A 72,089-nucleotide genomic window follows, 5' to 3' on the forward strand; every position below is an offset into this window, starting at 1 on the left:
CTGCCCCACAGTGTGTTACTTATGTGTTGCTGTATGTTAACATGAATCACGTTACTATATCTGTCTTTTAGGTGATGGAGGATATGGCTGTTTCTCTTGGCTTCTAACTCCATTGTCCCGACCTGATACCCCTACTGAACACAATTACAATCATGCACATAAGTCCACGCGGAATGTGATAGAAAGATGTTTTGGTGTGCTGAAATCTAGGTTTCGGTGTCTGGATAAGTCTGGTGGCCCTTTGCTGTATAGTCCCTCCAAGGTGACTCAAATTGTGTTCTGCTGCTGCTTTCTTCATAACACGTGTTTGCAACAACATCTGCCACATGTTGAGGAGGAGGAGGAGGAGGAAGAAAGCAGCCAGCAAGCAGAGGAATTAGAGACATCTGGTGATACTTGGAGTACAGATGTAGGGAGGCAGGTTAGGCAAGAGATCATCAATCGCTATTTCTAAGGTAAGCTTGGTTTGCTTATTTCATTTGTTGTGTAATCATAAATAGATGTTTTGCCTTTTTTCCCCAAAACCATTACTCAGAATGTGTCTGCTCCTTGACACATACAAACATACCCTCGCTTTATGAAAAACAAATGTTGCATGTGTATTGTGTGTATTTTTATTCTCAAAACAACAGATTATGAGTGGCATGCATTAAGTCTGGATAAGTGATCGTAAACTTGCAGTGCTAATTTCTTACAAGCCCACATAATCCATTTAGTATTTCACTTTATCATTGTGTGTAACGTCCTAATGCACAGGTTCCCAAACTTGGCCCTCAGGACCACACACTCAGTGCATGTTTTTCACGTAACCCAGTAGAAGCACAGGTGTATGAATTACTCACAGACATATGTTAAAAGGTTCACAGGTGGAGCTAGTTATGTCACTTGTGATTCTGTGAGGAGACCTGCAAAACATGCACTGTGTGGGTTCCTGAGGGCCGAGTTTGAGAACCTGTGTTCCCAAAAAACACTCCTCAACATATAATATGTTAGCCTTGAGGAATACATGTGTCCCTATGTGTGATGCAGCATCATATTTAAGACACACAAACTTACTGTAATCAGGAATAATTTATTTTCTAATGTTTGATGCTGTAACCTTGATGATGTGTAAGTACAGTTTGCCACACATATACATTATTATACACATTCTTTGATTTTTGATGTAAACGTACATATTTGTTTGTTTCAGCATCATGTGTAAAAACATTCTTACTAATTTTTAGCACACACAAACATGTACCAACAATACTGACATTCATTTTGACAATGTTTTTAAAACAAAACAAAGGGAACATATTACAAGTGTTTTTAACGCAACTCAATTGTGTTCCTCTTGTAATGTTGTATAGAGAAGAAAGCTAAAATATGTATCAATAACATTGTAATTTGGATTGTCTGCAGGAAAAGAGAATGATTGGAATCTAGAAAGAGTAATGATTAGAAAAAAATCAAGTGGTCAGTTTACTTCCTGCTCAAGACATTCTGCCTGGCTGCCAATTATTGTGTCTGCAGGAAAAAAGAATGATTGGAATCTAGAAAGAGTAATGATTAGAAAAAAATCAAGTGGTCAGTTTACTTCCTGCTAAAGACATTCTGCCTGGCTGCCAATTATTGTGTCTGCAGGAAAAGAGAATGATTGGAATCTAGAAAGAGTAATGATTAGAAAAAAATCAAGTGGTCAGTTTACTTCCAGTTAACATGTATGTGTGGCTCCATCAACATTTCCCTCCTCCAATACCAAAAAAAATTGGTAAAGAATAAATGTGCTTACAAATTTTTTGTTTTTGTTTGTAGCACTTATAATTAATGATTTGAAAAAAGTGTCAAGGAGCTAAGTGTTATATATTTTTCGCCAAAAATACACTTACTAACTTTTTTGAGTTACTTATCCCAAGAAAAAGAAGAGGAAAGAATGTCTCTTTTGCTGGCGCACAAATAATAATTAAAAATTAACCTTTAATAAATTCATTAAAATTGTCTAACCACGAAATAAAGAGATACAGTGAGCTTATATAAGATAATTACCATAAATGGTGAGTGAAAATAAATTTATTAAATCAAGGTTCGCTACCTGTGTCGTGTCTTTATTAGTCCAATTGAATGTATCCTAAGTAGACTGTACCCAATTCATACAATTCTTTATATCAATTTTTGGCTTATTAATTAACAATGATTAGCCTAATGTTGTTATACTGAATACTGTATACTATTCATCACTTATATCTTAATAATTTGTTGGCATATATCATGAGCTACTCAATGTTTCTAAATATCATTCACTACAGCACTCCCTCAATAATCTCCTATATTGCCTATTAGTATTATAGCGATATACAATGTAGCCACTAAGGAGAATTTTTATGAGAGGGGAGGGATCACTAAATATGTCTCCTTATAAGGAGAGTGCTTTGTAAGTTAAGTATTGTGAATGATATCAGCGTATAAATAAATGTTGGATATTTATCCCATATCCTTCTGCAGTGACTGCATTTATTACAATAAATGCCATGTAGCTATTACATCACTCCTGCAACAGTAGCCTTTATTGCAGGCAAATCAGTATAAGTTCCCACAGTAGCTATTATTGTTAAAATGAAATATAGTATAGTCACTGGGGAAAGTTTCTCATAGAGAAAGGGGAGACAGAAAGAGGTAGCATCAAATATGCCTCCTTATGAGAGAAGTTGCTTATAAAATAAATTACTTTTGGGCTGCTCTATAATGAAAACTGTGTACTCTATTCATATATCCCCACTATATTAATTGTATATGTGCATTAATATGTATCCATATATTCTAAACGGGGCTATTTAAAGACACAGTTATTGTGCTGGAGAGGTTACTTTAAATAAAAGGGAGTGTGTTTTTCAGCAATAATTGCATTTATTACCCTAACAGCAAGTGCCATATAGCTGTTGCAAAAAATACCATATAGCTATTAGATCACATTATTGTGTACAGTCCCTATAATTAAATGACTATATGGTAATTCAATTATACATATACTTAATTTGTTCCTGATAACTTAGTATATGTAAAAGCACATATTTCTGAACAGTAACTGAATCCTTGACCAGTGTATCAAAGCTGTAATTAATACACCCCGTAGTTGTTAATAGCTGTAATCTATTGTATTGACTTCCTGGGCAAGCTTGCTAAAATACACAGTTATTACAGCTCCCAGTATATCATATATTAGTCAGGTATCTCCCTATTGTCAGAGAGGGCTTCATATTATTGTGTTAATCTGTAACTTATGAGCTTGCAACACAGTATCCAGACAGTGCCAGCCTAGTCTCTCCAAAGGAATCCCTGTTACATAGCAACATTGAAATTGAATCAGGCTGATGCTAATCTGTTACAATATCTCCCACGTACAGTGCTACTCATTCACAGCAGTGATAGTGCTGCAGCATTCTATGTACAATGTTCCTTTACTACACTGCTGAACTATATGCCATTAAACATTTACATTGGTGCTGCTCAATGACAAGATACATTCTTTCATATTAGATATAATAAGACCAGGTAGCGGCCATGACGCCGCCGACACGTGTTTCGTACAGTTTAGACTTTTTCAGGGAGTTACTTATCCCAAATGTCTAACTTGTATTTTTTTCACGTTTTTTTTGGTGGCTGCTTGTCCTGCCCTTTGCCTTTAGCACTGTCATGTTGTCGTGCTCTGGTGGAGCGTCTTGGTGGTGATGAGACTGGCGTGATATTTGGAGTAGTCGTACCAGAACTGCTGCTTGTTTGCTGTTGGTGCATGCATCTGAGTGTTTCATTCAGGTTAGTGAGGGTGGCATTGAGTTCACGTGTAGCAGCATTTTGATTGTCTACTATTCGGAATAAACTTTCATTAATCTTTTGATTGTTTTGAAAAATGCTCATATAACTTTGCTGTTGTCTGTGCTGTTCTTCCATTATGCGCTGTAAGCTGCCCATGACCTGTGTAATGTCTATACGCATGAGTTCCATGGTATTGCCTATTCTGGTTGTTTGTTCATTTTGTCTACTCAGATTTCTTGATATTCTTCTGAGGTGAGATGGTAGGCTTGCAAACATTTGTGTCTGCTTACGCAGGCAATCTTCATTAGTGGCCTGCTGTCTAGCCCAAATGGTCCAAAACACCTGATCAGGGCCTTGTGTCCCTGGGCTGTGTTGTGGTGGTGGTGTGCTTTGCTGTGGTGGTGGTGTACTCACAGGTGCTGGGGGGCTCATTCCTTGCATTAACGGCTGCATTTCTAAGATGTTTGTCTCCTCCATGTCACTGTGTTGCTGTTGTTGCGGAGGGATGCTGTTCCCAGGACTAGAAGCTGAAATGTTAAACAAATCTCAGCTATCCATATGTTTGAGAAATGTAAACAAATCACTACACATGGAACACATGTGATTCACTGTTGCTTACAACTATTCTGCCTAGCAACATCATCACTCATAGCTTAAATACATACATATGCCTGTTTGTGGCAAATGTGTCTGGTTACTTAATTGTGAAAGCAAACACTTTAGTTTCATTGTAGCTCACACATACTCCACCATAAAAACACATTGGAATACATAATGTGTTACCTTATAGCTTTGTTCAAACAAACATAGTAATGTTTTTTATATGTATTTTGCAATGTTACCTCAAACACACATGTGAAATGTGGAAAAACAACCTTACTTTTTGCAATAAAACCAACATGCTTTTTTGTTGCAGCATCTTACACACAATGTCATACTGTATGGCTCAAGTGGACATACATATCTTTACTGGATGTGGACAAGGACATTTAGCTTGGATTACATTTCAGCTTTTACTTACTGCGGTAAGTATTTACGTTTTTGATGTGTTTTGACTTAATGTGGTTATGAAATATTTTGATTACGTACTGAAATTTTACAATTTGTTTTCAGTTTGATACTCACAATCAAGATAAGGGGAGTGTGGATGACGTCTTGGAGGTGTGTCCAAAATTTGAAGTGGGGGGACAGAACATACGGACGATAATCTTCGTGGCGGGGTAGCCTACTGTGTTTGGGCCGGGACATACGACCTTGCCTTCTTTTCGGCCACAGGTTTTTTGTGGTGATGTCTTTCAGAAGTGCCACTTCTGCTGCTCCATACTTCTTTTGATGGACCTTTTAATGAAAGTGCAATTTTGTTATGGCCATTCCTTTACAAGCATACCCTATACTACAATGGACACTTTACCTACTTCTGCAGCGTCATCATCATCAGATGTGATAGGAGTTACTGGCCGACGAGTAGTACTGCTTTTTTCTTTTTCTTTTTTTCAAAGTGTTTTTATTGACCAGTGAATTGCCAGTAAAACAGGTTTAACAGTGTGCATTATATGAACAATACATTACATTACATTATGAACAATAGTATCAAGAAATACAATTATACTCCGTGTAAGCCCCAGGTAACAATAGTATGGTAACTGTAGAGGGTGTGTAGTAACCTTTGGAGTGTGGGGGAGTTAGGTGATACACATGTGTGATATAGAGTCGGGGGTTCAAAAGGGGGGAGGTGTAGAGTCCAATGTCTCCTGCAAATACCATTTTGTGTCTTTGAAGCATTTCCGCAAAGCTTCCTTTGTAACCTGGGGGAGGGTCTGGATATAGGGTAGCCAAATGTGGAAAAATTTCTCGGTCAATTTGTCTTTCTGTATGGCGGTATTGGTTCAGTCTAGGTGGAATAGATGAGAGATCCTAGGATGCAGTAATGCGATGGGGGTTGGGTCGGTGGATATCCATTGTGATAGGATTGTTTTTTTTGTGGCTGCTGACAATTTAATTAAGAGAATGCGTTGTCCTTTGGTTAGCCCGGGGGGGTGTTGTTTTGGGAATATGCCCCAGAATGCCCACGTCTTAGTGATGGTAAATTGTATCTGTAATTCTCTTGTAATATATGACTGGAGTGTCTGCCAGAGTGTGTGTACCTTAGGACACGACCATAGGCAGTGTACCAGATCTGCTTCTGGAGCAGTGCATTTGAAGCAGTGAGATGATGGGGCTGCACCAATAAGGTGCCGCAGCTTGGGAGTGATATATGCTCTATGTAAAAATTTTTGGTGCATTTCTGAGTATGTGACTGAGCCTAGTGTTTTATCCAAGTATGCGTTAGCTTCCAGAATTAGTATCATTGTGAGGTCTGGGAATTCTAGCTTCCACTTTAGGAGGCCTGTTGAGCCGGTTTCTACATCTAATAGAGTGCGGGAATATGTATATATGAGCGCTGTGGGAAAGCTACCATTTTGGGTGCGTCGTAATGTGTTGTCCAAGGTGTGGGAGTTATCCTGTGCAATTAATGAAGATGTAACCTTTTGTACGTAACTACATGCTTGAAGGAATGGAAAAATTGGGATTGGTAAGGATGGAAAGCGTGCTATGAGTTGAGATTGTGTAAGTAAGGTTAGAGTTTCGGTATGTAAGAAATTATGAATGTATTTTAGCCCACCATTGTACCAAGTCTGAAATATAGGGGAGGTGGTGTGAGGCTTGAAGTCAGGGTTGTTCCAAAGAGGTAAAAATAATGATGTGTATCGTGATATTTTCAGTCGAGCACGGGTCTGTCTCCATGCAGCGCAGGTGGAGGAGATGAGTATGTTATCTGATACGCAGTGTGGTATGGAGGTGGGTGTACTGCTTTTTTCTAACACTGCATAAAATAAAATAAAAAAAATAATTTAATCATGCTATTGTGTATACATCCACCCATTATGCTTATAAACATTTATTCTTGAAGAAATGCTTGGTTTTTATAAAAAACATAAGGACCGGAAATACAAAAATAAAAAACTAAAAACTAAAAACATTGACCAAAACACATATGCACTATGGCAACATCAACACAGGAAAACATGTACAGGACACTGACATAGGCCACAAGTTAAAGAAAAAAAAACACAAAAATAAACACACACATCTTCATTTTGTATTGAAAGGAAAAATATTACAGATGCAATATATAAATTGCTCTGTGATGTGGCACTCCAAAGACACATTACCACTATATGAACCAAAACAAAATGTAGCAATTTTTCACAAAAATTACACTGCAGTGTGGTGTCACGGTACAAATACAAGCAAAAAATAAATAAATATATTGTTAATTTAATTAAACAATTAACATTATCTAATAATGACACTACACATGTAAGTGGATTCCAAACCACTTTCCAGTACTCCAGCCTCTAACATGACAACCACTGTTTTTAAAACATTGCTCATGGATCACTTAAATATAAAACATAGTCACAATTTTAATTGAAAAATCAGCCAAAAGGAAAACATTATTGCAGGACAATTCACAGACACACCAAGTCCAAACTACACATGCAAAATATCTGTCAGAAAAACACATGACATACAATAAAGTAAGATGTTACATTGGCTATTGTATAAAACATTAACCAAAACAATGTATTTGCTGACACACACTTGAAGATGGGAGTAATATGCAACGTCACATGACACACATTTAAAAAAACAACAAACAAACAAACCATAGAATGTAAATGCAAATACACATGCTCACCATTCTTCCTGGGCCTATCTGAATCCCGGACATGGGTTGCAGAGACAACTTCTGGAGGGATTACACTCTGCATGGGCTCCTCATACTCCAGATATCTTGCAATATAGGGCTGCCCACCACCGGTTTTCCGAGCCTCCTTGGCCATTTTGGACTTGACACGTCGCTTTATGTCATAGTACCGTTTGCGGCACGTGTCCTCCGTCCGCTTGACCACCCCCTCACTATTGACAGCAGCAACAACTTTCGCCCACAACACTGTCTTCCTCCGTGTTGGCACCTTGGCGGACTCAGGGCCAAATAGCTGCCTCTGATACTTCATCAGCTCACGCACCATTGCCACATTTTCAGCAAAACTAAACTTTACATTCTGCCCAGTCTTAGTAGTGGTGCGTGGCTGCGGAGCACTCTGACTGTCACCATCAGTTGAGGCTGCTGCAGCAACCTCACCCACCTCCTCCACCTCACTAACACTCACCTCCTCCACCTGACCGACCTCCTCCCCCTCACTCACACCCTCCACCTCACCCACCTCTGAGTCACACATAATTGTGTGTCTAAACAGTTAACACAGAAAAAAAACCCCACAAACAACACACTCCTCCACTACCACTACACAACTCACACACACACACACACACACACACACACACACACACACACACACACACACTGACAAGGGACTATAAAGAACAATAACTAGGACTAAAAATGAGACAAAACCACAAAATACAAGACAACAAGAATGACAAGACGACTAAAAAACACAATACCACACTCAGAAATCGCTACCAACACTCCTCACCAAACCACAAATTCACCTACCTCCACAGCACAACCTCCCTCCTCCTCACCACTAACTAAACCCACGAGGTGCGGACGGTTTGGGGCGTATTTATATGGTTGCGCACAGACACTCCTACCATCTGAAACACAACCAATCACGAACGGGGATGAAAATCGAAACTGAAAGTGAAAATGCGGCCGCGGGAGAAAAAAACCCTGCCGCGTTTAACTTAGGACAAAAAACAGCAAATACAACAAAAACACGTACGCAAACGAAAATGACGGCCGTAAATGTGCCACAAAAAAAACCGACTGGCATCGACATCGGAAAACACGACAACCATAAAGTCGACTGCTTTGTAACTTTGCTTATATGGATTCAAAAAGTTGTATGAAAATGCACCCGATACAAAACGAGTTTAAACACTACACAAACCGACTCAAACACGAATATTAGTAAATATTGCCCCAGGTCTTATTCTTATCAGATGTCTAGAAACTTATACCCAAAGAGTCAAAGCTGAAAGACTTTTTTAATGAGAATCAGAATCAATTTTATTGGCCAAGTATACTGCCGTATACCTGGAATTTATCTCCGGTTTACTGCACGCCAAGAAACTCACATAAATAAACATCACACAATTCCAATGACAATACATAAAAACAGTACATAAATAAAAAAAGACATGAAAAAGACATGTCCTATTATAAAAGTAGAATAATACAAAACTAAGCAGACACTTCCATCAATTGTTCAGCAAGTGAATTGCCTGCGGGAAAAATCTATTTTGATGTCTGGAGGATTTTACAGGCAGCACTCTGTAGCATCTGCCTGACGGAAGCAGTTGGAACAGAGAACGTCCAGGGTGAGACTGATCGCTTACAGAGGCGTCACCGGGAGTTGTGACACCCGGTGTGCACTCTGCGTTATTACACCCCCCGCTCAGTCTGCCGGGGCCCGGAAAGGGGGTGGCCTGCTTTAAATGGGCGTGACCTCACGGGCTCTCCTCTCCTTTGCTGTGGGGGCGTGTCCAGCTTCCCCGAAGATGCTGGCTGCCCCCGGAGACTGGGCAGCATGCAGTGTCGGCTCTTATCTGTGACAGGAGCCGAGTGCTGCAGGAGATTATCACACTGCAGCACTCGGCTTCTGTCACTGCAGAAGAGCTGGCACTTTGGTTTGGTGTCACCCCTTCCAAGGGTGACACCCGGGTGCGCCTTCTGACGTCACTGATCCCTTACAATATTACTTGCCCGCTTCCTCGCTGTAGACAAATACAGCTCCCGAATAGATGGTAGCTCTGCCCCAATAATAATTTCCGCTGTTTTAACAACCCTTTGAAGCCTATTACAACAAGAGTGACAGAAAATAAATCACAATGCGCTAGAACCAGTGTGGTAAAAATGTATAACAAATACGTTCACCAATTTTTTTCCTCCTCCACGGTAGCGTAAGTGGATCTATTCCTCATGTGCATGTAAGGAATTGAAGAGAAATATGCCATATGGTGAAGTACAGTTTAATACAATAAAAACATAATTTCCAGCATCAATCATTCAAAAGAAAGTGCAAGTGCAATAATATAATGATAGCAATAGTGGGGAATCCTCTGGAGGCTGCAAAAATTAACAATTACCGGCTGGATGCAAGACTATTCACATAGAAACAATCCTGGCAGTGCATCAGTCTGTTGGATAGCCCGGGTTCCATAGACCATGTATGCAGATGGCTTTCCTGTCGGGTCTTAGTCCAGTCAGCTGCCTCCGTCCACTTGGTGCTCTATGGTCGGTACATTGATGATCTGTTTATTATTTGGGATGGGGTCTCTAGTGTGTCTTCTTTTCTTTCGTATTTAAATTCTAACACTTTTGGGCTTAAGTTTAGTCACTCGTGTCACCCCACTCATATTAACTATCTTGATATTTCTCTCTCGGTTAGGGATAACAAGTTGGTCACTAAGACCTACAAAAAGGAGGTGGACTGTAGTAGTTTTTTAAACTATGGCAGTTGTCATCATCATAAATGGAAGGATAACATACCCATGGGACAATATCTTAGGATGAAACGTAACTGTACTGATGAAGAAATGTTTCGGGAACACTCTAATGCTCTTACACGTGCATTTCTTGACCAGGGATACCCTAGGAAACTTTTGGAGGACTCCCTTGAAAGGGTGGCTACGAGAGAGAGGAGTTCTCTCCTCTCTACGACCACCCATTCGGGAGCATCAAATGAAAAGTATGACAATAACCAGATTATGCCTTTTGTAACAAAATTTAATGCATACGCAGAGGATGTTAAGAAAATTATAAAGAAAAACTTTGGACTTTTAAAGTTAGACAAAGTTCTTAACCCTTGCTTAGGAGATTCGGCAAGGGTAGTATTTCAAAAGGCTAGGAATTTAAAAAATCATTTATCTCCCAGCTTTTTTCAGGCCAGCGCACAATCATTGGTTAAGAAAACCTGGTTAAACCAAAGTGTAGGCTGTTTTAGATGCGGTAGGACTAATTGCATTACTTGTAAATTTATAATGCATAGAAGCATCTCCTTGAAATCTGCTGCACTTGGACTCGAATTTGGTATTGAGACTTTTATTAATTGTCAACAGACATATGTCATTTATCTGATAAGTTGCGCTTGTGGAAAACAGTATGTGGGGAGGACGATTAGGAGCCTGAATATCAGGTTTCTCGAACATAGAAGAAATGTCCTAAAGAAGAATGTTTTTCACAGTGTATCCAGACACGTAACTCATCATCATGATGGCAATGTTGACTTGCTAAAAATACAGGGTATTGAATCTGTGGCCCCCACTCCTAGAGGTGGCGACAGGTTCAATAAGTTATGTACAAGAGAAGCATTCTGGATTTTCAATCTGGGCACTTTGGTGCCCGATGGTTTAAATGAAAATATGGAGATCAATAACATCAGATGATTTCCAAGTGCTGGCTGAATGATTGGTTGGTATTCTCCCTCCTTTCTTCTTTCTCCTATTCCTTAAACCCCCCCCCCCCTCCTTTTTATACATATTTTTATGCCTATTTTTATTGTGGGAACTGTTTTGGAGTCAATAATGACAATGATCCCAATAAGGGGGGTCATTCCGAGTTGTTCGCTCGGTAAAAATCTTCGCATCGCAGCGATTTTCCGCTTAATGCGCATGCGCAATGTCCGCACTGCGACTGCGCCAAGTAAATTTGCTATGCACTTAGGAATTTTACTCACGGCATTTTCATCGTTCTGGCGATCGTAATGTGATTGACAGGAAATGGGTGTTACTGGGCGGAAACAGGCCGTTTTATGGGCGTGTGGGAAAAAACGCTACCGTTTCCGGAAAAAACGCAGGAGTGGCCGGAGAAACGGGGGAGTGTCTGGGCGAACGCTGGGTGTGTTTGTGACGTCAAACCAGGAACGACAAGCACTGAAATGATCGCAGATGCCGAGTAAGTCTGGAGCTACTCAGAAACTGCTACGAGGTGTGTAATCGCAATATTGCAAATACTTTGTTCGCAATTTTAAGATGCTAAGATTCACTCCCAGTAGGCGGCGGCTTAGCATGAGCAAATCTGCTAAAATCCGCTTGCGAGCGAACAACTCGGAATGACCCCCAAGGTGATAATAACTGCTATGTTGTTGGGTCTGCTGTTATTGAATGAAATGTAATAGTCTAATAAAACTAAGGAGCGCAGTGTCTAACGGGAGTTACTATTACTTTCATTCCCTTTCATTATTACTCTCTAGACACATTTGATATATTTCTTTCAACTATATTATATTTGTTATTCGTTAGATTTAAATATTCTTTATAATAGAAGGTAATATATATAATGGATGAATAAAAATATAAATATAAATAAAAATAAAAATAGAAACTAATATTAAATGTTGTGGCCTATTGTGGGTACGATGGGGATTTGAACTCAGGCCCTTGTGTGCAATAACGCGGAGCATTAGACCACTAGACTATAGTGGAGGCTATGCAAGAGATAAAGGTTTTTTTTATAGACTTGTTGTCTTTGATTGTAATTAGTGAGTGTGTGCCATCACCTCTGTCTTCCGATGTTTAGAAATTTTAGAAATTGTAGCAAGTATTTTTATTGTTTGTATCTGTATTGTCATATAATATGTCCACCCTATATATTTATATTGTAAGATTATGATTTTTATATTATATTGGTCGTTATGGGATTGAAAGCTACTAAGCACATGTGAGATTTAATGAGTGATTACTCAGGTGTGACTATGTAGGTAATTTATAATGTGATTGGTCCCCTGAAGCTTAAATATCATGCAGGACAGCCCCGTTTTATCCTCTGACGAAACCGCATACCTATAATTGCGGAGAAACGCGTAAGAACTGGGGCTTACCCTTTATTGACGTCCTCCTACATTGATGCCAGCGGTATAAACTTACCATCATCATTTACAACTGCCGTTCATTTGGAAGCTGACTACCTTGTGAGATTCTCTGGTGTATCCTGCACTAAGCAAAGGTGCCGTCTCCCGACTGTGACAGCTATCGATAACGGGGGCCGTCCACAGATGACAAGCAGGCACGCTTCTGGCCGTGAGTAAAGTGGACACTTTTGCTATTTGGCCCTATAAGCACAGCGGGAGTGGACATACAAGTCCTATGTATGGATAATAAGGCTCAACACCAAATACACCTGGCCGTTTGCGGCACTAACAGCGGGAGTTGAAAGCCGGCCACCCGGCTGATATATAAAGAGATCTCTAAGAGCATGTGCAAATGCTCACAGCAGTATTAAAACGGCAAAAATCATCAGTTGTTTTTTCAATTCAGGGCTGATTATTTTGATCGGGACTTTACATTGAGAATATTCCCTCATTATGAATTATTAATTTGGATATAGTGGAAGCGTCCGTTCAATTAAGGTCCTTTCCGCTGCAGTAGGGGGAGTTTTTATCTTTTTATTTTACATATGTGCATGTGTTTATTTTATATGTAATAAAATGGATATGTTTACAGCTATATGCGCTCTCTGATAATATATTATCACTTTTGTACTGTTGAAAAAAACTAATTTAGTGTGTCCGCTATGTCGTTGTCATTTTTGCTTAAGACTCCCAACTTGTCTTTTAAATGGCCTATACTCTCCTTCTTTAATCTCTTGCTATTAATGTATTTAAAGAATTTTTTGGGATTCGCTTTGCTTTCCTTTGCTACTAGTTTTTCAGTTTCTACTTTAGCTGCTCTTATTTCCTTTTTGCATATTTTGTTACATTCCTTATAGTGCTGAAATGACTCTGCTTCCCCGTCAGATTTGTATTTTTTAAATGCTCACCTTTTCTTGCCCATAAGTTCCTTTATCTTTTTGTTAAGCCACATCGGTTTATGATTTTTATTCCTTTTTTTGCTGCTCGTAGGAATAAATTTGAGTGTATTTTTAGCTAGCATGAATTTTAGTACCTCCCATTTCTCCGTAGTATTTTTTCCTAAAAACAAACCTTCCTATTCAATATCCCTGAAAAATACTAAGTTATGATACTGTGTGGTTTATGCCTTGCAATGCTTTTATAGGAAACCCATGCTGTGACAGAATCATCATCTACTTAAAAAATGTAACCCATGCAATTATTTTGGGGTTTTCTCTGATTTTTCATTGGATTTGCACATGGGAGATTTACTAAAGGCAAATCAGATGGAAATTCGCCATTCTGCCATTGCAAGCTTGCTGGGACTTGTATGTAGTTTGTAAAAAAAATATTGTGGCATATTGACACCGTGTATGAGGACACATCTGTGTATAGGTTTAATGATCATGCTATTTGCAGGTAGAATGCACTGGTGCAGGCAATTAGACAAAGGTTATGCTTTGTGACATATGCTAGGCATAAGACATTTAAATAACCCTTGCTTGTTACATAGACAAATCAGCATCATCTTACAAAAATATAAACAAATATGACCAGAATTCATTGGCACATTGATAGTATGCATTAATAACACAGAAAATATTTTATGCCTTTCACATTTTATTCAATTATTCACATATAGGGATTTCTTTTGGTAGCTTGGATACATTTTAGTTGGATTATAAATGGGCAAATAGCAGTAGAATCATCCCACTCTGCTCAGCCTTCTTTGTGACCACTTCATCTCACTTCCACCCTCAGGACTTCTCCCATGCCACACCCAACCTCTGCAATACCCTCTTATAATCCGACTCAATGTACCCCCAGCCTTAAAACATAAAAATTCACCTTCCCACTGAAGACTACCACACCTCCTTCTAACACTTCACATTATTATGTTCCCCACTGCTAAGCTTCCCACGCCCTCTTTGTGTCTCCCCATTTGCCTTCATGTAAACTCCTGTAAGCAGGGCCCTCTCTCCTCATGTTTTATTACCTAATTATGTATCTATGTTTATTTCTTGTTTTTATATGTCTATACTGTTTACCAGGGACGTGCGGTGAGCTAAATGGCTCAAGAGGCACTGGCTAGCACCAGAGCCAGATTTACACAAAATATATGAGCCAAAGGGATCATGTGGGCATTATACACAGCTGCAGCAGTATAAACTCCAGGAAATTTTTGAAGTTTTGATCAGATATGTGCGGAAGAGATAAGCAGGTGAGGCACTGCCTCACCTGCCATAGACTTTTGACTCCACATTTTTGGCTATAAAAATTATTACAATAATGCAATAAAGATTTTTCAAACATATTCTTTTTATTTTTCACATACTTTATACAGTCAAAACTCTGGCACAAACGTTAGTATGACAGGAATGGCTCTGCCTCACCCCACCGCACGTCACTGCTGAGTGTTTACCCATGCAATCCTGTATGTTATTTGCCCATGTATGACACTACCCTTGTGGCACCATAGAAATAAAAGTTAATAATAATGGGTATTTCCGTCACTGACAGCCTGGTTTCCGTACAGAGGGGAGAGCTTCACCAATGCACCAAGTGGGTTATGACTTGTAAACATATCTTGCTTTGTGAAAAGGTAGCAACAGAGAATGTGTATAGTCGGGTGGGTGTTTATAGTCAGGTGGGTGTTTCGCCTGTCCTGGGCCCATGAGCACACTAACAACATTGGGTTCTATTTACTAAGCATTGGAGATAAAATAAAGTGGAAGGAGATAAAGTAACACCCAATCAGCTCCTAACTGGTATTTTTCAAACCCAGCATGTGACATGGCAGACTGGAGCTGATTGGCTGGTACTTTATCTACATCTGAGGCTTAGTAAAATAGACCCCATTGTCACTTCATGCAAAATGTAATAACAAACATAAAAGCAGAATTTTTTTTTTAGAATATGGTTCTTGAGACAGCAACTACGCATGTAAGTCCATGTCTGCTGCTGAACCACATATAGATGGTAGGAAATGGAGAGCTTTTAGTTTTTCAACACACACTACAGACATCTCAGTTCTGTTCTGCCTTCAGCCAGTTATTCTTAGCCAAACCCACAGCTGGTGACTCAGACATTACTGCCACAAGACTGTTGTTGTGGGAGAATTGAAAATAAAAATGTTTAAAAAAGGAGTCTTTTACTTTTATACCGTAACTGTATCTCATACTTCTCTAATAAAAACACATTCACGTCATAGTCTGCAGCCGCTGGCCTTTGTTTTGACTTTCAGTTTACTGACACTCTTCTGTACTAGGGGACTGTGTTTCACAGTATTGTTTGTATTTATAACTTTGTTTAATATTCTGGCAGAAATGCTCTATATTTTATGCCTGTATCATGTATCAGTGCATTCTATAGGACCACACCATCCTTGCATTAGACTGATTTTATGTATATGTACTATTCACATGCATGTATACAGTACACATCTACTGACAGCACTTACAAGTGAAGGCAGCATTTTGTAGGATGAACAAACAAGGTTTCATGAGACTGAAGCATACAATAATGCCTAGTTTCACTATCACACACATTGAATTATAACTTTATAGTCTTCTGGATCTGCTTTTGTCATGAACATGATTTAATCGGCCCAGAAACAGTCATCAACTGAGTCAACAATAACATGATTATCACACAATAGATCAGGCAGCAATGAGAAAGACAACATTGCTGGATAGAACCATTTCACCAGCATATCTGCCTAATTATTACACTATAATATAATATAATATACTGGGGGAACATTCATTGTACTAAGCATCCAAATTCAGATGTTGGGAGGCAATTTCTAAAATATATATTTTTTGTTTTCATCGCATTTTGAAGTTCTATAGGAACATGTTTAATTCTTAATTTCTTCACACAATTACAGGAAATGGGGTGTGGTATGTGTGCTGGGATCCCGGCAGCGAAATCCCGGCGGCGGGTGGCGAGTGCAGCAAGCCCCTACGGTCGCCACGGGTTCTATTCCTACTCTATGAGTGTCGTGGACACCCATGGGTGGGAATAGTCCCTGTTGGTCGGCATGCCGACTATCGGGATAGTGAGTGGGTGGATGTAGGGAGATGTTATGTGACCGTAAGTCTCCTGACCACCGGTCACATAACTACATCCCCAGGAAATGCAGAGTCACACACATGGGACAGCACGGGTGGTGTAATGGTTAGCATTACTGCCTCACAGCACTGAGGTCATGGGTTCAATTCTGACCATGACCCTAACTGTGCGGAGTTTGTATATTCTCCTTTTGCTTGCGTGAATTTCCTTGGCTTCAAACAAAACAAATCCAAGCGTGAATGTGTGTGGGTGTGTGTGTATACATGTGGTAGGGAATATAGATTGTAAGCTCCACTGGGGTAGGGGGACTGATGTGAAATGTCATATATGTTCTGTAAAGCGCTGCAGAATAATTGTGTGCGCTGTATAAATAACTGGTAATAATTAATAAATAAAATAAATCCACCTTTCACAGCAATCCTCTGACCCAGGATATTGCCAAGACAACCTGGGTTGTATTATCCAGGAATCCAGGTAACACAACCAGGGTCGAACACAGAACCAATAGTGTGACCCAGGCTATTCGACCAGCGTCGCGCTAAAAGTATGCGGAGAGCCGGGTCACCAGTGCTTGGAGATGATGTCAAGTCCAAGCACTGGCAAATGGACAACCGGTATAGCTGGGTCATTTGCTCTCATCCATTACCAGATTGTCATTCCAACCAGCCAGATCTGGTAGATGATCTGCTAGATAATTGTATAGTGTATGCCCAGCTGTAGTTATTACAAAATACATAAATAAATAATAACGTGAAATATATACATATTCCCGGCGGATGGGATGCTGGACGTCAATATCCTGAGAGCGGCATCCTGCCCGACAGAATGCCGGCAGCGGGGCGAGTACAAAGAGTCCCCTTGTGGGCTCGGTGGCTTGCTACAGGTTCTATTACCACTCTATGGGTGTTGTGCATTGTCGGCTGTCGGGATTCCAGCGTCAGAATCCTGGTCGGCAGGATCCTGACAGCTGACAACTCCCACAACAACAACTCCCTTTAAATAATATGATTCATCAGTGAGAGTTCTCTGCTATACATGTTCTGCCATTGTCAGATAACCATGAGGGTGAATCCATGAGATCAGCATGCAACAGCAAAACCCTGAGCTGACAGCCAATAGGAAGAACATTTGAAGCTAGTGAAAGTGAACAAAACGTAAGTTGTAAAAAATATGAAATATTTATTTAAAAATGGTTACAAGCATCAATAACGTGATTCTTATTAAGTTACTATTAACAGTTCCTGAGATGTAAGTAGGCACGTTATCTCATGACTAGGACATACAATACTTTGCTTGTGCGAAATACTTACCTTCAACATCTACCTGCTTTAGAGAAGTTTATGAAACTGGCCGGCATTGCAGCACCTGAACCACACTGCCAGCTGCAATGCTAACTGGCACAAACTCGTGCTTTTAAGAATAATGCTTGAGGGCCCTGCCAGCAGCAAAAGACTTGTAAAAGTATATGGACAGCATTCATTACAATAAAAATAAAAAGTTAATAAAAGGTACAAGTCATTGAATTCTCACCCGTATTTTGTCACCACATGCATAAAAAGGAAAAAAATACTTTTAAAGGCACATGATGTATACGTTTCCAAAATGTACAGGGCACTACAGAGTGGATATGCCAAGTAACAGTAATAGGATAAAACTGACATGATGCAGTAAACGTGGGGAACCTGTACAACAGGCTGTTTCAAACACATACTGTAACATATTTTTCAGACCATAATATGCCAAAAAGGGCGGGCGTGGTCTGGGGAGGAGTCAGGAGAAATTTATTATTGCAGATTAGGAAGCTTCCTATTGGCTGCTACTTCGCTTGACATTAATAGCAGCTTTTACTAACAAAGAATGTGGCAGCCAACAGGAAGCTTCCTCATCTGCAGTAATAAATTCCTCATATATCTCCATCCCTGAAGATTCTCCAGGTGATCAATATTAGGGTCAGCATCCAGGTCCATGCCACTTTGGGCAAGACATGACATATGGAGGTGGGGCTAGATAAGCAAGGCTCCATCTCTTTAGTTTCTTCTTGTTTTGAACCATAAGCGCTCCAGTGTACATCATCCACCATATGGTATATTATGGGCAATATAACCATAAAATAAGGAGCAGATTAATTGTTTTTAGCCCACAGGATATAAACTTTGCTGTGCTCTCCCACTCTTACAGCTATAAAAACATGTCTATAGCCTCACACTGCAAGCAGCGCCATTTCTCGACTTCCCGCATCGGTGCCATTCCCAATCACCTTTTTGGCCCATTTATGGAGACGACTGTACAAAGGAAAGCCTTTGTTCTCCCGGTACAGATACACCCCGGTTATTTCATTCCATTGAGGGCTTGGCTGGGCCTCATCCACAGCATATTCTTGCACCAATTCCTTCTCCTCTTTGTCCAAAGCCACAAAGCCAAAAAACTGCTTAACATTGCTAGCGGCAAGGATCTTTGCATGGACTCCGGCAGTGCGGCTGAAGAGATCTTTCTCAGAGTAGCGGTACTGGTCCCAATATGCCTGCTGATGGTAGCTCAGAGGAGAACAGCAATGCTGAAGGCACTTTACTAAAAATATAGTTGAAGCAACTACCGCAATTAGGATCCAACCAAGAAACTAAAAGAGGACAGAGAAAACAATAAATAAATTATGAGCAAACACATTGGACAGGTATAATGTTGGTCTACACAATGTTAGTGTGAATTAGGGCAGTGGTTGTCAATCATTTTCCACCTGGCTGCTCCCTACCAGCACATGTGCGTTACTTGTACCCCAGCATTGGTAAGGCCAGTGAGCCAAACGATTACCGACCAATTGCTCTGACATCTCTTATAATGAAGGCCTTTGAAAGATTGGTTATGGGACACATAAAAAAAAGTATCCCAGCCAATCTGGATCCTTTTCAATTTGCATATAAAGCAAATAGGTCGACAGATGACGCTGCTATCACCTTGATTCATCGTGTGGCTACCCATCTAGAATCCACATGTTCCTCTGCGAGAATTTTGTTCGTGGATTACAGTTCGGCATTTAATACAGTAATCCCAACATCATTAGTGTTTAAATTATCTGAGTTGGGATTGAATAACTTTGTATGTAGATGGATCTTGGATTTCTTGACTAACAGGCCCCAATCTGTTAGATTGTACAATTCCCTGTCAAGCGAACTTGTAATCAGTACAGGGGTGCCTCAGGGTTGTGTACTGAGTCCCCTGCTGTACTCTCTGTTTACCTATGATTGCCATTCAAATTCGGAGTCAGTTCACATTATTAAATTTGCCGATGATATCGCAGTCGTAGGTTTAATAAGTAAGGACGATGAGTCAGAATATAGATCTGAGGTCGCTAGGTTAGAAGCTTGGAGTCAAACTAATCACTTAATTTTAAATGTAAAAAAAACAAAAGAAATGATTGTAGATTTTAGGAAAATTCACATGCAGCCTTCTTGTCCCCTAGTCGTAAATAACCAGGTTGTGGAGACAGTTGAGTCCTTTAAATTCCTGGGTATTAACATCTCCAATGACCTGTCTTGGGGTATCCATACACGATGTGTTGTTAAAAAATCTCAACAACGCCTGTTTTTATTGAGGAAAATGCGCATGGCAGGGATACGTAAGGAGATTTTAGTAAACTTTTATTCAGCAATTTTAGAGAGTGTCCTCACATACGGAATTATAGTATGGTTTGGAAACTGTACTGCTATAGAACGTAAGTCCCTTCAGAGAGTGGTTAAAACTGCAAGTAGAGTAATTGGAGTCAGCCTGCCCTGTATTCAGGATATATATGAAAAAAGGCTCCTCACTAAGGTGAAAAGTATTCTGGGAGATCTATCTCATCCAAATGGGGGGATGTTTTCTGTGTTGCCATCTAATAGGCGTTACCGTTCTATTCTTTGTCGGACAAACCGGTTAAGGGGTAGTTTTTTCCCAAAAGCAATAAACATGTTAAACCAGATAGGACCGAGATAAATTGACAATTGGGAATGTCTTGGGTTTAGGAGTGCTCTCTTCGTTCTGTTCTTATGGTCTCTGTATATGCTTGCTTTTTAGTTTCGTTGATTGTTCATTGAACTATTGATGACAATAAAGTATTATTATTATTATTATTATTATTATTATTTGTAATGATAATGATTGCTATTAAATAAAATGTTTAGGTGCCGCTAAATAACACACACATAATAGCGCCAGTGTGCTCCGATATCAGGTTGAGTGGGATCCGGTCTGAAGATCGACAGTGTCTAGGTCAACGACCACTATAGGTCGACAGCCACTAGGTCGACAGGGCTTGAAGGTCGACAGGGTTTCTAGGTCGACATGAGTTTGTTTTTTTTACTTTTTTTTTTACTTTTTCATACTTAACGATCCACGCGGACTACGATTGGGAACGGTAACCTTTGCCGAGCACAGCGGTAACCGAGCGAGGCATCTTGCCCGAAGCATGGCGAGCGAAGCGAGTCATGCGAGGGGACACGGTGACTAATTTGGCTTCCCGGTCACTGTACGGAGAAAACTACACCAAAAAAATATTAAAAACTCATGTTGACCTTTTGACCTGTCGACCTAGAAACCCTGTCGACCTACTGACTGTTGACCTATAGTGGTCGACCTAAACATTGTCGACCTAGACACTGTCGATCTAATGATCCACACCCAGGTTGAGTATCCCTTTCCTGAAATGCTTGGGACCAGAAGTATTGTTAATTTTCAGATTTTGCCATAATTTGGAATATTTGCATACCAAAATTAGATATATTGGAGATGGGACTCAAGTCTAAACACAGAACACATTTATGTTTCATATACACAGCCTGAAGGTCATTTTCTAGAATATTTTTAATAGTTTTGTGCATGAAATGAAGTCTGTGTACAGGGAACCATCAGAAAGCAAAGGTTATACTTGGATTAAAAATATTTTGGCTTTTGAATTTTCAGAGAATTGGGGTCCCTTGACAATGGGCTTCAAGTTTAAATGTTTTCATCAATATATGACAAAATTGTCATTTTATGAAAAATGTAAAAGTGACAAACTATAGTCCACATCTGTTTTCTTTTACAGGGATAGCAGGATAGACTTTTCAGTTGTTATTAGAATCCTACTGCGATGCATGGGCTAGAGATCCCTAAGACCAGGGCCGTGACTAGGTGTGTGCGGAGTGCGGTAGCACTTGTAAATTATGAATTATCTAATTACTGTCACTTGCAGCTTTCACCCTTTTTGAAGCCCAGCATCTCATGACTGCCCGTTTCCTACCCCCACCCCTTTTGTCGCTAATACCTATACTATATATATATATATATATATATATATATATATATATGTATAGTATAGTATAGTATTAGCATATAGTATAGGTATTAGCGACAAAAGGGGTGCGGGTAGGAAACGGGCAGTCATTAGATGCTGGGCTACAAGAAGGGTGGAATATATATATTCATGGACTTGATAGCTTTTTGTTGTTCAGTTACATTGTCTTTTATTAATTTTCGGGATGCGGATGTGCCTGGGATTCAAACCCGTTGCCTATGACATTGCAGTCAGACACTCTATTCATTGAGCTATTTGCCCTTGCATAGAAAGCTAGAGAATTCCAAGCTGGAGAGTTAGCTTGAACCTTACCTTGTACTTTGTGAAGGGATGATCAGCGTTGCAGTTGAGTAGATCTATGTAGTGTGTGACTGCAAAGGATTGAATGTGTGGATGCACACTGCATGGATGTTTAATTATGGTGCTGGGTTTTTTTTTTGTGTGTGTTTTTTTTTACGGGGTACAGGTAGCTTCATATAGTTAGAAATCTCATAGTTTTTATGCGGGATCAAGTGGCTCCGTGGGTGGTATGTTTAGCTGGGATGCAGCAGGTTGTGGGTTTAAATCATGGGTGTGGCAGTATATTGAAATGTGTTATACAATGAGGGGTACTGTGGCTGAATGGTGGTGAGCTCTTGGGTTGAGTGCATGAATGTGGTATAAAGGGCATTTGTGTCCAAATCCATTTTCTGGCAGTGTTCTATAAATGTGTGTGTATTATATATATATATATATATATATATATATATATATATATATATGCTTATTTGTGTGAGGAGATAGTCTGTGACCAATTAAAAAAGTTAAAGATTAATAAGTCACCTGGTCCCGATGGAAATCACCCGAGGATTCTTATGGAGCTGCACGCTGAACTAGCAAGACCTCTATTTTTGATCTTCATGGATTCGGTTAAATCGGGTATGGTTCCCAAGGACTGGCGTATAGCGGAGGTAGTGCCGATATTTAAAAAGGGGAGCAAAGCTGAACCAGGTAATTATAGACCAGTTAGTCTTACATCTATAGTGGAAAAAGTATTGGAAGGTATTCTAAGGGACAGTATTCAAAAGTTCATTGAAGCAAATAAGGTCATTAAAAGAAACCAACATGAATTTGTGAAGGACAGATCATGTCAGACCAACTTACTTGGCTTTTATGAAACAGTAAGTGCGAACCTGGATCAGGGTAATGAGGTGGATATAATCTTTTAGACTTTGCCAAAGCTTTCGACACTGAACCACACATGCGTCTTATCTATAAGCTACAAGAAATAGGGCTAGGGAGTAATTGGTTAGAAAATAGGGAGCAGCGCATTGTGGTCAACGGATCATTTTCAAATTGGACTAAAGTACTAAGTGGTGTGCCACAAGGGTCTGTACTTGGACCACTTTTGTTCAACATTTTCATCAACGACCTAACAGTAGGTCTAGAGAGCATGGTGTCAATTTTCGCAGACGATACCAAATTGTGTCTCTTCAGAACGACTTAACTAAACTGGAAATATGGGCAGCAAAATGGAGAATGAGATTCAACACAGACAAGTGTAAGGTAATGCACTGTGGGGGCAAGACCAAAAATTACACCTACATACTAAATGGGGTAATATTAGGGGATTCTGTACTGGAAAAAGACTTAGGGGTTCACACAGATAACAAATTAAGCAGCAGTACCCAAAGTAGGAATGCAGCAAAGAAGACTAGTAAGATATTAGCATGCATAAAACGGGGAATTGATGGAAGGGACGACAGTATTATACTCCCATTATATAAATCACTAGTGAGGCCACATCTTGAATACTGTGTGCAATTTTGGGCACCATATTACAAAAAGGATATCCTGGAGCTAGAAATGGTTCAGAGGCGGGCGACCAAACTAATCAAGGGCATGGAGACGCTGGAATACGAGGAAAGGCTTGCAAGGCTAGGCATGTTTACGTTGGAAAAGAGGAGACTAAGAGGGGACATGATCAACATCTACAAATATATAAGGGGTCAATACACAGAGCTTGGGAGGGACCTGTTTTCTATAAGATCAGCACAGAGAACACGTGGTCACTCGCTTAGGTTAGAGGAGAGGAGTTTCCGCACATTGAGGCGAAAAGGTTTTTTCACAGTAAGGACAATACGTGTTTGGAATTCCCTGCCTGAGAGAGTAGTAACTGCGGACTCAGTCAACACCTTTAAGAATGGGTTAGATAAATTTCTATTGGATAAAGATATTCAGGGTTATGGTGCGTAGGCACGCATTATAGTTAATTTAACTAGTCCTAACATAAAAATAACTAGTCCTATAATAAGACTGCATAGGAGACCACAAATAGGTTGAACTCGATGGACAATTGTCTTTTTTCAACCTTAGTTACTATGTTACTATATATATTCTCTTTCTGGCACAGGGCACCAAAAAGTCTAGTTACGGTTCTGCCTAAGACATAGAGTTCCCTACATATATGTCCTCATACATCTTTTGCGTCAGTCCTGCCAAACATCCCCTCTTGGCACGCCAGGCCGCATGAGAATCTTCTAAAATGCATCTTATGACACTTGCATGTGTGTGTGTGACGAGACTCTGAAACTGTACACGAGTGCTACAACGTTGTTGCTTTTGTCCAATACAAGTTCTGTTTTGCTCTGTATACACTCACACAATATACAAGTGTCATATATTAAATTACTCACAGTCTCCTCATGTGTCCTGGTTGAACTGTGTTGCAAGTAAGATGCATTCAAAAAAAGATGCTCAGCATTAGCAGAGTTGCATAGGACCTGGCAGCTCACTCACGCCAGACATCTCGTGCTGCGTATTGAGGCTGGATGTATGGGTACACATCTGTATGTGTCTAATTATCACCTGGATATCCCCATCAATTGAGAAAACTTTTTAAGTACCCCTGAACGTTACAGAGAACACCCCAGGTGTTCTCTGTAACGCACCTAATGTCAGACTTGGTTTTGTCTGTGTCCCCGGAGGGGGCGCTAGTGGGTCAGTGGAGATGGATGGGAGAAAACGAGGAGGCTGGATTATGTTTCTGCGCATGAGCGCAATGATATTTATTAGACAGATGGTTCACAAAACGGCAGCAGAAAATAACAGTAGGAAATGCAAATGTCAATTGTACAGCGTGGCAGCTGAAAGTCTATGGTAACAGAATGAATGGTGACTGATGAAATGATAACCGGTAGTGATGATAACAGATGAGTGATAACTTGGCAGAGAATATTCTGGTATGGGAACCAGAGCAGATTAAAACATGGAACCAGCAGAGATGGTGTTGTATGGCAAACCTGGTAGCAGAGGCAGGAGTCTGACTATGTCCACAGTGCAGGTGATGAGGCACTGGCAGCAAGCAAGCTGTATCACAGGTGGAGAGATGGAACACACCTGGAGTCAGTCTCTACTGCTAGGCTGAAGCACACAGAGATGGTGGTGAGTGTGAAGCCTGTAGATGGAAGCAGGTATTGCTGGCGCTTGTAGTTCCACGGAGCTGTGAGAAGTAACCAGGAGTATAGAGTCTTAGGTAGATAGCCAGGAACACGGAACAGCAGGTAGGTATCCAGGTACACGGAGGAAACAGGAACCAGATCCTTACACATGAGTCGCAGGAGTGACACAAAGTTCAGGATGCCTGTAGACTGATCCTGCAGCTTCATATATACCCCCTATTGCACAGTCATTGGTGGAGTGAGGAAAAGTGGGTGCGGCCAAGCACCGGATTGGCCGCCGTATGCTGACTGCTGGAGGCTGTCATGGCGGCGCCCATGCCGCGGCCCAGCGGGAACGCGGCGCGCTACACGCCCGCCGTCACAGGAGCGCCCCCAGGCCCAGGACGGCGCCCGATGGCAGAGACGCGGACGACAGATGGACGCAGGGACCCAGGACGGAGTCCGCAGCGGCGGACAGACGTCAGCTTGGTGAGTCGATTCCTGACAGTACCCCCCCCTTTAAGGGTGGGCACCGAACACCCACGTGGCTTGGAAGGATGAGTGTTATGGAAGACACGGACCAACCTTGGAGCATGGACATCCAACGAATTTACCCAACTTCTCTCCTCTGGGCCATAACCGGACCAATCGACAAGGTATTGAAGACGTCCATACCGGCAACGGGAATCCAGAATCTTGCAAATCTCGAACTCCACGCCCCGCTGAGTTCGAACTTTGGGACCAACTGGAAGAGCTCTTTGGAAACGATTCAGGACTAAAGGTCTGAGGAGAGAAACATGAAAAGCATTAGGTATTCGCAGAGAAGGTGGTAACTTCAGCTTGTAGGCCACAGGGTTGATGACTCTTTCGACAGGAAAGGGACCAATGAAACGTGGTGCAAATTTCATAGACGGGACCCTAAGACGGAGGTTCCGGGTAGACAGCCAAACCTTGTCCCCAGGTTTCAGGCTAGGAACTGCACGTCTTTTGCGATCAGCAAAGTATTTATACCGGCTGGAGGCCTTTTTGAGAGAAGTGTGAATCTTCCTCCAGATTGAAGAAAACTGACTCAGGGCAGTAGTGGCAGCAGAAACATCCATGTGAGGGAGTTCTTGGAAATCTGGAACACGAGGATGTTGCCCATACACTGCAAAGAATGGAGTTGTCTCAGTAGCAGTGTGGTAGCGAAAGTTGTGGGCAAACTCGGCCCATGGGAGCAGATCAAACCAGTCATCCTGAGAAGATGAAACATACAACCTTAAAAATGTCTCTAGTTCTTGATTTACCCTCTCTGTCTGCCCATTCGTCTGAGGGTGGTAAGATGACGAGAACTTCAGTTTAACCTGCATGGCAGAACAGAGAGCCCTCCAAAACCTCGCTACAAACTGTACACCTCGGTCGGATATTATTTCTGAGGGTAGACCATGTAAGCGGAAAATCTCCCGTAGGAAGATTTGGGCGAGTTTTGGGGCAGAAGGGAGACCCTGGAGAGGAACAAAATGGGCCATCTTGGTAAATCTGTCCACTACAACCCAGATGGTATTGTATCCTTGAGAAGGAGGAAGGTCGGAGATAAAGTCCATGGACAGGTGTGACCAAGGGCGACTAGGAACAGACAATGGTTGTAACTGACCTGCTGGAGACTGACGAGGAGTCTTGTGCTGCACACACTTAGGACAGGATGCCACGAAATCCTTGATGTCAGCTTTCATCTTTGGCCACCAGTATGTCTCAGAGAGGAACTTGAAGGTTTTCAGAACACCGGGATGACCAGTGAACTTGGATTGATGGGCCCAAGACAGCAACTTGGGACGGAGTTCTGGGGAAACAAAAGTCTTACCAGGAGGAGGAGCTGGGGAGACTTGAGATGCAGCAAATACCACTGGACTCAGGATAGAATGTGGAACTGAGTCAGGCGTTTCCTCTTCGGATTCCATAGATCGGGATAAGGCGTCAGCTTTAACATTCTGCGAACCTGGGCGGAAATGAAGCTTAAAGTTAAAACGTGAGAAAAACATAGCCCACCTGGACTGGCGAGGATTAAGGCACTGGGCTGCCTTTAAATATAGCAAATTTTTATGATCCGTGTAGATGTTGAACGGATGTTTGGCCCCTTCCAGGAGATACCTCCATTCCTCGAGGGCCAGCTTAATCGCCAGTAGTTCTTGATCTCCAACGGAATAGTTAGCTTCTGCAGGGAGGAATTTACGAGAATAAAATCCACAGGGGTGGATTTTCCCATCAGTTCCCTTCTGGGAGAGAACAGCTCCAACTCCAACTGTAGAGGCATCCACCTCCAACTCGAACGGTCTGTTTACATCTGGCTGGGACAGAACTGGAGCAGACATAAAGGCCAGCTTGATTTTCTGGAAGGCCGCTAAAGCCTCTTCTGACCAGTTGGAATGGTCTGCCCCTTTCCGAGTTAAGTTGGTAATAGGAGCGATGAGAGTGGAGAATCCCCGAATAAATTTCCTATAGTAGTTGGCAAATCCCAGGAACCGCTGAATAGACTTGAGAGAATTTGGAATGGACCAATTGGCAATGGCTTCCAACTTTGTCGGGTCCATCTGGAGATCCGATCCGGAAATTATATATCCCAGGAAGGGTATAGAGGAAACTTCAAAGGTACACTTGGATAGTTTACCGTAGAGCCGGTTCTCACGAAGACGTCGGAGGACTTCACGGACTTGTAGACGATGAGAGGGAAGATCTTGGGAGAAGATGAGGATATCATCCAGATAAACAACGAGGTATTTATACAGAACGTCACGGAAGATTTCGTTCACAAAGTGTTGGAACACTGCTGGGGCATTACTCAACCCGAATGGGATTACCAGGTACTCGTAATGACCATCTCGAGTGTTAAAAGCTGTCTTCCATTCGTCACCACTCCGGATTCTGATGAGGTTGTAGGCACCGCGGAGATCTAGCTTGGTGAAGATGCGGGCTCCTTTAACTCTGTCAAATAATTCGGTAATGAGTGGTAATGGATAACTATTTTTAATGGTAATGTCATTGAGACCCCGGTAGTCAATGCATGGACGCAGTCCTCCATCCTTCTTTTTAACAAAGAAGAAGCCTGCACCAGCGGGTGATGATGAAGGACGAATGAATCCCTTCTGTAAATTCTCCCTGATGTAGTCGCTCATCGCTTCAGTTTCGGGAACAGATAACGGGTAGGTACGCCCCCTAGGTGGCTTCTTGCCAGGAAGGAGATCGATGGGACAATCCCATTCTCTATGGGGCGGCAGGACATCCGCGGCTTTTTCACTGAAGACATCAGAGAAATCTTGATAAGCCGCAGGAAGACTTGACTGGGTTTTTACTTCAGTAGACTTGATTGGACAAACTTGGGCTAAACAGGACTGATGGCAATGTGAACCCCATGAAGTAAGTTGTAACGTTGACCAGTCAAACTGTGGATTGTGTAGCTGGAGCCAGGGCATGCCCAAAACGATCTCCTGGGTGGCTTGAGGAATAACTAAGAACTTTATTAATTCTGAGTGTAGGAACCCAACTCCCAAAACCACTGGTGCAGTTTGGTGAGAAATATTCCCCTTGGAGATTCGGCTACCATCCACGGCGGTAATGTAGACTGGGTAAGAAAGTTCACATACAGGCAAGCAAAATTTATTTACCGCAGCTTGGGTGATGAAATTTCCTGCGGCTCCACAGTCCACTAATACTGATGCAGACTGAAGCCCAACTGAAGTCTCTAAAGTCACAGGAAGGATAAGGTCTTGATTAGAAGGAGCTTGTCTAGAAGATCCCAACTTGACTCCTCCTTTACAAGTCAGGATCTGGCGTTTCCCGAACGCACTGTGCAGGAATTAATCTGGTGACCTGCAGCCGCACAATAAAGACATAGTCTCTCACGAAGTCTTCTTGACCGCTCCTCAGGAGTTAGGCGGGACCTATTTATTTGCATAGGCTCATCAGAAGGTGGAGACTGGAACTGTACGGAAGGTATCATCCTTGATCTGCGTGGCTCACTCCGAGCACGTTCATTGTTGCGTTCGCGGATGCGAGAGTCCAACTTGATGCACAAGGAAATTAAATCGGACAATTGTACAGGAAGATCGCGGGTTGCCAGTTCGTCCTTGATCCGATCAGAGAGTCCATGCCAGAAAGCTGCTACCAGGGCTTGATTGTTCCACTGAATCTCTGCGGCCAACGTCTGGAACTGGATGACATATTGTCCCATACTACGGGTACCTTGACGAAGTTGGATTAGGTCGGCAGAAGCTGATGTTGCACGACCAGGCTCGTCAAAGATCCGTCTGAAGGTTGACACGAATTCTGCATAGTTGTTAATCAGAGGGTCGGCACGTTCCCACAGAGGAGACACCCAACTCAAAGCAGATCCAGAAAGTAGAGAGATGATGTAGGCAACCTTGGATCTTGACGTGGGGAAATTATGTGACAACAATTCAAACTGGATTTCACATTGGTTGAGAAACCCGCGACATAACTTTGGGCTGCCATCATACTTGCTTGGCACGGGCAGGTGCAGACGTGACACTGGAGCTGATGCAGCCGGCATAGAAGGACTCACAGTACTGGCAGGTGCTGGAGTAACAGGAACTGTAGGAGTGTGTACACTAGGCAGGGATTGCTGTAGTGTATCTATCCGGGAGGACATCCCTTGCAGGAACTGGAACATCTGCTGCTGCGCAGCCTCTTGACCATCCAAACGGGAGACCAGATTTTGCAAGGCCTCTGACCCCACACTCCGTCCACCATCCGAGTCCATCGATCCTGAACTTACTGTCAGACTTAGTTTTGTCTGTGTCCCCGGAGGGGGCGCTAGTGGGTCAGTGGAGATGGATGGGAGAAAACGAGGAGGCTGGATTATGTTTCTGCGCATGAGCGCAATGATATTTATTAGACAGATGGTTCACAAAACGGCAGCAGAAAATAACAGTAGGAAATGCAAATGTCAATTGTACAGCGTGGCAGCTGAAAGTCTATGGTAACAGAATGAATGGTGACTGATGAAATGATAACCGGTAGTGATGATAACAGATGAGTGATAACTTGGCAGAGAATATTCTGGTATGGGAACCAGAGCAGATTAAAACATGGAACCAGCAGAGATGGTGTTGTATGGCAAACCTGGTAGCAGAGGCAGGAGTCTGACTATGTCCACAGTGCAGGTGATGAGGCACTGGCAGCAAGCAAGCTGTATCACAGGTGGAGAGATGGAACACACCTGGAGTCAGTCTCTACTGCTAGGCTGAAGCACACAGAGATGGTGGTGAGTGTGAAGCCTGTAGATGGAAGCAGGTATTGCTGGCGCTTGTAGTTCCACGGAGCTGTGAGAAGTAACCAGGAGTATAGAGTCTTAGGTAGATAGCCAGGAACACGGAACAGCAGGTAGGTATCCAGGTACACGGAGGAAACAGGAACCAGATCCTTACACATGAGTCGCAGGAGTGACACAAAGTTCAGGATGCCTGTAGACTGATCCTGCAGCTTCATATATACCCCCTATTGCACAGTCATTGGTGGAGTGAGGAAAAGTGGGTGCGGCCAAGCACCGGATTGGCCGCCGTATGCTGACTGCTGGAGGCTGTCATGGCGGCGCCCATGCCGCGGCCCAGCGGGAACGCGGCGCGCTACACGCCCGCCGTCACAGGAGCGCCCCCAGGCCCAGGACGGCGCCCGATGGCAGAGACGCGGACGACAGATGGACGCAGGGACCCAGGACGGAGTCCGCAGCGGCGGACAGACGTCAGCTTGGTGAGTCGATTCCTGACACCTAATATATACTTCACTAGAAGATTTCTCGAGCTAGTTCAACCCACCTATTGCATACACTGTATGACTACCTACCTTAGAATTTATCATAAATCGCATTTCCAATGCGATCAGGTGCAATGTTTGGAGAATCTTCATGGATTTTCAAGTTAGATACCTTATATCCTAATGGCCTTAACGAAGCCTTGGATTATTCATGTTTAGATTAAGCTTAATAGTTCCCCTCTTTTTGTACTTATTTATAATACAATAAAAATGTTGGGTTAGGTTGGATATGTTTCTATCCCCCCCTTTTTTCAGAATCCTTTTTTCTCTTTAGAATTATTCCTCTAGAGTTATATTACAATAGTTTTCAATAGAACCAATAATTTAAATTGATGTCTGACTGGATCAGAGATTATTAATATGATTAATTACGATTACGCTAATAGAAATTAGTTCTAAGTGGTGTTAAGATCATTAATAATTATGTATTTATTACTCATTGGAAGCTGACTGCGAATATAATTTAAATATACAAATATATAAATATCATAATGTAACTGGATGTTTGAGACATTCTATCTGTGTTTTATTTCCTCATCAGAATTTGTTCATCAATATAGATCTCTCTTGGAGTTACAGTATATATGTGTAATTAATTGATTTAGTATATAAGATAAAAGTCTATAACCTTTTCCTATAGAGGTGTCTATTAATCTATGTATGAAGGTCATTATACTTAATATCATTATATGATATAAAAAAGTGAGCTATTTATAAACAAGTGAATATAAATATTATCAAGATATTAATACCTGTTATTTTGGCAGTATGGGAGTACAGGTTGAGTATCCCATATCCAAATATTCCGAAATACGGAATATTCCGAAATACGGACTTTTTTGAGTGAAAGTGAAATAGTGAAACCTTTGTTTTTTGATGGTTCAATGTACACAACCTTTGTTTAATACACAAAGTTATTAAAAAATATTGTATTAAATGACCTTTAGGCTGTGTGTATAAGGTGTATATGAAACATAAATGAATTGTGTGAATATACACACACTTTGTTTAATGCACAAAGTTATAAAAAATATTGGCTAAAATGACATTCAGGCTGTGTGTATAAGGTGTATATGTAACATAAATGCATTCTGTGCTTAGATTTAGGTCCCATCGCCATGATATCTCATTATGGTATGCAATTATTCCAAAATACGGAAAAATCCGATATCCAAAATACCTCTGGTCCCAAGCATTTTGGATAAGGGATACTCAACCTGTATTGCTTAGGAGTATTCAATGTTTAAAGATTTATGTTTATAATGAAGTAGTATTTGTCTAGTTAGTGAAACATATAACATAGAAATGCACATCTGAACTTGATGTCTGTCTAATAGACAGAAACAGATGTAATTAAGCTTAATTTAAGAATATTTTGATTAATGTACAACTCTGATAGATTGACTCAGTAAGCGTTGGATACGTTATTAATTTTGTTGTAATAATATGTTTTAATTACATACAGAATCTTTTTATCACGTGCAGCATATCAATTGAATATTTCAGTTTACTAAATAGATTCAGCTGTTGCAAGTAAAATCATTAGAAAGGGTATAAATATGTGATTGGAGAGAGGGGAGGTATCCGTCTTGAGGAAGTCTCCGGTTGCCAAGGAGACGAAACGCGTTGACGCCCACTTTCCACGTTCAGTCGTTTGGAATCAACCCGCTAATTGAGCCTGCACACGGCTCTCCACAGCTTCAACTTACTACGGCCTGATAAACGCCGGGCGCTTCAGCCGGCGGCTCTCAGCTGGAGCACTGCTTTCGATCTCTGTGCTGTACTACTGACGTCCAGGACTCCGTCTGCCCTCACTGAGTGACTGCTGCCGGCCTCCGCTGTGAGGTCTAACACCCGTGACGAGGAGTGAGTCCTTTGGAGATCCACGTACAGGTTATTAAAGATCACCATTTGCTCGGAACAGTGCCGTGGGAATTATACGGCAGTCCGTGAATCAGCTTTTAATAAGCTTTAAAAAGTATACTATACCCATATATGTGCACAGTTATAAAAACGGACCCTGTCTACTTAATATCTCAGGAACCAGCACCTGGGTAATTATACATCAATATCTGTAGAAGCTCTTCATTATAAGGCTGTGATTATTCCTTGCGGGACATTTTAATAATCACTGGGACGCCAGTGTGTGTTGATTTTATGTATTAAATATAACAAATTAGCCTTAATATATTGTGTGCTATACCGATTCTGGTTAATACTTAATAGCTATTTGTTGCAAACTATATGCTGCTTGTTCGTTTAAATTTTGTCACTTTTAAAGATTATTGAATATAAATTGATTTATACGTATCTTTGAGGTTCTACTGAGTCAATTATTCTACATGACAGACTGCACACTATAGATTGATATAGTTTGATACAGTGTACATATAGCGCGGAGTATATTTTTTTCTTTTTGTTTTCTATATTGTTGGCAACCTAGCTAGTGGTCTTACTCAGCTGCTTTTGTTTCACTATTAACCAACTAATAATTGCTATCAGCGCCGGAAGATAAACAGTTAGGGACATTTGTCCTGTTCTGTTTTTTCCCACAACCTTTTTTACACATCTGTATGTGTCTAATTATCACCTGGATATCCCCATCAATTGAGAAAACTTTTTAAGTACCCCTGAACGTTACAGAGAACACCCCAGGTGTTCTCTGTAATGCACCTAATATATACTTCACTAGAAGATTTCTCGTGCTAGTTCAACCCACCTATTGCATACACTGTATGACTACCTACCTTAGAATTTATCATAAATCGCATTTCCAATGCGATCAGGTGCAATGTTTGCGCCCAAGATCATATTACAGGATGTGATTTTACCGGTGTCATGTGAGCGGCCTTAGCAGGCACCGGGGCTCCAAAAAAAGCCTTACCCTGCAATGTTCTCCGAGAGCTGCCGCGGCTGCTGCCTATCATGGCCCCACTGACCGCACATGCATGGCGGGCCATTGACGTGACGGGGCAGGTTCCGGGGGAAGCCTCCGCCAGCTAACTATGTGATGCTTTGCATGCCTGAAGATGGTAAATCTGGCAGTATCGTATCCCCCATAGAAACATATGGGGACTGCGGCTGCTGTCGGGAATGGAGGGATCGCAGCAGGTATCGGAGATATCTGCTACCGTCTCTCTGGGATACTGAATATTGGGGGATACTAAATATTTGAGGTTAACCCCTCAAAAAACTTGATTTAGAAGCAAATATTCAATGATAAATGTTCCCCTAATTCTCTACAGTTAGGGATGCTCTGCATCATATGTTGTGCCGCGTGTGCACCGTTGTTTCAAGCACTCTGAGGCGTAATGGTGTTATGCAATATGTATACTGTAGCAGAGTAATACCTGGTAACTTTAACCTATAGACTGTTTCCCACGCTCCGGGTAGCGCTCAGCAAAATACCGGATGGCTTTTTGCTGCGGCCGTCCTACAGAGACACATGCAGAGCAATGTGTCAATTCACACGGAACGGCCCCGGCACTACTGCCGGTTTGCAGCCGGAAATATCCACTGAAAAGTCCTGCTGCCGTGCCGGGGCCGTGTCATCCTTGCAGACAGTGAACCGTGTGTGTGAATGGGATCTTTCACACACAGGTTTTTTTCAAGCCGGTGCTGCTGCTGCGCATGCACACAGCATTAAACAAGACTCAAAGCCGCTGTGTGTGAAAGACACTACCGGATGGTAAAAAGCCGGACAAAGTTTGTCCGGCACTTTGCCATCCGAGCAAATCCGCCAGAGCCGGATTAACGGGAGGGCGACAAGGGAGGTCGTCCCGGGGTGCCCACACACTGTCCCCAAAATGAGAAGATCACACGCAAGACTGCCAGACTGTGGCCAGCGGAAGCTGCACAACATGTATGAGCTGATCGCACCCAGGGAGCAGAGAGCAGTAGCTCCCCCGCAAGATGGGAAGCCACAACCAGGACTGGCTATAGAGCGGCAATCAAACAGCTGCCGAACGGGGTGCCAAGCCAGTGAGGGTGCAGCACGGCCGCATCCTGGGGTTACCGTTGTGAGTGACGCAGTGCCCGGAATCCAGATTACAACAACCCATCTCTGCTTGGCCCTGCCACCCCTACTACACTAACCAGTCTCGCATGCTGTTCCTCCCTGCCTCCCTGTTGCTTTTGCTAGCTCCAGGCTTCATATGTTGCTCTGCCACGGCTCTCTTAACATTCTGCCCGGCCTCGCAAGGTCTTTATTGCTTGATGCAGCCACCAGGAAAGAAGAGGATGGAGCAGATTACAGACGCCACAGCTGCTAACTTTTTAAAAAAAATTTAGTCAGCAGCAGTGATGGGATCACAGCAGAGGCACAGCAGAGCTTTACTGATCGCATTAGTGTCTCCGCACATTTATTAGCTTAGTGTGTCAGACTTTGCTGGCTGTCCCTCGTTAAAGTTTTGCACTAAATAATACAGCAGCCTCAATGCAGTCAGAATGACAGTCAGAGGCAGCACAGCGCGAACAGCCCGAAACTTCACATTGAAGTAGGTGCGTCTTCTTATCAAAATTAATGTTCATTATTTTCATGTTTACACACCAAAGCACATTAAACTCTATCAATTCACGATTCAAGATTCAATTGGCCATCTCACCCTTCCCACCTGTTTAATTTGTGTGCCATGTATATCTATCACACTGTATATACTGAGCTAGCTCTGAGAGACTTTGTATATTATATGTGTGTCTATATATGTGTGTGTGTGTGTGTGTGTGTGTGTGTGTGTGTGTGTGTGTGTGTGTGAATATCTGTCTTTCTATCTCTCCGTCTATCATCTCTCTCTCTCTCTCTCTCTCTCTCTCTCTCTCTCTATATATATATATTTATTTACAGTATTTGATAGAGGCCCCCACTAGTTTGTTGCCCAGGGGCCCCATCAGACCTTAATCCGGCCCTGAAAACCGCCTTGTGTGAAACAGCCCAATGGGTTTTGTAGAGCAGAATTGGAGTTACTGTGCTCATATTACTTTGGGAGGGGGAGGTATCTAGGTATAGGGAATTGGTCATCTAAACTGTGGGTAGAACACGATGAGGAAACGAAAAGTTGTTTTCTGAGGAGATGTTTTATTATGGTGAATGAAGCAAATTATCTTCAGACTGGCTAGGAAGTTGTTGAGGTAAGATTTAGTAGAAATTCGATACCACCAACAGGGGCGAATTAACACCTGAGGGGGCTTGTTTGTAGCGAGGACCCTTCTCTAAACGGCACCCCCCTCCAGTCCCACATCTTACCTTGTGTCGGCAAATGGATCCCTCCTCCTCCACGGTGCCATCTTTCCATGATATTTGAGAAAATGGGTCATGTGCACAAGAGAACAAGGGCTCTGGCACAGTGCCAGAGTCTTTGCTTTCACTGCTCAGTGCCATCTTTCAAAAGAAGATGGCACCACAGAGGAGGAGGGGCCTGCTTTCCTTAAGAAGGTAAGTATACTTTTGGTAGTGGGTGTGTGGAGTAGGTGACCCCTGGACCCAGGGGTCCATATGCACCGCACACCTTGCACCCATTATACATATGCCTATGAGTGTGATAGGATATGCTGTCCTGTGGTAGGATATGATGTCCTATTAAGCTTCTACTGAGATCCATAGTGACATACATATATGATCTTAGTTATACATTTTCTATAGGCAAGAAGAGTACATCACATCTTATTCCAATAGATCTCTGTGCTGCGTGTGATACTGTTGACCACTCTCTTCTCATACAAAAAACTACAATCCCTTGGTCTTCAGGACACAGCCCTTTCTTGGTTCCTAGTCTACCTATCTAATCGCTTTTTCAGTATTCACATCTCTGAATCCACTTCCTTTTTGTGAACTCTATCTGTTGGAGTACCGCAAGGCTCAGTCTTAGGTCCTCTGCTTTTCTCTATCTATAACACATCTCTTGTCAAACTAATCAACTCTTTTGGATTACAGTGTTATCTGTACGCGGATGATACTCAAATCTACAGGATGCAGTTAATTTGCTGGAGGTCGGGATCCCATCGTTAAGGATACCGACGTCGAAATCTTGACAGACGAAAATGTCAATAGCCGGAATCCCTGCGCACCAGGGCTATTGCTATTCGTCCCTTGCAAGGGGCTTCTTAGCATTCACCCCACTGCCGGCATTCTGGCCGGCGGGCTGACGCTGTCAGGATATGGACGCCAAACGCTACCTATCCTCCCAGATTTGTCACCATCTGTATTGGTCCGTGTCACTGAATGCCTTTCTGCTGTTTCATCTTGGATGTCATCTCTACATCTCAAACTTAATATTTCCAAAACAGAATGAATAATATTTCCACCGGCCAATAGTACTTACATACCTGATATCTCTATCACTGTTGATAACTCGACAATCAACCCTACCCCACAAGCTCGCTGCCTAAGTGTCATCCTGGACTATGTGAACTGTCCTTTGTTTCCCACATTCAATCTGTCTCAAAATCATGTTACATACTGTACATCTAAATAACATATCCAAAATACAACCATATTTTACACAAAATACTGCAAAAACCCTAATCCAGGCACTCGTTATATCCCGCATTGATTATTGCAATAGTCTCTGCCATGACTCACTGATGTGTTTGGTTGTGAGCTCGGGCTATACTGAGGTGCTGGGTGAGAGTCTAGAGTACCTGGGCAGAAACTAGGAAGTGTTATATAGTTCTCATGCTGTGCATAAACTAGACTGAGAAGAGGACAGGACAGTACTATACTGAATCTAGTACTAGTACTGAGAGCTGAAATGGACTGGATTGCTGGATTGCGGAGCGGTATCAGCTAATCAAACTCAGATACTGGCATGCAGAGCAGTACCAGTTACACAGGATTGCTGGATTGCGGAGCGGTATCAGCTATACAAACTCAGATGCTGGGATGCAGAGCAGTACCAGCTACACAGGACTGCTGGGATGTGGATCAGTACAAGCTACACAGGAATGCTGGGTTGCAGAGCAGTACCAGCTACACAGATTCAGATACTGGCATGCAGAGCAGTACCAGTTACTCAGGATTGCTGGGTTGCGGAGCGGTATCAGCTACACAAACTCAGATGCTGGGATGCAGAGCAGTACCGCTTACACAGGACTGCTGGGATGTGGGTCAGTACAAGCTACACAGGATTGCAGGGTTGCGGGGCAGTACCAGCTACACAGATTCAGATACTGGGATGCAGAGCAGTACCAGTTACACAAGATTGCTGGAATGCGGAGCAGAACCAGCTACACAGACTTAGATCCTGGGATTTGGAGCAGTACCAGCTACACTGGATTGCTGGGTTGCAGAGCAGTACCAGCTACACAGACTCATATGCTGGGATGCAGAGCACTACCAGCTATGTTAGGACTGCTGGGATGTACAGTACCAGCTATATCAGGAATGCTGGGATGAACTATACCAGCGATAATAGGAAAGCTGGGATGGACAGTGCCAGCTATTGCAGGAACACTGGGATGGACAGTACCGACTATTGCAGTAACACTGCAATGTTGCAGTACCAGCTATTGCAGGAACACTGGGATGTTGCAATAACCTTTCACTGATGTGCTGAAGGCTTTGTTTAGCACTTGCCCCATAGCAATATGAACAGGGCTGAAGTTCTACATATATGCCACAGGCAGGTACATTACCTACAGAGCCATATTCTAACACATTCTGTCTCCATTGTGTATTAGTCCCATGTTTTTATTTGTGGTGAGGGAATGGTTGGGGACAAAGCAGGGGTGGTTTAAGAGAAGTAAGGTCCCCTTCCTCTCTGGCAATGAGCTTTATGTGCGGGCACCATGTTCCTGGGGACATCTCTATTGCGCATGTACAATTCACTGGGAAAATGGCTGTAGTAGCCATTTTCCCAGTGTTTTATGTTTACAACGCCGGCTGCTGCCGGAGGACTCCAGAGGGGTAAGTATAATTATATGGGTGCACGGTGTGCGTTGTGAACCCCCCTGAGGTTCACACCTTGCACCCATTACTGATATACCTATGGTATACAGAGGGTTAGGGGTCTCTGCATGTTTAATTTGTACAGGGCTCCACAATTTCAGTGCCTCTATAGGGGAGGGCAGGGGAAGTGGTGAATTTTAAGTAGAGTAGCCCTCTGCAAGCTTGTAATATAACATAAAAAGTTGTTGTTTTTTGGGCCTAATTCAGAGGATATTTGGCCTAATTCAGAGTTGTACGCTATGCTGATGTTTTCGTAATTGAGCAATTATCGGCAGGCTACACTTGCGCCATCATCATATTGCACATGTGTAAAGGTGCCTTTGCGAGTTCACTCACAGTGAGGATGTCTTTGCAGAGTGATTGACAGGAAGGGACCATTTGGGGGCCGTAATAGGGAGCAGTGGCAAAATCGCAGGCATGTCATTGCCAATTTCGGGGCACGTAACTGACGTCAGCTGCGATCATGTATGCAGAGAAACATGGCACCTGCTTCGCTACTGCCGCAACCAGTCTACATGGCCATAGACCTAGTCGAGCAGTCAAAGCTCCACCCTGCTGTGTGTAGGCTGCATATGTGTACTTGGTTGCAAATATGTTTGCGATCACTCCGGTGGGCGTCTCTTTTCATTTTTGGCACAGCTTCACTTGCTAATATTAGCAGCTCCGAAGCCTAGAAAATCACACTTGCAATTGCATTGGCGTACAACTCTGCATTAGGCCCTTTATCAGTTTATTTTACAACAAACTGACCTTTGTTGATAAATTATATGTCCTCTCAGATAATTGGAAGATGCTATAGTTTAGGACTTGAGGACGTTACCTGTGATTCATACTTTAATCTCCTGATAACTTCTTCTTTAAATGCCAGAACCTCAATCGGCGTGTCTTTACAGGAAAATTTAGCCATTGTTTCAGGTCCGTAGCCAGCAGGGAAGTTTGGAAACATGGAAGGATTGAGGAATTCGCTCCGGGCGCACACGTATGCTTCTCCGCGGAGCAGTGAAATTACCGACCATGTCACTGGGGCTACGATCGCTCTCCCAATGATAGACCCAAACAGTAAGAAAGTAGCTGGAGCAGAACAGTTCTTCATCGCCCTTTTTCGGCACTCTGCTACTAGATTCCACGTGTGGTTGTTTAACATTATCCCAATGAGAAATAAGACAAGCGCTGGGACTCCAATTGCGGCCAATCCATACATATAGTTCCTCCCTGGAGAACAAGGGCAGTGGAACGCCACCACTGAAAACAACTCCTGACTGCCCACGGTTCCCAGCGCAATCAGTCCATTAAATATCATCACATCTTTGCTCTTGAAAAACAGAGCTAAGAATTTAAAGTTCTCGGCTATTATTGCGGCCATTGTTCTTCTCTGGTTTTAAGATCCAATTATTATTATTTTTTTATGTAATCTCTGTGAAGAAGAACAAAAAAAAAATTCAATACAAATTAAGACAATTGACCAAACTAGGTTTCTTTAAAATGATTTTGTAAATCTATTTCTAGTGTAGGACCGCCTTCCCAACGCCTCAGACTTCCCCTCTCATGTCTGTTTCCTTCTGATTTCTGCTTGCTATCCCTACCAGAGGAATAATCTCTTAAAATAGTGATGTTGTAAATGGGAATGAGAGAAACAAGTAAGGCATAGACTGAAAACAATGAAAGTTCGAAACTAGATTATTATATAAAGAAAACAAACAGCTGTTATAATGCTTCACTTTAAAGAAATGAAAAACAGTTGTGTTGTCATAAACTGTGCGATGGAACTTTTACAGTTGTCATGACCAAAGATGTCTGCCCCTCACCCATATAACTGAAAAATACCATGCATAGACATAGGGCTTAATTCAGACCTGGTCGCACGCAGGCGTTTTTTTGCACTGCTGCGCCCAGGTAATCGCTGCCTACAGGGGAGGGAGTAATCGTTGTGCAGGTTTGCGAAGGGCTGTGCAGTGAGCTGCACAAACAAAAGTTTGTGCCGATTCTGCATAGCCCAGGACTTACTCAGCCACTGCGACGATCCGGGCCGATGCTGACGCCGAACGACGGGCACACCTGTGTTTTTCCAGGCACTCCCTGAAAACGGTGAGTTGACGCCCACGAACGCCTACTTCCTGTCAACTTTCTTGCGATCACCGGTGCGCTCGCTTTCTTCGTAAGTTCTGTCGCTGCCCGGCGATCCCCGTCGCCAGCGGCCGACGCACCTGCGCATTGCGGTGCATGCGCTGTCCAGATCCAATCGCACGGCTGCGAAAAAAGGCAGCGTGCAAACGGGTCTGAATGACCCCCATAGCCAGGTAGCTGCAGCAGTATACATATTGGGGGCACTCAATCACCCACAGCACCGGCTCCTGTGATCACAACTTAATATCCTTTATATAAGCTATACATTGGAAAACTGTGCACAGTTTGTATATAGCTTTTTGCATCAGTACACAGATATCTTTGCTGAGCAGTCCCAAAGCTCTGCTATATTCCACATGTATAAAATTATTATTTCCGTCCCTGACAGACTAAATACTGGATTGAATATTTTAGAAAATACACCATGACAATTTACCACTGGATACATCAGAGGTGGTTTGCTAGACTTCGGGCAAATACAGTTACACACTGCCCCTTAAGCTGGTCACACACTGACTGATACACTCAGTCAGCACTAAGATCACATTAGTGCCTGTTACTGCAGTTGGCAGACGTCTGTACATTAACATTTACTAATATAGCACCAGCACATCAATTCTGTTGAATTTTACAATTGGTAAAAGAAAACAGTAATAAAACAGGGCTGGGTAATAACAGGCAGACATAGGGGGAAATTTACTAAGCTCCCGATTTTGACCGATATGGTGTTTTTTCTTCAAAGTGTCATCTCGGGAATTTACTAAACTCAAATCTCGGCAGTGATGAGGGCATTCGTATTTTTTTGGAACTCAAAGAAAAAAATTACGAATGAATACACCATCGGTCAAATAAGCCTGTTATTTGGTAGAACTCGGTAATTTACTAAAAAGTGTAATTCACAAACACTGCCAGCAATAGCCAAACACTGCCGTTAAAAAAAATACAAATCGTAAAAAAATGCTAAAATAAAACAGACCTGCTTTTTTTTACCGTGTTCTGATAGGCATGCACGGATCCATGAGATCCGTGCATGTTTATCAGTGGGAAGGGGTGGGAAAGTGTTAAATTTGCTGGAAAAAAATGCGTGGGGTCCCCCCTCCTAAGCAAAACCAGCCTCGGGCTTTTTGAGCCGGTCCTGGTTGAAAAAATATGGGGGGAAAAAATGACAGGGGTTCCCCCATATTTAATCAACCAGCACCGGGCTCTGCGCCTGGTCCTGGTTCCAAAAATACGGGGGACAAAAAGCGTAGGAGTCCCCCGTATTTTTGAAACCAGCACCGGGCTCCACTAGCCAGGTACATAATGCCACAGCCGGGGGACACTTTTGTATTGGTCCCTGCGGCCCTGGCATTACATACCCAACTAGTCACCCCTGGCCGGGGTACCCTGGAGGAGTGGGAACCCCTTAAATCAAGGGGTCCCCCCCTCCAGCCACCCAAGGGCCAGGGGTGAAGCCCGAAGCTGTCCCCCCCATCCAAGGGCGGCGGATGGGGGGCTGATAGCCTTTTTGTAAAAGTCGGGGAAAGGGGTCCCATGTGAAAACATGGGGCCCCTTTCAGTGCGTGGTCGGGTGTCCGTTTTTTTATTTTGCAAAGTACGTGGATTATACAAAGAACAGAAGAGGACCGATCTACACTGGATTATGTGAGCATATTTTTTTTCACAGGTACCCTATGGATTCTACATGGAGAAGAGGACCGACCCTCGTGTGAACATAGGTAAGTATGTATGTTTGGAGGTGTGCATGTATGTAATAAACTTATACTTTCAAGGTGTGTGTCTCCTGTTTTTATTGGGGTATTTTTTTAGTAGTAGTACAACAGGTACCAGCGGGCCCGGTTTTCTACTGCATGCTGGTACTTGTGGTTCTCCAAGTACCAGCTTGCGGGGGAGGCTTGCTGGGACTTGTAGTACTGCTACTAAAAACAATATTAACATTTTTACAAAAAGGCTATCAGCCCCCCATCCGCCGCCCTTGGATGGGGGGGGGGGCAGCCTCGGGATTCACCCCTGGCCCTTGGGTGGCTGGAGGGGGGGGACCCCTTGATTTAAGGGGTTCCCACTCCTCCAGGGTACCCCGGCCAGGGGTGACTAGTTGGGTATGTAATGCCAGGTCCGCAGGGACCAATATAAAAGTGTCCCCCGGCTGTGGCATTTTGTACCTGACTAGTGGAGCCCGATGCTGGTTTCAAAAATACGGGGGACCCCTACGCTTTTTGTCCCCCGTATTTTTGGAACCAGGACCAGGCGCAGAGCCCGGTGCTGGTTTATGAAATATGGGGGAACCCCGGTCATTTTTCCCCCCATATTTTGTGAACCAGGACTGGCTCAAAGAGCCCGAGGCTGGTTTTGTTTAGGTGGGGGACCCCACACATTTTTGGGGGGGATTTTTTAAAAATGTACTTTTTTATACGAAAGGTGCACAATGAAGCCCAGCACGGATCTCACAGATCCGGCCGAGATTCATTGTGTTAATGTCGGCAGTGTTTTACAATTCACTCCCGTAAAACACTGCCAAAAAATACGAATGACATCGACATCGGAAAATTCGAAAATGCAGAATACGACAGCTTAGTAAATTAGTCGTAATAAATTCAAAAAGTTGCAAGTTTACACTTTCGATGTCATTCGTGTTTGAACTTTAACCTCATTCGGAAAAATACGAATTTTAGTAAATTTACCCCATAGAGAGAAGAGAATGCTTCTTGCAAGTTTTCAGTCTATAGGGGGATTCAGGCAAATTGCAGTGAATCTGATCTAAAAACAAGGCCCTCAAAATCTTTCAGTTGGTTTTATTCAAATAATTTCCAACACGCAGAGATCCACTACAGTATTTGTTAAAGTGTCACCAACTGTACTCACAACACAGAACAGTACTGTACATTAGCCATACAACTTAGGGGTTAATCATACCTGATCGCTGCTGTGGTTTTTTTTTTTTTTTGCACAGTGGGCGATCAGGTACTAACTGCGCATGCACCGCAATGTGCACGCGCGTCAGACAACAACAAAGGGCATCGCCGGTCAGCGTCAGGATGATGCGAAAAATCCGATCACGCGGGCGTTCGCAAGGTGATTGACAGGAGGAGGCCGTTTGTGGGTGGCAACTGAGCGTTTATTGGGAGTGTCTGGAAAAACGCAGGCATGCTTTAACGTTTTCAGGGAGGTTGTCTGATGTCAGCTCAGGCCCCGGTCAGCCTGTTCTCATCGCGGGTGTAGTATGGCTGACCGGCGGTCTCCTGACCGCCGGTCAGCTTACCGACGCCGGGATCCCGGCGGGGAGGGGCGAGTGCAGCAAGCCCCTTGCGGGTTCACTGCGCTCGCCACGCTGCGGGCTCGGTGGTGACCTGCGGTCGCCACGGGTTCTATTCCCACTCTTTGGGTGTCGTGGACACCCACGAGTGGAAATAGTCCCTGTTGGTCGGTATGCTGACCATCGGGATACTGAGCCGGCGGGATGGTGGAGGAGGTCATGTGACTGTCGGTCAGCAGACCGCCGGTCACATGAATATCACCCCTCATCGCACTGTAGGAGTAAGTCCTGGGCTGCACAGAGACTGCACACAGTGGATTTTTGCAGCTCAGCATACACATGGGATCGCACACTTGCACGGCGAATTTACACTCTGCCTGGGGGCGGCGACTATCTGAACGCAGGACAGCAGAGTTAGCAGCCCAGTGATCAGGTCTGAATTACCCCCTTAATATGTAAACTCTTCATGGCAGGGCCCTCCACCCTCTTATTCTTCCCTAGCAGAACCATAACTAAGCATGTGCGGAGTGTGCCACCGCACATAGGCCCTCATTCCGAGTTGTTCGCTCGCAAGCTGCTTTTAGCCGCTTTGCACACGCTCACTGGGAGTGAATCTTAGCATAGTAAAATTGCGAACGAAAGATTAGCAGAATTGCGAATAGACACTTCTTAGCAGTTTCTGAGTAGCTCCACACTTACTCGGCAACTGCGATCAGTTCAGTCACTTTCGTTCCTGGTTTGACGTCACAAACACTCCCAGCGTTCGCCCAGACACTCCCCCGTTTCTTCAGACACTCCCGCATTTTTCCCCAGAAACTGCAGCGTTTTTTCGCACACACCCATAAAACGGCCAGTTTCCGCCCAGAAACACCCACTTCCTGTCAATCACATTACGATCACCAGAACGAAGAAAAAACCTTGTAATGCCGTGAGTAAAATTCCTAACTGCACAGCAAATTTACTTGGCGCAGTCGCAGTGCGAACATTGCGCATGAGCAATTAGCGGAAAATCGCTGCGATGCGAAGAAAATTACCGAGCGAACAACTCGGAATGACCACCATAGAGCTGCAGGGTAGGGGGCGCTGTTGGTGGCACTTGTTAATTATGTTTTTATTACTTACACTTATAGTTTTTCCTCATCTTTGAAGCATGGCTTCTTCTTTCCACCCGTTTCCTTCCCCCACCCCTTCAATCACTAATGCCTTTACTTAACTTGTGAGCTGTCCTTTAAATTATTATATTTAAAAATGCTGACATACGTGGTATTCAAACCCATAGCATGTGGCATTGTAGTCAGACACTCTATTAATTGAGCTATCTGACCCCCTTCACAGAAAGCTATAGAATGCTAACTATTGAACTATTTGAATCTCACCTTTTATTTTGTGAAAAAAATAATCAGCATTACTGCTGAACATATCTATGTAGTGTGTGGCTGCACTCTACATAGTTCTGGTCAATTGCAATGCTGATTAATTTTTACTAAGTACAAGTAGCTTCATATAGTTAGAAATCTTAAAGTTCTTACACAGGATCAAATAGCTCAATTAGTTGACTGGAATTCATCAGGTTATGAGTCTGAATCCTGGATATACGTACCAGAATACTGAAATGTGTTATTTAATAAAGGCATAAAAGAGGATGTGTCTAAATACAATTTCATTCAGTGTTCTATAATAAATGTGTGTATAATTATATATATTTAGTCCACTACTATATATTTACAGACACTGGACATAGCATAGGCTTGAGCCTGGTCACACAAGTACATAACTTAAAATGAACAAATTAAACGTAAATGTCTTAGCACACTCTGTGCTCAACAGTTATTCTGCTGCAATGACCTGCAGCCACCATCCGCCATGCTCTTCTGGCACAGCCAATGTCCACAGTCCTTGGCACTATAAAACTGCAGCCTACTCGTTGGCCTCTAACTGGCATCAGTGCCAATAACTATGGGTGTGTGGGAGTATTAAACTCCTTTCCTGCTTCTGACTTCCTGCTGGCTCTAGGTGGGCTGGAATACCCAGAATTCTATTTTTCCACTTTGAACTGTGAAATCCAGAAAGCTTGGAGTTCCAAATTATTAATGCAGGTGCAGAATGTGAAGGTCTTGTTTCCTGTCTCTTGAAGGGAGCTGATCCCATAGAAATGTGGGCAATTGTGGAGAGACACAAGCCCTCTCACCACAATATATAATGTGGAAAGGTGCATCATAGCATCGTCTTTCTCTGGGATCCGTTTTGTCTTCCCCACGAGAGCATGCGCCTTCTGTCCTTATTTGAAAAATAGGAAGTATGGTGGGGGATTCCAATACTCTTTCAGGCACAGGGAACCAAAAAGTCTAGTTCCCTAGCTTTATCCAGTGCTTCACTCCGCTCCCTTGTCGCCTTCTCCCCTTCAGTGACTCTAAGGGGCCTATTTACTAAGCCTTGGAGAATGATAAAGTACCGGCCAATCAGCTCTTAACTGCCATGCTACAGGCTGAGTTTGAAAAATGTCAGTTAGGAGCTGGTTGGTTGATACTTTACCTCTCACCAAGGCTTAGTAAATAGACCCTTAACTCTGTTTGCTAGCCCTTATGTTGGCTACAGGAATACAGAATGAACCCGCCTCTGAAAACTCCTGCTAGCTTCAGTGCATACTTTCCTACTTAGACTCACAATATTTCAGGTAGTCCCCAGCACTACCGGAGAGTAGGCAAATCTCTTGCATCCCGCCCACTTCCTAATGATGTGGGCAGGATGTGAAGATATTATGAGGAATCTCAGGTCCGTATGGAGGGTGCAGGCAGAGACGGCCATAGGCATAGGCAAACTAGGCAATTGCCTAGGGCATTTGATATGCCTAGGGGCATCAGCAGCTTCTGCTGATTAAAATGATATGTGGCATGCCTATATTCTGTGGGTAGCATTTCATATGCAGATATAGCCACAGTCTCACACAGTATATAGGCATGCTGCATATCATTTTAATCAGCAGAAGCTGCTTGTGCATCCTAGCCACATTGCAATGCAAATAAGATGCATTTTCATTAAAAAAAGGTGCCAGATGTTAGCATTGTGGCAATATTTATGAGGACACATCTGTATCCAAGTAGAGGCAGAGGTCACAGTGTTAGTGGCAGTGTGATTGCTGTGTGCATGTGAGTGGGTTGGTTGTGCAGTAGTGTTCGGAATATGTGTAAGGAGCATTATGTGTGTCATGTAAAAATGCATTAATAATGTGCAACATGTGTAAGGGGCACTATGCATGTCATTATGTGTATAAGGGCATTAATAATGTGCGGCATATGTGTAAAAGGGTACTACTGTATATGTGTCATTATGTGTATAGGGGCACTAAAAATGTGCAGCAAATGTGTAGGGGGCACTATGTGTGTCATTATGTGTATAAGAGCATTCATAATGTGCGGCTTATGTGTAAGGGACATTATGTGTAAAAGGGCATTAATAAAGGTTGTCATAATGTGTAAGGTGCATTATGTTTATAAGGACATTAATAATGTGTCTCATATGTGTAAGGGGCATTACTGTGTGGAATTATGTGTATAAATGCATTACTAATGTGTGGTATTATGTGTTTAAAATGCTCTACTGTGTGGCGTTGCGTATAGAAAGGGCACTACTGTGTCATCTAATGTGAATAAAGAGCAATAGGGTGTGATGTAATGTGAATAAGGGACTCTACTGTGAGTAGTAAAGTTTATAAGGTAAAGAGATACTACTGTGGGATGTAATATGAATTATGAACACTATCGCATGATCAAATGTGAATGAAGTTGCAGTACTGTGTGGTGTAATTGGAATTGGAATTACTATTGTGTGGCCATGCCCCTTGCCAGGTAAAACACACCCCTTTATGGGCTGTGCGCCAAATGTGCAAACTGTTCCTATTTAAAATATAGGGGGTACAAACAACAAAATAAGGACTGCTATGGGTAAGGGGAGATGGTGCTGGGAAAGAGGCGCAAGGTCAGAGGCGGAACCAGTGGTGGTGCTAGGGGGCACCAGCCAAAATCTTGCCTAGGGCATCATATTGGTTAGGGCCAGCTCTGGGTGCAGGGATAAAATGACACAATTCAGACCCGTAAATCACAGCATTTAGAAACAATGGGGGTGGGACCTAATGACATGGAGAGCTGGCCCCACACCAAAACAGACAGGAACATCCAGAGGCGGATTGGCCATAGGGCTAACAGGGAAGATTCCCGGTGGGCCGACGCATCAGTGTGGCCTGTTTTGTTTGAGGACATGTTGGTCCTTTTTATAGACCTAATGAATAAGATGCTAAATAATTTGCATACAGGTTGAGTCTCCCTTATCCAAAATGCTTGGGACCAGAGGTATTTTGGATATGGGATTTTTCCGTATTTTGGAATAATTGCATACCATAATGAGATATCATGGTGATGGGGCCTAAATCTAAGCACAGAATGCATTTATGTTACATATACACCTTATACACACAGCCTGAAGGTCATTTTATCCAATATTTTTTATAATTTTGTGCATTAAACAAAGTGTGTGTACATTTACACAATTCATTTATGTTTCATATACACCTTATACACACAGCCTGAAGGTCATTTAATACAATATTTTTAATAACTTTGTGTATTAAACAAAGTTTGTGTACATTGAGCCATCAAAAAACAAAGGTTTCACAATCTCACTCTCGCTCAAAAAAGTCCGTATTTCGGAATATTCCGTATTTCGGAATATTTGGATATGGGATACTCAACCTGTATATGAAAATGACTTTGCCACTTAGCCTGTGATTGCAGATGATCTAGTGTATCTCTGCCTGCCTGCTTGGCTGACATATAAGATTGAGTGAATAGTGATTTGGATACAGTTGGTGTAATAAGCAAGAAAATATATCTTTCTAAAGAATTATATAGTTTCCTAAATTCTGAAGGTGTATCATATAATGTGCTCATAATATTTAATTTTATTCCTTTTTAACTTCCCCCTTGATGCTGGACATCCCCACTATCTGGAAAGTCTTGGGGGGAGGGTGCTGCTGCCATGGCCCATGGCTAGACCTTACACCTCTGGTGCTGCCCATGTGGGGCCACTAGTACAAATTTTTCCAGGGCCGCTTTTTGTTCCCAATCCGTCCCTAGGAACATCTGAGCTTCTCCCGAAGAAGAGATGAAAAAGTAGGCAAGTATGCTTCAGTGAGATGTCCTACCTTGCCCCTGTTATCTGCGGCCGGCACAGGAGGGGGAACATTAGACGATGTCGCTCATAGAGCGACATCGTCTAATGTGTATGGACCTTTAGAAAGCAGATAAAGAAGATAATTTTTTTTATTGTGCCATTATTTTACTTGCCAACTCTATTTGTATCACATAAGGAGCACCTCTCAATGATATTACAGCTGTAGACATCAATCTGCTAAGAAATATGATATTGCACCAACCTGTACGTACTTACACTGTCACACAACATATGACTGTCCTGAGTGTTGCAGAACTTAAGAGACCCATACACTAGAACGATAATGCCCGATTTCATCCGATTTCAGGCATTTGGGCCGATATATCGGGTGAAATCGGGCATTTTGGAGGTGTTTCCAATCCGATGCGCGTTCCCGTGAGCATCAGATTGGATCCCCTAGATTGAATGTGCTGCACTAACGATCATGTCCGATCCTGCAGGCATGTATCGTATGCGATCCTGCCGCCCGGGAAGCTGTCGGGCAGTTCATGGGAAATCGCCTCCAACTTCAGCCTCAGACATATCGTTGTAGTGTATGGGGCCCTTAAGCTTGGTTATACAATGGATAAGATGGCCTGGCTAACCGCAAATTCTAAAAGCATAGGAAAAACTAAAGCGGATCCAGAAAACATCTTAGTAAAGCAACCTGTTGACTTTATTTTTCGGTCTGTTGACAAAGAAATCTATTCTACTCTTTTTTAATGGCAGCCAGTTGTTGTTTATCCCCTCAGGACAGGACAGCAACAGCTGAATGTGAAATTCTCACTTTCATGTTTTATGTAACATGTAATATGTTTGTAGCAGAACAACGCCCAGAGCCAGGTATTCCTTTTGTATGTTTGCATGCAGTTGTCCTGTACATGTACAAACAGGCGTGAAAAACTATCCAGGATATTACCTGGGGGAGAAAATGAAAAATAAATCAGAAAGTAATCATTAGCATTCTGCAATATATATATATATATATATATATATATATATATATATATATAATTTATAATATATCTGTAGTATATCTTATATATATATATATATATATATAACAGGGTGATTCAAAAGTCGCAGACTCGCAGTACACCCTTTTGTTTCAACAACTGTGCAGGAAATGGGAAAACTGAATACTCCAGTAAGGTATGAGTGAGGTGGGCTATCTTTTAGGGTATGTACCGAACATGGGCGCCATCTTGAAATCGGCCATCTTGAATTTGAATCTAACTTTTTTCAAATGGAAAGGGGAACATGTAGCATGTCAAACAATATCGCGGAATTTGCTGAAAAGTTTATTGCTGCAAACAGATTTGAAATAGCAGTTATGGTTCAAAAATGACAACACTTTTTTGTTGCAGGTAACTGAAGATGGCTTTGACAAAGGAGGAGAGAATTGAGGTCATTTTGATGTCTGGAGAACAAAGTTTCCGTGTCATAGCTGCAGATTTTAACAACGGGCACCCAGAAAGACCTCCAATTTCACATAGCACATGTGCCTAATTTCCAAATTCAGAGAAAATGGGACTGTGGCTGACACAGTGGCTGACGACACAGTCCCAGTTTCTCGGAATTTGGAAATTAGGCACCTGACAGTGTTATGTGAAGTTGGAGGTCTTTCTGGGTGCCGGTTGTTAAAATATGCAGCTATGACATGGAAACTTCATTCTCTTGACATCAAAATTACCTCAGTTCTCTCCTCTTTTGTCAAAGCCATCTTCAGACATGTCACTGAAACGTCGACCATACCAGCGCTGGTGTCGTCTATTTATTTCTGAGTGCCACCTAGTCTATCTATCTATCTATCTATCTATCTATCTATCTATCTATCTATCTATCTATCTATCTATCTGTATATATATATATATATATATATATATATATACCTGACCGACACTTCACTTAGGATGACCAAAATACATACCTGGGTGCCCTCTCGGGAAACAAATCCAATACTACTTCTAGATCAATGTATACTGTGTATAATGTATAAAATGCTTCTAGATTAATGTACATCATATATAAAATGTTCAGGCATATGTACAGCTTGCCCATCGGTTGCTGGGCCCTATATTTACCATGGGAACTGCACACACCACACATTACAAGAAAGCTTAACCAAATAAATATGTCTATATGCAGCATAAAGGTAAACGATATTGTTCCCTGACTTTCCACTGTGACTTTGTTCATATCTTTTCATTATCTTTTATTTATTTTGCACCAGCATAAAATCAGTTCATCTGAACACCTTTGACTAAAGCATAAAACAATGATTGGGATGAACAGATATAGCTAGCAAACAGGATACGGTTGTTAGGTCGACACAGCTTAGGTTAACAGTCATTAGGTTGACCACTGAAGGTCGACATGGTCAATAGGTCGACATGGTCATTAGGTCGACAATGTACTAGGTCGACAGGTCAAAAGGTCGACATGAGTTTGTAAAAAAATGTTGCCATTCTTTGGATTTTTCCATACTCGACAATCCATGTGGACTACGATTGGAACGGTAACCTGTGCCAAGCGAAGCGAGGCACCTTGCCCGAAGCATGGCGAGCGAAGCGAGCCATGCGAGGGGACACGGTGCACTAATTGGGGTTCCCTGTCACTTTACAAAGAAAATTACACCAAAAACAGTCCAAAAACTCATGTCGACCTTTTCGCCTGTCGACCTAATTCCCATGTCGACCTAATGACTGTCGACCTAAGTTGGGTCGACCCAACGACCCATACCCCTAGCAAACACATCAGTAATTCCCGAGATGCTAGTCTCAATGTACTAACTCACTAATATATGTGCTTTGATACAGATCAATGCCCTCAAAGGGGTTTGCTTACTCCTAAATATTTAATTATATTTTTCTTTAAAACTCATAATGGAATATAGATTTTTTTTCTCCGTTGCTGTAAAATGCAGTAATGACACGTGAACAAAACTGTTAATGCATATTCTAAGGGAGTATGCTAGGTATACTGTATATGGGAGGAGGTGTTGCTATTGCTGTAAATGCAGCTGAACTAATTGGTGTTAAAAAATATCATTATAATAATAATTGTATCCAGATCCCCTTTCTGTATTGTAGTTGGTAAGTTTGAAAAGAGGATCTGCACTTATTGAGGGTGATTCTTATGAGATGTGCGATACTGTATATGCTAAACGGTAGCGTCACATAATAATAATAATAATAATAATAATAATAATAATAATAAAGAAGAAGAATAATGTATTATTATTATTATTATTATTATTATTATTATTATTATACACCAGAGCAATTTTAAAATTCGGCACATCTAGCAGTGCAGAAACACGAGCTGGTTATTGATACATTGGGGGAAATTTACTAAGGTGGGAGATTTTTAGAACTAGTGATGTTGCCCATAGCAACCAATCAGATTATATCTATTATCTGCTAGAAGCAGCTAGATAAATGGTAAGTAGAGTCTGATTGGTTGCCATGGGCAACATCACCAGTTCTAAAAATCTCCCACTTTAGTAAATTTCCCCCAATTTGTCGGTAGTCCTGTAATCTCGCATCTGAACAGCACGGGCGGTGCAGACACAAGGATCTCACGTCTTGCAGTATTTTCTGAGCAGTCTGCAGCCAGCAGCTGACTGAACAAGGGAGGAACTGATCATTATTAACAGGATATAACAGAACCACATTCTATGCATACACACTAGGCTTATGGCCTTAACACTTATTTTTTAAAGCCCAAGATGTAACTTATGTCTCTTCAGCTAACAGAATGTGAGTGAGGTAGTGATTATAGGAAAGCATTAGTCAGTATTTTCCAAAGATCAATATCTCTGTCTCTATGTAGCTCAGTATGTCAGTAGCATTAATACATTTTATGGAAATATCCTTGTTTAGTAACAGATCCTACCGGCTACAAAGTAACAACTCCTTCCCAAGGCAGAATATACATCACAGCGACTGGGTATTAGCAAACAGTAAAGAGACAGAACCCCAGCTCACTGTTATCTGCCCCCCTGTCATGTATTCCCTATCACACATCCAATGCTGCATGCACTATGTTGTCCACTTGTACTGAAGCAGAGAAATACAGTATATATAAGAAAGTAAAAAGTCAGACATTGCAGCATGAAGCATCTCCCCCGGCCATTCAGTCTTTCCATACAGGCAGAGCGCAGTAACTACCACAGAAGTTGCTCTCAGCCAGCTGGCATCCTGCAGCGAGACGCCTGCACCGGTCCCCATTGTATTACAGCAGATGTAACTTACAGCACCTCACAGGCTCCTTCTGTCTCCAGCACAGCACCCAGCACTAGCCGGACAGGAGCTACTGGCCAGGCCGGGGACAGCTCCACAAGTCTCTGACGTGCTCAAGGGTTGCTGTCCGGGAATCCTCTAAGGGGTGTGTTCATAGGAAATTACATGTAGCTAGAAGGGGGGAATTCGTGGGACAAAGCTGAGGCACTGCCTTACTATTCCAGCTCCCTCAAGCACTTGGGCAGTCAGTGTATTAGTATTATCAATGCTGCCCGCACAGAGGGGTAAATTTACTAAGCTCCCGATTTTGACCGAGATGCCGTTTTTTCATCAAAGTGTCATCTCGGTAATTTACTAAGCAATAATCACGGCAGTGATGAGGGCATTCGTAATATTTTGAAGTCCTAGGAAAAAAAATCACGAATGAATACACCATCGGTCAAAACGCGGCTGTTTAAGTATGAATCTCGGTCATTTACTAAGAAGTGCAAAGCAAAAAAAAAAAAAACATTGCCGTGAAAAATTACAACTCGTAAAAAAGTGCTAAAAAAAAACAGACCTTTTTTTTTTATTCGTGATTGGATAGGCATGCACGGATCCATGAGATCCGTGCATGTATATCAGTGGGAAGGGGTGGGAAAGTGCTTATTTAAAAAAAAAAAAAATTGCGTGGGGTCCCCCCTCCTAAGCATAACCAGCCTCGGGCTCTTTGAGCCGATCCTGGTTGCAGAAATATGGTGAAAAAATTGACAGGGGTTCCCCCATATTTAAGCAACCAGCATCGGGCTCTGCGCCTGGTCCTGGTTCCAAAAATACGGGGGACAAAAAGAGTAGGGGTCCCCCGTATTTTTAAAACCAGCACCGGGCTCCACTAGCTGGACAGATAATGCCACAGCCGGGGGTCACTTTTATATAGTGCCCTGCGGCCGTGGCATCAAAAATCCAACTAGTCACCCCTGGCCGGGGTACCCTGGGGGAGTGGGGACCCCTTCAATCAAGGCCCCCCCCCCCCCCCCAGCCACCCAAGGGCCAGGGGTGAAGCCCGAGGCTGTTCCCCCCCATCCAATGGGCTGCGGATGGGGGGGGGGCTGATAGCCTTTGTTGTAAAAGAAAAGATATTGTTTTTAGTAGCAGTACTACAAGTCCCAGCAAGCCTCCCCCGCATGCTGGTACTTGGAGAACCACAAGTACCAGCATGCGGCGGAAAAATGGGCCCGCTGGTACCTGTAGTACTACTACTAAAAAAATACCCAAAAAAACACAAGACACACACACCGTGAAAGTATAATTTTATTACATACATACACACATACATACATACTGTCAAAGTCAGAAAAATATCTCTATGCACACTACCATATTTTGCACCTCACACAGGTCCGTGCTGCGCATGCGTACGCTCTCCCGTACGTGCGCATACTCACAGTCGCGGGCACCCGCAGGCGCATGGTATGCGTATTTACGGTAGAGTTTATGCGATTGTAGCGTGCGACTCAATCATTACATATTTTCACGAATAATGTATTTTGTAGATCATGGTCCCTTTGATAGATTCTGAAAGTTTGGTTAATATAGAATGTTTATGAACAGAGGAATCCCTCTTTGTGTGATACGAAGGGTCAGACAGGAGTAATACAGTGGTGTTTAGTATCCATCGGAAGAATATTTAATTAGAAATATTCCGGTGTTGGTTTGAAGCAGATCAATCGCTCGTGCGAATAGTTATGGACATAAGAAGTTTATGAACATTTACTTTATTTGCACTTTATTACCCATGCGGCGGGAAACCCAGTTTCCCTCCCACCTGAGCAGTTGGAAATAGTCACAGCCCACCTGTATGAATCAACCTATGACCTTTTGTTATAATGCGAAGCCGAATTCCTATGTCCAATGAACAATGAGATTGTAGGGACCATTGAATTGTATTGTGTATGGGGCATAAATAGGCAGGCCGACCGTATCCAGTTCTCTCTCTTCAACGGTTCTCATTGCTGATAATCGGGAGCTGGATATCGAGGCGCATGCGATCGTTCCCCTTGTGCGTAAGTTTTCTCCGTAATCATATTGTCTTACTGTGAGCCATTTCTCTCTCTCCCTCTCTTCTCTTTCTCTCGTATTTTCCCTTGATTAGACTTAATTGTATTGTATTGTATTTCCTGTATAGTTATCTGGTTAGTTGGTTTATGTTATATTGTAGTGTATCATTTGTACTGTGATTCCTTTTTGCAAGTATAATAGTTATAATACATATAATAGGTTTCGGACCCTAAGCCCAGGTATCTGTGTATTCTTTTTAGTGTTAAGTATTCTCTGAGCGTCGGTGACGCTCAAGCAGCTTTGTAGTTAATCAGGTTACACCAGGTTGCACTTACACTCTGTCTCTACACTAAGGTATATTGTGTATCTCATCGTTAAAGGTATAGATATAAAGGTTTAAACGTTGTAAGCGTCTGCACCGCTGGTGATCTCCTCGTGGTCCCGAGCGTACGCTATGCTATAGCGAATCATCACGTTAGTCGGCAGCCAATAGCGTGCCTGCCTGTGATCACTGGGCCGTAAGCGAACGTGACGTTTGAGCGTCTCGACTACGGTTGAGCGATCGCTACACAACTTGCGTACCCTTACGGTACTTCTTACGTAGATAGCGTACAGTGTTCTTAGACCTCTTAAGGTGTTTTATATACGATAAATATTCAGCTTTATCAATTGGCGGCTCGTCCTGTCCTTCACATATCTGCACTAGGTAGATCAGCAGACATTATCCCTCAGCAAAGGGCGGGAGGTTGTCTCGTAGTGCTGACGGGATAAGCGTCTGCTTCGCTTAGATAAAAGAGTGCTGAAGGAATCCGGGAACCGGAGGTAAGAACAAAACGCTAGTGTCTTTTAAAACTGTATTTTTCTGTCTTGCGTACACACGCACGCACACATATATATATCTGCATTTCTTTTTCTTTTTCATTTTCGTATATCACTCTCCTGTCTGCCAGTTTTTATAGTTGATAGAAGTGCTAAAAGAGATTTGCCGTTATTTCATAGTTTAAGAGTAGAGGTAACATAGTTAAAGTGTAGACAAACACACAGTTTTGCCTAGGAGATAAGGCGAAGTCAGTGTGGTGTGTGGTAGATGACCAGGGATCATCTACATTGATAAAAATATAAATTGTGTTACGGTGGATCTTTGCTTTGCGTACACGTGTCCCTAACAAAAGACTTGTGTACGCAATCCAAAGGCAGACGCACGCAGCGTACATTACGCAACGGAGCGTCCGGTTACGCCCACGTAGCTCAAGTCACGATAAGTTGATTTTTAACGCAACGCGATAAGTAACGCAAAGCGGTAAATAGCGCCACAGGCGATAAATAACGCAAGTCTATTTTTGGAAATCTGAAATTTAAATTAACAGATCCTGCTTCTAATTGGTAACACAGCTGGGCTAAAGAAAAATTTCTGCGCAGAAATAGAAATAGAAGCAAAAGTGTACATGTGATGAGTGAGTGTTTTTGTATTACATAAGTTTATATAACTTAGAAGTTGAACCAAAAAGAAAAGTCGAGTACTCGTGAGGGACATACGTGTAAGTGACGTGCACGGTGGCTAGGGAGGCATCTCTGGTTAAATATACAATTTTGAGCATTAGAGTATAGCGGACCAGTATAGAACAAGACCAGGAGGTCAAACCAGGAGGTCGTACAGAACAAGACCAGGAGGTCATAGTAGACCAGCAGGTCCAGGTACAGTAAACAGGGAAGTCCGCTATACAGTTCAGAGGCACAACACCAAAAGAAGGGTTGGTGCAAGACCCATATAGGCCGTACAAGCTCTGGCTGAAGGAATTCGCAGTCGTAAGTTTCGATTCCATTGGTCTTTCCGTACATAAGCTTAGTTGTTTGTGTACTGAACGACTGGACCGCACGTAATTGTGTACAGTAGTTAGTAATCTGACCTAGTACCATTAGAGTAAAGGGGTCACAAACGCTATTTGTACATTCTGACGTGATTTGTGTAATTTTTTATTTTTTCAAGAAGGGAAGTTCGCTGGTCACTCAGGAACTATCTGACAACCTCACCTTTACTGGAAAGAGTAAGTGTTCTGCGGATAACCCTCGCATGTTCCAGTAAACAAAGGTTTTTATAGGTGCCCTGGGTCGAGTGCGCCAGCACCATATCGGTGTGATCAGGTCGCATTGGTCGGCGTGGGCGAGTGAGTGGGGTACTCGGTAAACCGCCACCGTCAGCCTATTGTGAACAATCTGGTTTTCTGTAAGGGTTCGCTGAAGACCTTGATATAGAGATCAGAGGTAGAGCAAGCAACGCCTGCAGAGTTATGGGGGCCAGTTGTTCAGGTAGGGGGCGATCAACCTCGGTTCGGGTTGATCCTGTAAACCGTCCAGTAGGATCGGCCAGGTACGTAATGTGTGAGAAATATGGAAGTCACACAGAGGTTTTATGTGATGAATGGGAGAGAATGACGGTACAAGACCGGGAGAAATTCCCAAGAATAGGTAGCTTCAGCCTAGAGGTGTTACAAAATTTAAGGAGGAGGATATGTCTCATAAAATCAACAAAGAGACGAGTTCAGCATTATGATTATTTACAGTTGTGGCAACAGGAAGGTGAGATACAGAGAGGTTTGGCTCAGGCGGCAGGATCTGGCTCTAACAGAAAACTGATTGCCACGGCCCCGCCGCCACCATACATATCAGGAGAGAAGTTGATTGCGGAGAAAGACGCACTAAGGTGTAACACAAAATCACTTAGTAACTGTGTAAATGTTAATGATAATGTTAACCCATTAACCCATACAAGTATTAACCCGTGCAAGTTGTACCCTGTTTTGAACTTTCCTCAGGAGTGTGATCAAGAGGACGAATCGGCAACGATTTCAGCGCTCTCTCTAGCAGCCACCATAGCAGAGACCACAGTAGGCACAGCTCCACCCACGAGATTAGTAAAGGCCCCTAGCGGAGGGATAGGTGAGGTCGTATCAACTGGTAAGTACGGCACCATGCATTATGCTGAAACTATTTCACCACAGCCTGTAGAATCTACACAGAATGAGGTTGTTAGAATCACACCTGTTAGAGTAATAGCAGTGCCAAATGGGAAAACAGACGCATCAGGAGCCACTCCCATAAGGAACATTGCCATGTACAGCCCATTTTCCCGAATGGAATTAAGGACCATAGTGTCTGAATTCCCTGACCCTAGAAAAGATTTAGTTGCCAGCCAAAAATACATCACAGACTTAGGAAACACTTTAGAGCCCAATAATAAAGATTGGCAGATATTGCTAAGAGCTTGTTTACCCTCCAATGTCGACTCAGCTCAATTTTTAGCTGATTGTGGACTAGATCTGGATGTACCTCTTACAGATGTGTACAACAAAGATAACGTAAAAAGGATAAACTTACAGTTAAAGGAGCATTTCCCAGCAGTTGTTAAATGGAACAAAATATTTTCCATTAAACAAAAAGAGTCAGAAACAGCTGCAGAATATTTTCACCGGGCACTATTAGAAATGGCAAAGTACACTGGTATAGAGGACATTAGGACAAATCCAAACCATCAAGAAGTAGCAGTATCTGTACTAATGGATGGTTTGAAGGAAACATTAAAGGCAAGGGTACAGACCACGCAACCATGTTGGCGAGGTCTGTCAGTGTCCACTTTGAGAGAGGCTGCTATTGATCACGACCGAAACATCACCAGACACAGGGAGTCGCAGAGTGATAAGCTAATGTCGGTAAGTATACAGGCCCTGACCACAAAGCAGCCTGCGTATGTACCACCAAACCCTGTGGGTAAGTCAACTATGGTAACATGTTATTCTTGTCAAAGACAGGGACACTATGCACGAGATTGTAGAGTAAAGAATCCACGAAACTCATGCCAAACCCCTAGACAACGACACGACACACGACATTGGGAGCAAGGTCCGCAGAAACGGAGTTATGAGCCACATACAGGGGAAACAAAAAGATATCCCCCAAACAGAGACTGGCATGCCTCTAGTAGTTCCCAACTATCTCCCTCACAAGTAGTTGCTGCCAGCGGGATTCAGGGAGGTCACCATACCCAATAGGGGTGTGGCCATACCTGTAATCTGCAGCCAGTAAAATTAATTGCCAATCTTGGAAGTGAACCCGAGATCGCAATTAATGTAGCTGGTAAAACTTTAAACTTTCTTGTAGACACAGGGGCGGCCAAGTCAGTGATAAATTCGACAGTGGGCATGAGAACCACTGGTAGGACAATTCCAGCCATGGGAGTAACAGGAGTAGTCCAGCACTACCCTGTTAGCAAACCAGCCGAGATTACAATAGGGCCTTTGCATACCAAGCATTCCTTTTTGCTGGCTGCATCGGCACCAACCAATCTCCTGGGAAGAGACTTACTGTGTAAAATGGGGTGCGTCATTTATTGTACTCCTGAAGGTGTATTCTTGGACATACCTGAGAAACACGCTCAGGAAGTGCGAGACATGTTAGACTCCCCATCAAAATTAATGTCACATACCATTATGACAAATAGGAATCCATCCCAAATAGAAGAGATGACATCTCAGATACCAGAGTCACTTTGGACAAAAGACGGACAAGACACTGGATTAATGGCAAACGTAGCTCCAGTAGTTGTACAAGTAAAAGATGGTAGGATAGCTCCAAAAATCCCACAGTACCCTCTGAAGCCAGAGGTGGAGTTAGGAGTTTACCCAGTAATAGAGCGCTTGCTACAACAGGGCATTCTGGTAAGAACGTCCAGCACTGCCAATAGTCCCATCTTCCCTGTTAAAAAGAGTGGGGGGAGGGGTTACAGACTAGTGCAGGATCTAAGGGGGATTAACAAAATAGTTGAGAGTCAGTTCCCCGTAGTGCCAAATCCAGCTGTCATCCTAATGCAAATCCCTCCCACTGCCAAATTTTTCACTGTTATTGACCTCTGCTCCGCTTTCTTTTCGGTACCTCTGCACCCTGACAGCCAATATTTGTTTGCATTTACATACAGAGGAGTCCAATACACGTGGACTCGATTACCCCAAGGTTTCATAGATAGTCCAAGTATATTTTCTCAGGCTTTGCATGATTGTTTACAGTCTTTCCAACCAGACAGTGGATCAGTATTGATACAGTATGTGGACGATTTATTACTGTGTTCAGATTCACTGGAAGCATCTCTGAAGGATACGAAACAGCTCCTGTTTCATCTTTCAGACACCGGACACAAGGTGTCCAAAGACAAGTTGCAATTATGCCAAACTAAGGTAAAATATTTGGGACACTGTCTAACACAAGGACTGAGACACCTGACCGCTGATAGAATCCAAGCAATTAGAGACATGACTCTACCACAAACCCAGCAACAGATCAGAACGTTTTTAGGAATGTGTGGGTATTGCCGTAATTGGATCCCAGGGTTTTCCATTTTGGCGTTACCTTTGCAGGAAATGGTCTCCTCAAACAAACCTGATAGGATTTCGCATACAGACGAGTCCGAAACAGCATTTGAGAGACTCAAACAGTGCCTAACGCAGGCACCAGCACTAGGTATGCCAGACTATGGGAAACCCTTTGAACTATACGGAACAGAAAGTGCTGGTTGCGCGGCAGGCGTACTAACCCAAAAGCACGGTGATGCCAGCAGGCCAGTTGCATACTACAGCGCTCAGCTAGACACGGTAGCGCGATCCCTCCCCACATGCTTGCGAAGCGTTGCTGCGATAGCATTGCTAGTGACAAAAAGCGAAGATGTCGTGCTAGGCCACAACCTCACAATCCATACGCCACATGCAGTGTCAGCCTTATTGAATTCTGCCCAAACCAGACACGTCTCATCAGCGAGATTTACAAGATGGGAATTGGCACTAATGGCCCCCGTAAACATCACCATAAGGAGATGCAGTGCATTAAATCCTGCAACATATCTCCCAGGTGTGCCTGGTCAGGCACAAAGGGTGGAAGGTGAGAGTGATGGGGAAGGAGGATTTAATACAAAGGAAGATACACATGATTGTATGGAATATTTGACCCAAAATTTTACCGCAAGGCCTGACATCAGTGACAACCCACTGGAAGATGCAGAACTCACGTTCTACACGGACGGTAGTTGTCATAGACAGTCAGACTCGGGAGACTTGTGTACTGGATACGCAGTCGTAGATGACCAAGACACCATAGAAGCGGAACCGCTAGGCCCACCTCACTCAGCCCAGGTTGCTGAACTGGTCGCCCTAACCAGAGCATGTGAATTGGCTAAGGGTAAGTCAGCCAATATCTACACCGATTCTAGATACGCATTCGGGGTAGTCCATGATTTCGGAGCCCTATGGCGCCTCAGAAATTTCATGACGGCAGCTGGTACACCGGTAGCGCATGCAGCTCACATAAAAAGGCTTCTAACAGCGATACAGGAACCCGACAGAGTGGCTGTTATCAAATGTAAAGCACACACATATAGCCAAGACCCGGTATCACTTGGTAACAGCCAAGCAGACGAAGCTGCTAAGTTAGCAGCTGCTACCCCCATACAGACAGACACCACACAATTAATGGTATTTAATACCATTAACACACAGAAGTTGTGTGAAATGCAAAATTTGTGTTCCACACAGGAAAAGGCAGTCTGGAAGGCAAAGGGATGTGGCCAGGAGTCTTCAGGACTCTGGACGGATGGACATGGTAAACCAGTGGCCCCCAGAGCATATCTTCCATGTCTGGCTGAAGCAGCTCACGGGCTGACTCATCTAGGCAAGGAGGGGATGTGCAAATTGGTAAGAGCCTATTGGTGCGCCCCAGGATTCTCCTCTCATGCGAGTAAAATAGCAATGTCATGCCTTACCTGTTTGAGAAAGAATATTGGAAAGGCAATACCTACAGAACCATCCCATATCCCACCTGCCGGCGGCCCTTTCCAGGTAATACAAATTGACTTCATTCAATTACCCCCTTGTCGGAATTTGAAATATGTACTTGTTTGTATAGATGTTTTCTCAAATTGGGTCGAAGCATTTCCTGCAGCTACAAATACCGCTATGTTTACTGCTAAGAAAATTGTGCAGGAATTTGTATGTAGATATGGTATCCCTAGAATAATCGAAAGTGATAGGGGTACCCATTTTACAGGTGATGTCTTTCAAGGAATGTGTAAGTTGATGGGAATTGATAGCAAGCTGCACACTCCGTACCGTCCACAGGCGAGTGCGAAGGTCGAAAGAGTGAACAGCACTATTAAAAATAAATTGAGTAAAGTGATGGCAGAGACAGGATTGACATGGCCAGAAGCTTTACCCATTGTATTGTACAGTATCAGAACCACTCCCAGGTCCCCTCTTAATCTGTCTCCCTTTGAAATCTTGTTTGGTCGACAACCGCATGTCATGATTAACCCTCAGGATGATTTGAAATGTAACAATGAAGTAACTGTAAAGTACTTGATTAACATGAGTAAACAGTTAAGGAATCAAAATGATAATCTGAAGTTGGTGATTCCTGATCTACCTGATAGTAATTGTCATGACATTGAACCTGGGGATTATGTAATGATACGGAATTTTCTACTCTCAGGTTGCCTTATTGACAGATGGGAAGGACCATACCAGGTCTTATTGACTAGCACTACAGCACTGAAGGTTGCTGAGAGAGAGACTTGGGTCCATTCATCCCACTGCAAGAAGGTTGCTGATCCAGAGAAGTCCCGTGATAAGGAACAGACGGTAGAGGTTGTATCACTGGAGTGTCTGTTCCAGGAGGACTGAGGCGGCACCTGAGCCTTGAAGACCGAGAGCTGTTGTCAACTCCCCACTCCCTTTTATTGTTTTTCTCCACTTCCCATCCCCTCTCCCTCAAATTTATTTTTCCTCCTTCTCATTCTTCTCCGTTTCCTCCTATAAGATGGACTTGCCCCAAGAGACTGTGATCCGGATTTTCCTGTTGACCATGATGTTGACCAGAGCAGTCTGTTCCGGCGAGAGTACCATGGAGGTCGATAGAGGTTCTGGAATGGGTTCTGATGATAAAGATGGAGGCGTAGTTTTCCAAGATCAACCTAACCAACAAGCAAAGGCGAGTATCAGAAAACGATCCGATAGCATTGACCATAGAAGGAATTGTGACGGATTGTTAGCTGAAGAAAACTGTATCTGTAGGCTCTGTAACAATGTCATTGAAGATGGGTGCATTAAGAAATGCCAATCCAGTTTTAATATCCATATGGACCGGCATCCATTGAGTGACTATCACTCCTTAGTGGGTAATGTGTTAAACAAAACAGATTGTTGGGTATGCTCTCAAGTACCTCAAGGTCATAGCAAATCAGGGCTAGTGCCATTTCCTTTAACGATAGGGGAGGTACTTGAGTTAAATGGTGGGAGACCGGTGGACAGGAGGTTTAATATCTCCAGCCCTCCTAGTTTGAAGCTCCACCAATACCATGTGGATAGGTCCCTATTATGTTTCAACATCTCCAATCCCAGAAAGCCGGGAAATTGGGAAGTGTCATGGAGTAACCACACCATGACCTTTTCGCATAGAGCAGATAGAATGCCTACAGATACAGAGCTTGTACGCCACATAGCCAGTAGAGGAAAATCTTTCCGGTATAGGTACACCTTAGGAAATAGGATTACGAGAGTTGGAGAAGTATCACCAGGATACTGTGCACATATCGTACAACCTGATACGTGCATTAAGCAGATGGAAGAATTAGGGCTAGGAGATTTCACCTGGAAGGTGTGTAATATGGTAATGTCTTTCTCCGTCCCATATGTTCTCCCCGATGATGCATATTTCATATGCGGGAGAAAGGCGTACAAGTGGCTTGCCCCAAACTCTGAAGGATTGTGTTATATTGGAAAAGTATTGCCTGAAGTAATGACTGTAACACATGATAAAATGAAAGACATACATCGTGGTGCCCAAGCTCCTTATACTCACACCCACTACGAGCACGTTGTTAAAAGACACCTGATAGAGAAGACAGAGCATCCGGCCTCTGATCTGATAAGTGAATCCACCGGGATTCAATTCTTAATCGCGTTAGATTTCACCCGCACCGCTAGAGGAGTGCTAAATTATAAATACATATCGGCGCTCGCAAATTTGTTAGATAATATCACTGAAATGTATGATGACACGTTTAGATATACGGGAAGGGAACTTCAAGCTTATAAAACAGAACTGGTGCAGCATAGAATGGTTCTTAATTACCTCACAGCAGTGACAGGTGGATATTGTGTTACATTGGCAACACAGTACGGCGTGAAATGTTGCACGTATATCACGAATAGCACAGAGGATCCGGTCGAGGTCATAGACCAAAAGATGGACGATATTCTCCAATTGAAGTGGGAATTTCGCCGAAAACACAATCTCACCCTTACTGCTGTAGGTAATGAGCTGACTGGTTGGGTGTCATGGTTGAACCCGCGAAATTGGTTCTCCGGTTTGGGAGACTGGGCTCAAGGAGTCATAATGGATGTTGGGAAGTTTCTCCTATGTATCTTAGGTGTTATCATAACGATCGGTTTGATATTTAGATGCGGTCAGGCTTTAATGAGGTGCAATCGTCGTACTAAGGTAATGAGTTTGAGGAGTGAAGAAACTGTAATTAACCTGGATTTGATTTATGACCCAATGATAGAAACAATGATGTGATGAAAATGCGATTTCTACGGTCCGTTTCTTTCACCTGTTTTTCTGGTTTTTCTCCAAGATAAAAAGACCCACTTGGACGAGGAAGTTGACGAGACGCTATACAGACAACGGATAGACCAAAGAAGAAGTTTTGACCACTTGAGAAATGGACATTTGATGAACTTTGCCATGGATCCCCAGTTTCCCTAGAATTCTTAAAATTACGCTAGCCCAACATTTTTTTTGTAAATCTAATGGCATTGACAAAGCTTATTGCTCACGCCTAATGAGCAAAACAGCGCAAAGAAGACGACTTTCAACTGATACCGAACAAAACTTCAACCGACAGATGTACATTAACCTGACATAGAATACCACCGCATTTACCGTAATTATGTCTTTTCTTCATTTCTACAACCCTCAGGTAATGACACACATAGTATAGGGAATACAGGCACAGATATCAGCAATCACATATTCCCCCATTCATGTATCATCAACTAAAATGTGCTCCCCATTTTGTTCAAAATCCGAAAAGAGCTCGGTAAAGTTTGACAGCCCATCCACAGACCCGTACCACGGGATAAGAAGGAATTCAAATGTATACTTCGCAATACCTCGAAGCTTGATTTACAACACGTACGGCACGATGATACATGACCCCCCAAACATGGATTCATACACACATGCTTCTGCTATCTCACTAGGTCATACCCTCTTCACACCTACTCCGCTCTCCTCCCTTACCCAACCATGGAAATGAATTAACCCCTAACATATATTTTTCTCCTTTTGAAATGTTTTCAGGAAGTGGCAGTTATTATTGACTGCCAAAGGGTGGACTGTCAAAGTCAGAAAAATATCTCTATGCACACTACCATATTTTGCACCTCACACAGGTCCGTGCTGCGCATGCGTACGCTCTCCCGTACGTGCGCATACTCACGGTCGCGGGCACCCGCAGGCGCATGGTATGCGTATTTACGGTAGAGTTTATGCGATTGTAGCGTGCGACTCAATCATTACATATTTTCACGAATAATGTATTTTGTAGATCATGGTCCCTTTGATAGATTCTGAAAGTTTGGTTAATATAGAATGTTTATGAACAGAGGAATCCCTCTTTGTGTGATACGAAGGGTCAGACAGGAGTAATACAGTGGTGTTTAGTATCCATCGGAAGAATATTTAATTAGAAATATTCCGGTGTTGGTTTGAAGCAGATCAATCGCTCGTGCGAATAGTTATGGACATAAGAAGTTTATGAACATTTACTTTATTTGCACTTTATTACCCATGCGGCGGGAAACCCAGTTTCCCTCCCACCTGAGCAGTTGGAAATAGTCACAGCCCACCTGTATGAATCAACCTATGACCTTTTGTTATAATGCGAAGCCGAATTCCTATGTCCAATGAACAATGAGATTGTAGGGACCATTGAATTGTATTGTGTATGGGGCATAAATAGGCAGGCCGACCGTATCCAGTTCTCTCTCTTCAACGGTTCTCATTGCTGATAATCGGGAGCTGGATATCGAGGCGCATGCGATCGTTCCCCTTGTGCGTAAGTTTTCTCCGTAATCATATTGTCTTACTGTGAGCCATTTCTCTCTCTCCCTCTCTTCTCTTTCTCTCGTATTTTCCCTTGATTAGACTTAATTGTATTGTATTGTATTTCCTGTATAGTTATCTGGTTAGTTGGTTTATGTTATATTGTAGTGTATCATTTGTACTGTGATTCCTTTTTGCAAGTATAATAGTTATAATACATATAATAGGTTTCGGACCCTAAGCCCAGGTATCTGTGTATTCTTTTTAGTGTTAAGTATTCTCTGAGCGTCGGTGACGCTCAAGCAGCTTTGTAGTTAATCAGGTTACACCAGGTTGCACTTACACTCTGTCTCTACACTAAGGTATATTGTGTATCTCATCGTTAAAGGTATAGATATAAAGGTTTAAACGTTGTAAGCGTCTGCACCGCTGGTGATCTCCTCGTGGTCCCGAGCGTACGCTATGCTATAGCGAATCATCACGTTAGTCGGCAGCCAATAGCGTGCCTGCCTGTGATCACTGGGCCGTAAGCGAACGTGACGCTTGAGCGTCTCGACTACGGTTGAGCGATCGCTACACAACTTGCGTACCCTTATGGTACTTCTTACGTAGATAGCGTACAGTGTTCTTAGACCTCTTAAGGTGTTTTATATACGATAAATATTCAGCTTTATCAATACTTACCTTATGTTCCCACGCAGGTCGGTCCTCTTCTCCAGTAGAATCCAAGGGGTACCTGTTGAAGAAATTATACTCACGAGATCCAGGGGTCCAGGGTCCTCGGGGAATCCAGGTGTAATCCACGTACTTGAAAAAAATAACAAAACGGACAGCCGAGCCACGCACTAAAAGGGGACCCATGTTTGCACATGGATCCCCTTTTCCCGACTGCCAGAAACCCACTCTGACTGATGTCTAAGTGGGTTTCTTCAATGCTGGGAACTTTCTGCTCAGCGGTGACGTCACTTTAGGTCAACCGCAGGGCAGAAAGTTCCCAGCATTGGTTACAATGGAGCGCATAGGCGCTACATTGTAACACTGCCGTGTGCCGCCTGTCACTCAGTACAGGAGCACACAGCTGATCAGGAGAGTGCTACAACGTGGCACTCCCTGATTGGCTGAAGAAACCCACTTAGACATCAGTCAGAGTGGGTTTCTGGCAGTCAGGAAAAGGGGATCCATGTGCAAACATGGGTCCCCTTTTAGTGCGTGGCTCGGGTGTCCGTTTTGTTATTTTTTTCAAGTACGTGGATTACACCTGGATTCCCCGAGGACCCTGGACCCCTGGATCTCGTGAGTATAATTTCTTCAACAGGTACCCCTTGGATTCTACTGGAGAAGAGGACCGACCTGCGTGGGAACATAAGGTAAGTATGTATGTATGTGTGTATGTATGTAATAAAATTATACTTTCACGGTGTGTGTGTCTTGTGTTTTTTTGGGTATTTTTTTAGTAGTAGTACTACAGGTACCAGCGGGCCCGTTTTTCCGCCGCATGCTGGTACTTGTGGTTCTCCAAGTACCAGCATGCGGGGGAGGCTTGCTGGGACTTGTAGTACTGCTACTAAAAACAATATCTTTTCTTTTACAACAAAGGCTATCAGCCCCCCCATCCGCAGCCCATTGGATGGGGGGGGACAGCCTCGGGCTTCACCCCTGGCCCTTGGGTGGCTGGGGGGGGGGGACCCCTTGATTGAAGGGGTCCCCACTCCCCCAGGGTACCCCGGCCAGGGGTGACTAGTTGGATTTTTGATGCCACGGCCGCAGGGCACTATATAAAAGTGACCCCCGGCTGTGGCATTATCTGTCCAGCTAGTGGAGCCCGGTGCTGGTTTTAAAAATACGGGGGACCCCTACTCTTTTTTTCCCCCGTATTTTTGGAACCAGGACCAGGCGCAGAGCCCGATGCTGGTTGCTTAAATATGGGGGAACCCCTGTCATTTTTTTTCCCATATTTCGGCAACCAGGATCGGCTCAAAGAGCCCAAGGCTGGTTATGCTTAGGAGGGGGGACCCCACGCAATTTTTTTAAAAATATTTGACAGTGTTTAATTTAAAAAAAACAAAAAAAATGAACCCCAGCACGGATCACACAGATCCGGCCGAGATTCATTGTAAAAAAGCCGGCAGTGTTTTGCTAATCACTGCCGTAAAAATAGAAAAAAAACCACGAATGACATCGACATCGGAACAAAAGAAAAACCCGAATACGACAGCTTAGTAAATTAGTCGTAATCAATTCAAAAAGTTGCAGTTTTACACTTTCGATGTCATTCGTGATTGAACTTTGACCTGAAACGGGAAAATACGAATCTTAGTAAATTTACCCCAGAACGTCTACTTGCTTAGAATTAGACCTGCATGCCGCTGGTAGATGTATCTACTGTAGCACATACTGTAGGTCTTACAAAATGACCAGGTGAAATGCCGGCGGTTAGAATGCCAGTGTTCAAAATACCGACCGCTGGATCCCGATTGTTAAGGCCCATACACACTTGCCGATAAAATGAGCGACGTCGTTCATTTTCCCCCTCCCTGAGCGACGTCGCTCATTTTATCGGCAAGTGTGTATGCTGCCAGCGACGACCGATGCGTGGCCCCGCGGGTCGGCAATGATCGTCGCTGTCGCCAGTGCATGCATGCAGGATCTGGACTGTCGTCCACGACCTGCATGCAGGGCTGGCGGAGGCGTGATGTCACTGAGCGATATGAGCGGTCATATCGCTCAGTGTGTACAGTCGGCCGCCGGCCGGCTGGCCCGGAAGGGGAAACATTAGACGACGTCGCTCACAGAGCGACATCGACTAATGTGTACGGACCTTTACACTCAAAACAATTCTAAAGGGCCCCATACACTACTGCGACATGTCCGTCTGACATGTCGAATGCGATCACCCCGGCAGCCTCCTGGCTGGCAGGATCGCCCAAGATCAATCTGGAGGATTCAATCCGATGCTCATGGGAACGTGCATCGGATCGGATCAGAAACACCTCCAAAATGCCCGATTTCATTGGATGAAAGTGGCATTATCGTTCTAGTGCAGGGGTGAGGAACCTTTTTTCTACCAAGGGCCATTTGGATATTTATAAAATCCTTCGGGGGCCATACAAAAATTATCAACTTAAAAATTAGCCTGCCCCCAGTAGTTATGCCCCCAGTCAGTAGTTATGCCCCCAGTCAGTAGATTTACCCCCAGTCAGTTGTTATGCCCCAGTAGATATGCCCCCTAGTAGCGACGCTTACACACACACACATTAAAAGAAAAAAAAACCCACAATACTCACCAGCCCCGCTCCTGTTCCGGACCATTGCCCTCCGCCTGTCCGCCGCTCCTCAGAACTATGGGAGAGACATCATGACATCTCTCCCATAGCACCGCACAGCCACATATGCACACTGCCAGAGCTGGAAGCCGAAGCTCAGGAGTGAGCTCCTGCCTCCGGCTGCTGCTGAGGGGAAGAAGCCAGGCGCCCACTAGTAACAAAATCTCAGCGGGCGCCCGGATCTCCCTCAGTTAGGTGAGCCTGGCCAGGTCGGATCAAGTGGCTCTGCGGGCCTTATACGGCCCTCGGGCCTGAGGTTCCCCACCCCTGTTCTAGTGTATGGGGCCCTTAACTGACACCACCCCTCTCCCCCAACCCTCCCTTCCCGCAGCCTAAACCTAACTCTCTCCCCCTGCAGCCTAACCCTCCCTAGTGGTGTCTAACCCTAAACCCCTCCTCGTAGTCTAACCCTCCCAGGGGGTGCCTAAAACCCCCTCCCCGCTGCCTAAACCTAACCTCCCCCGCAGTCTAAACCTAACCCTCCTTGGTGGTGCCTAAACCCCCCCCCCCCCCCCTCGCAGCCTAACCCTAAGCCTCCCAGGGGGTGCCTAACCAGGGCTGCCAAGAGAAATCCTGGGCCCCGGTGCAGTAAACTCCCGGGGGGCCCCCTGCAGGGGGTGTGTGGCCACACCCTGTTAGTTGCATGTCTACCACTCCACTCTAGGGGCATGTCATACCTCCCAATATGACTCTCTCCAGGAGGGACAGAATGCTCTGCTTCTGGATTTTTCTCTTAATTTATGATTGCCGGCACCTGTGTTGAACAGGTAATGGATAAGAAAGGTGTTTCACTACAGGTGATGGGAATCATACATAAGAAGGAAGTCCTGAAGCAGAGCATTCTGTCCCTCCTGGACAGGGTCATGTTGGGAGGTATGCACTGACAGGAACATGACATACCTCCCAGCAGTTGGGACATTCACTATTAGGATGGTGGGACAGTCACATACAAGCTGCATTGGTTGCAGAGCGCATTCCCTGGAACATCATCAGTTTGTGAAAATGGATCCTCCATTGTAATTTTGGGATAAAAGATGCCCTATAGCGTGTAAGTGCAACCACTGTATACACACACACACACACACACACACACACACACACACACACACACACACACACACACACACACACACACTTTTCAGGGGTCGTGGCCTATTCACAGGAGGCACCTTTTGAAAAGATACCCCCAAAATTTTATTTTAAGCACCACCATGGCCACACTCCAGCCCAGCAGTCAGCAGCATGTGCTGGGCTTAGAAGAGCTGTAGCTGCTGCTGCCAGTTAAGGGGGAGGAAGCCCGGGGCCCCTACTGGGCCCTCGCTGGGCCCCTCCATCAGACCTGGGCCCGGGTAATTTGTACCCTCCCCCCCCTTGGCCCCACTGCAGGCAGAAAATGCCTAAAGGTCCTGGATGTGACCACCTGTCATTATATTTTCAGCAAACCGGCTCCTCCTACACATTTCAGATTGCTCTGTCCTGATGCGCATACAGAAAAAAAACAGATGCACAGATCTTTGCATA

General features: G+C 43.3%; 1 protein-coding gene across 2 annotated transcripts; it reads right to left on the bottom strand.

Annotated features, from left to right (window-relative positions):
- Window positions 1–15,091: 15,091 nt before the first annotated feature.
- On the bottom strand, window positions 15,092–54,184 carry CALHM2 (calcium homeostasis modulator family member 2). 2 transcript variants are annotated; one of them, XM_063961964.1, is made up of 3 exons: window positions 54,084–54,184; window positions 40,061–40,654; window positions 15,092–19,383 (listed from the first exon to the last, which is right to left on the bottom strand). In XM_063961964.1, exons 2-3 carry the CDS (start codon window positions 40,601–40,603, stop codon window positions 18,967–18,969), a joined length of 960 nt encoding a protein of 319 aa, XP_063818034.1. In that variant the 5' UTR covers window positions 40,604–40,654; window positions 54,084–54,184; the 3' UTR covers window positions 15,092–18,966. The 2 variants fall into 2 exon arrangements, with proteins under 2 accessions (XP_063818034.1, XP_063818033.1); XM_063961963.1 differs by having other exon boundaries at window positions 54,079–54,184.
- Between the last annotated feature and the right edge of the window lie 17,905 nt (window positions 54,185–72,089).

This window comes from Pseudophryne corroboree, chromosome 3, assembly GCF_028390025.1.
Source record: "Pseudophryne corroboree isolate aPseCor3 chromosome 3, aPseCor3.hap2, whole genome shotgun sequence".
In the NCBI taxonomy this organism is placed as follows: domain Eukaryota; kingdom Metazoa; phylum Chordata; class Amphibia; order Anura; family Myobatrachidae; genus Pseudophryne; species Pseudophryne corroboree.

Coding starts and splice junctions, on each gene's coding strand:
- CALHM2 (XM_063961964.1), bottom strand. CDS start 40,603: ATGGCCGCAATAATAGCCGAGAACTTTAAATTCTTAGCTCTGTTTTTC. Junction 19,384..40,060: donor GATTAAAGTATGAATCACAG/GTAACGTCCTCA, acceptor GTCCTCTTTTAG/TTTCTTGGTTGGATCCTAAT.